This window comes from Protomyctophum bolini, assembly GCF_963924005.1.
Source record: "Protomyctophum bolini genome assembly, chromosome: 7".
NCBI lineage: Eukaryota > Metazoa > Chordata > Actinopteri > Myctophiformes > Myctophidae > Protomyctophum > Protomyctophum bolini.
In genome coordinates, this window is record NC_137868.1 from 32364242 (window position 1) to 32415600 (window position 51359).

A 51359-nucleotide genomic window follows, 5' to 3' on the forward strand; every position below is an offset into this window, starting at 1 on the left:
TGACCCTGATACACCTCTACATTTCCACTTCCTGACAGACAATGTATTACATATGTTGTTGTTGCAGTCAGATTATCAGCTCCATGTATTGTTTTGTGGGGTCTTATGTCTTTCCTGTTCCAATCTCTTCTCCGAGGAGTGAGGCTCAAATAGTTAAAGTATGCACATGTTGCTATCGCGGGCTATTTATACAAATCAACCCTGATATTACTTTATTACTTTCTAACTATGTGTGTGTGTGTGTGTGTGTGTGTGTGTGTGTGTGTGTGTGTGTGTGTGTGTGTGTGTGTGTGTGTGTGTGTGTTTGTTTGTGTGTGTGTGCGTGCGACCCAAGCACACAGCCAGGAGGAAGCGAGTAAAGGGTTAAAGCCCACCCGGGCAAGTTTATTAACAGAAAGTTAATCAACGAGGGCCAGGCTCTAGAGGTGAGGAGATTGGGAACGGGAGGCAGGTGTGCTTAGAATGTGCTGTGACGCCCAGAGGGCGCTGAAGAGTGCAGATAGGTCACAGCACAAGGTGGCGAAGAGGGGCGAGACGGAACAGACCCACCAATTTCACATTCTCTGAGTTAAACTGGCACTGAGGATTTCACTCTTTCTACACAATCTGTACATTTATGTCATTTAGGGGTAAGATATTTCCTGAGCTTGTCTGTCGGTGTGTCCCGGGCATAACTTGGGCGATGTCCGACCGACCGGCCTCTTAGCATCTGTCATATGACCTGGGGGTGTGTCGAATGCAGGCAATTCAGCAGGCAGTTTTTTCGTGAGGAGTATAGGGACAGAGAGAGACAGAAAAGAGGGAGGAGGGGGGGGGGGGGGGAGCTCAGAGGGAGAGAAAGGGACTTCCCTGCATGAGCATTAAGAACTGCTGAGTGAGGATTTGATGCAGGGGCCTTGAGTTTCCAATGGGGCCAATGTGTGATAAATGACCTTTGTATTCCTACAGAGAATGACTCCATTCTGGCTTGAATGCAGCACTGTGAACAATGAACAGAGCAACAAAAAAAAAAGAAAGAAAAAATATACAAAGTCATCTGAAAGTAATAAGCCTTCATTGTTGAATATAAGATACTTCCGTTGTTGTTGTCGTCAGTCCTTTAACCATGTGAACCATAAGGTATCTCAGATGTTAGTTATGATATTACGAGCAGATGACATTCATTCATTTATTACAGAACGCATGGTGTGTTTTGCTGTACATGTGCAGCATGTAATGAACACCTGGGGCCATGTGCGGTGATATTAGCTGTCCCTCAATCCACAACACAACAGGTGAACACGCTGACACCACTGCACCACACACGTCAACACACTTGAAACAGCTGCTTACAATTAACTGGTGTGTGTGTGTGTGTGTGTGTGTGTGTGTGTGTGTGTGTGTGTGTGTGTGTGTGTGTGTGTGTGTGTGCACGTGTGTGTGCGCGTGTGCATGCGTGCGCGTGTGCGTGCGAGTGCGGTGAAGCATTTGTGCTTATTTCCAGAACTCCATGTTCCACTAATCACCCCAAGGATGTGCATGTGTAGATTATGGAGTGAAACAATGCGTGCGTGCGTGCGTGTGACTGTGAATGTATGTATGTACAGTGTGTGGATGAATAAAGGCTTGTCCAGGAATTAGTGGAGGAAATAATATGTCAATATTCTGTAAAATATAGTTTACCTCTTCTAAGACATTATTTCCCATCCTACTGAACATATTATCCACATCATGACACTTTCTTCAGTCGAGCGACCTTTGTGAAATGTGAAAAGTATAAATTAGCTTTAACTCTGATGGTACGGTATATTGTTCTGCAGTTTAAGTTATGACATGTGAGGACATGACTGGAAGAACAAGAGAGTAGAGAGAGAGAGAGGAGGGGCATGTAAATATTTGCAGTCTGGAGGTGTGTGTGCGTGTGTGTGTGTGTGTGTGTGTGTGTGTGTGTGTGTGTGTGTGTGTGTGTGTGTGTGTGTGTGCGTGTGCGTGTGCATGCGTGTGTGTTGTGCTCTTATAGACTTGCTGAGTGGGTGAGATACCATCTCCTCTGTGTAAATGCCTTTGCTCATGTCCACAGCTGTTATCAACATTCCACCCTGTCCACTGGACTTCCAGGAGCTGTCTCACATGCACACACACACGCACACGCACACGCACACGCACACGCACGCTTCCTTTGAGTAATACATTTTGTGGGACATGCCGTGATGATGTAAACCTGTTAGCTTTGACTTTTAATTGAATGGTTCCTCATTAATATGATTGTGATGTTATTCTGTTATACAGAAACAGTTCTGGGGCACGGTGGCACAGTTAGTAGTGCTGTCGCCTATAACAGCTAGAAGGTCCTGGGTTTGATTCCCGCTGGGGACGCCTGATGGAGGTGAAAGGAACTGGTCGGAATAACGTGTTCCTGCCACGCACCACGTCCAACCAGGGAAACTCCCCCTGTCAGGTTAAAAGAAGCAGCTTGGACTCCTCATGCATAGAAGGAAACATGAGGTCTCGTTTTACGAGGCTGCCATGATGGAAAATCGTGGGATAAAAAAACCCCCACAACATGTTTTTCTTGAACGGGAGAGGAGGGGGTTGTGGGTAGGTCAGTATGTCATTGCTTGTTGGGCACGTCGTCATGGTAAAAGGTGATTACTACCACATACAGGAATGTAGTGTGTTATTAGAGAGAGAGAGAGAGAGAGAGAGAGAGAGAGAGAGAGAGGAGTCCTGAGTCATTCAGAACATTGTTTTACATTGTACCTTTGTGTGTGAATTATTGAACGGTTTATTAAGGCACAGTGAGTGAGGTTGTTTGTGTACTTGTGTACAAATGTTACAAAATGGTCCATTTGGTTACATTTGTACACTCAGATGGATAAACAGATGGATAAATGCACATTGGGAATTTGGGGCATTTTACTGTGCATGGGCTGTTCTCTACGTGTGTGTGTGTGTGTGTGTGTGTGTGTGTGTGTGTGTGTGTGTGTGTGTGTGTGTGTGTGTGTGTGTGCGTGCGTGCGTGCGTGCGTGCGCACGCACGCACGCGCACGTGTACAACTGCGTGCATGTGTGTGCGTGTGTAAACATTGCTACTTGGGTTCCTGTTCATTTTGCAATACTGTCATCATTAACTGAGGTTGAGATTAAAGGTCACGCACGCACGCACGCACGCACGCACGCACGCACGCACGCACGCACGCACGCAGTATAAACACAAAAGCACCAAGCGTTATTCTGTCATCAGTCTGCCTACACCTTATGTCAACAATACTCAGCCACTCTTTCTCTGCCAATCAAATCTATCAGTAAACGTAGAGCAGCCTGTTAGCAGTTGAGGCAGACTAGCCTGGCTCTGCAGTGCTGTATACGGCATGTGATACACGCTTCACCCTACAACATACAACCAACTATATTAACCACTTGAACCTTTGAACCTTGAAACATTGACCTCAGACCCCATGCAGTCCCCCAGAGCTCCCTCTGCACCAAATGTCTCTACATGTCTAAAATAAGTAACAGATATACCAGCTCTATACTATCACTCTACACCAGATGTCTTCCTATATTAAAACTGGCGCAGACATAACCCCAAATAAACCCCATACGCCCATATATAGGCATGACCATTGGCACGTCACTCTGCCCCTGACACTATGGTTCAGAGAGGCCGCAATGAGTTGGGTTGCAAAATTAACGAGGCTATTTACCCAATGTTTGGCCCAATTTGTAAATACATCAAAGCTGCGAATATAATCCATTTCTGGATGCCTGGAGGAGAGGTCATCAGGTGGTCTCCAACCTTCTTAGAGTGTTTCAACCCTCAACCACTAGGCCAAGTCACTGCTCCTCTCCTCCAGGCTTCCAGCTATAGACAAGTCCACGGAGGGGCGCCCCGCACACAGCCATCACCGAGGCGCAACCAGCACCGGGAGGGAAGGCCACTCCCGGCCAACAGGCTGTGGTTCGAAACCTGCCGGCCAGGTGCAGCAAACCAGTGCTGACCACACCTCAGCAACCGCCGCGCCCAGGGCACCCCCCCCGTGGACTCGCCCACTGTCCTTTCTCCCCTGCCAGAACTAGTAGGAAGCTCTCTCTGCCTTGTGTGTTCTTGGGGGACATCAGGCACTGGGAGGTCTCTAGGTCTATGGTTTGCCTCCTGCCTAGTTTCCTCCTACGTCTCACCAGACTGTTCATCTGTGCGGTGTGCATGTGTCCGTCCTTGTCCACACTTACTCTGGTGTATTTGAGTCAAGGGAGCTTTCTCTGCGTCTGTGTCACTGTCATAGTTGTTGTCGTTGGATCTGTCCTATCGAGTCTCTCTTCCTCCCCTCGTCTCGGGAGACTCTGGGGTATTGCTCATTTGTGCTGCATGGGGTTTAAATGGTTAAGGAGGTCTATTTAAGCTGTGAAATGCACTTTCTCACTCTCTTGCTCTGTGCTGCTCTTCCACTCACCAGCATCCACCTGTAGGCTACGCTCTGATTCTTGATTTACCCTACGTGGGGGGATTTTTTAAAAATCACATACGTAGGTCTATGGGTCAAATAGAAAATATATTTTACCCCTCTCACCCTCCGGAGTTCCCGCTCCGAAAGAGCCACAACCCTGGTATCTTGTACCATTAACAAAGATAAATTTAAAATGAAAGGTATACATATTCACGGTGACGCATATAAACAGGTTATATACATGCAACAATAGATGAAATAGGTAATACATTGGGGAGAAGTTTGCCCTCATCATTAGCTGCTGTGTCAAAACGTCTGGGTTTCCGAGGCTATTCTCAAATTGACTCTCAACGCTTTCATTCTCAATGATAATCTGTTTGGTGCTTAGCTTTCTGACTCAAAAAATGTCAGATATCACATCTACAAACTCAATGCGTCATGATGACGCATTGAGTTTGTAGATCTGATACCTTATTTTCATAAGTAGCTAATGGGTTAATTTACCTCAATATTGGTCAAGTCTGTTGTCGATGGACACTGTTATTGTAGTGGCATTTGTAACCACTTTCGCTCTTACAATTATATTCAAAGAGGAAACAAGCGACAGGCACTCTCCCCTGTGTCAATAGATAAAAGATGTAAGAGCAAAGAATTGTGGTCGCAAAAAACACTACAAAGACTGAATGTGATATTGTGAATGTTTCCTGTAAGCTTGATACTGTGCAGAACAAGCTGTGTACTACAAAGTTTGTGACATGGAAATGAGAACCACAAAGCCGAAAGTCAAAATGTTGCATGAGCCAGGATTTGCACATGAGAGAGGCCTGAAAGACAAAACATTTTTGCTCGGAATGAAGACCGTAGTGTCTTGGCTCTATACTGCACTGCACTTTGTTGACCGGGATCCCCCAGGGCTCAATCCTTGGCCCACTCCTTCCCTCTACACCACGTTTCTTTGCTATCTACAAGCTCACAATACAGATTCATAATATTAAGCTATTAGTGTAGATTTTCGTCTTACACAATGAATGGAGAATTTACGTCATAATGTCTGAGCAAATCGATGTTACGTCATGATGATGCACGATGATAAGAGCGCCCCTCACTTCACACAAGTGTGATGTTTTTAAAATAATTATAATGTTTATACTGATGATAGGTTCTTGGTTTATGACCTAGATTCCTATAGGTTACTATTGCTATGCATTTGTATTACCTCGTGTTTTCTTTGCTTACTGTAAGTCACTCTGCTATAAATGCCTAAATTGTAAATTGTGATGTTTGGGGTTTCACCGAAAGTTCACCTCAGAATAGGGACGCAAGGATTTCAACTTTAATAACTACAGTACAAGTAAATCAGTAAACATGTCCAACATGAACAAGTACAGTTACTTAAAGGGACACTTCACCCTTTTTGCAAAAAAATATATGTTAATGACGTTTAGAAGCTTTAGATCACTTTCCTGGCGGTATTTATGTGTGTAATATGTGGTTTTAGATATTTTAGATTGTAGCAGTGAGCCTCTTGTCTCTGATGTCATGAACACTGGTCTCACTACCTTCCTGGACTACAATTCCCATAATTTTTTGGTGCACTGCTCCTCCTTGTGGATAGGGGGGAGAGCTGTCTTACTGAGACAACATCCAGTCCAGGAAGGAAGTGAGCCCAGTGTCCATGACATCAGAGACAACAGGCTCACTGCTACAATCTAAAATATCTAAAACCACATATGACACACATAAATACCCCCAGGAAAGTGATCTAAAGCTTCTAAACGGCATTAACATATATTTTTTTGCAAAAAGGGTGAAGTGTCCCTTTAAGCAAAATAACGAATAACTCCAGGGAACAAAAAGTAATACCTCACTAATCCAACATGACAGTTAAAACCTCAATGCTTCGTAGCTCACATCAACGTTTCCATTACTCTCCCATTATTGGGAAATCCCTTTGGCAAACAGCTTCACTTCACTCCACTTCACTCATACCAGAGAACAGTTAAGAAAACACAATAGTCTTATGATGTCACCTAAATAACTCCAAAAACAAGAACATGTGAAAAAAAATCAAATGACATGCCCCCATTGAGAACTAATACTTGATTTATACTCCATAGAAGAACTGAAGAATGTAGAAGATTTGATTTACAAGCTTATAAAAGCAGTTTGTGTCGGCAAGCAACACCATTGTGTGATGGCGTATGAATTAAAGCTGCAATCTGGAACAAATTTTATTTAAAATATTTAAATCTACCGGTATTTAGATTTGTTTGTCATAATGTACTATTATACTGTAGTACACAACAACAATGACAGAAAGATAAGATCAACAGTACATACATAAACATCAATGACCAGGATGAAGCAGGAATACTTACATAAGGGAAGGATGCACCATATATAGCAGCCAGACATTGTGATCAAATACTATTGTCAAGCAATGCCAGGAATGGCATCCACACTGTCTAGAACTCAGCTTGTGTATTCTGTCCGTCATGATCCAGAACTTATTTTGACCACTCAATTAAAGGGGAATACCACTCATTTTCAACATTTTACTACATTGTGAATCACATCTTGATGATGTCATCAATATGTGATACACAATGTTAATGATTTTTTCCCCAGACCTACAGTTCACAGAATTGGGGACTTTTCTTTTATTATTTCCACACAACAGCTCTAAGGTATATTAATGACATAGTAAAATGTTGATAATGATTGGTATTCCCCTTTAAGCCCTATACTTTGAAATGTTTGCCTATATTCCCTATAATAACATGCCCATATCTGGGATGACAGGCGGAAAAATGAATAAAAATGAGATTGTGTACCATACAGAATGGTGCTGTACATTAAATACAATACAACTAGCTTATCAGCAGTGGTTGGAGGTAGTCTCTCTTCTCTTCCATTGAGAATTGTCTTCCTTGCACACCTATACTGATTAGCCTCTGTACCCAGGCTTTTATTTTATTTTGCATTCAGCACAAAAATGAATGAGACCTGAAGGAGTGGACGAATTCGGACGGCCCACTGAAGGACATGCAGTTTGGCAACAAGATGGCTGTCCTGAGCGGAGACTTCCTGCTAGCCAACGCGTGTACCGGACTGGCCCAGCTCAACAACACTAAGGTTCTCGAATTGATCTCAAGTACCATCGGCGATCTGGTCCAGGGTGTCTTCTATGAAAGCCCTGCTCATCTCGAGGAGAACATCAGTCTGAGCGGCGGTACCGTCAGCACGGCGACATGGGAGGAGTTCCTCTCCCATGAGGCGCTGCTGGCCAGGAGTTGCATGGAGCTGGCCAAACACGACAAGGAGTCCCAGAGACTGGCCTACACGTATGGCCAAACACCTCGCCCTCGGCCACAAGTTGAACTCTGACCTGCAGCCGTTTGTGAAGAACAACACGGTAGAGCCGGTCTCGTTCAGCCTAAATGCCGCCCCTGTGGTCTTCCACCGTCAGAGTGTGGGCCAAGAGATGTGGCACCGCCAGTTACAACAGGTGAGAGGATACAGAAACCAGCTGGATTATTCAAAGCTGTGGGCGGTCATCAAGTCGGAGAAAGGTGTGCGCTCGGCGCTGGACTTGTGCTGTCACCATGGCAACAAGGCTCTGGAGGGAATCGTGGAATAATATCTTGAATAAGTTACCATGACTGTATCCTCCCTATGGCCTCTCAACTCAACTCAAACTTTATTTATAGAGCAGATTTACAGCGTCCGAACGTCGACCAAAGTGCGTAGATATTTTGTGTAAGTCTTATGTGGCATTTTTTCATATCCTGTAACCCCTGCTAACCTTGCACATTCTCCTCGTATGGTGGACTCTTACTTCCTTAGCTGGTGTAGTGATAAATCTGTTCCGGTTGGCGTCAACCAGTTAGACAAACATGTCTGTTGAGCTTCAGGTCTCGTTCTGTCCCTTGACACAGCTAAACAGGTGGAGCACGGCGGCGCATCTAATCACAATTACATGCATTATGAGGGCCTGTCTTCTCTGCCTTGGTCAGTGCCTGATGGCACTTCTCCTGTTAGTTCATGCAGTAAATGTATTGGCCTATACTATACATGAATACTGTTATTGTACCTTCTTCTTTTTTTGTGTTTCTGACTCTGTTTGCCTCAACATCCTGATTGCTTGCAACTTTGCCCTCAGTACCCATGGCACTTATACAAATTACTTAAAAAGAAGTGAGCAACACCCACAGCCACGATACTAGAGGGAGCGTGAACAACGATCTGGTGCCACCCAAATATAAAACAAATATGGGCAAATTCACCTTCCACCTCACTGCTACTCAGGTGTGGAATGCCCTTCCCTCAAAACAAGCAAATCACTGGCTTCCTTCAAGACAGGCCTAAGAATTCACCTGTCAGCAGGTCAAAGGGAGAGGAGGTGACCCGAATGGAAACAAGACCACAAGGTCTTTCTTCCGTGAAATCCTTTTGGACAAAATGCTTGACTGTACATTATGCTGTTTGCATCTACGTATATGTTTTCTAATAAAATATTCAATCAATCAATCAAATTCAGAATTATTTGACACGGGTGGCAATGGAGCACGTTTTCGTTTTAGAGAGTGTAACAGAGTGGTCCTCTGTTACTTGTTGCACAGCATATTTGCACTTTATTAACTTGTACAGTTGGATTTTGCAGTCATGATTTTATTGTTGAATACCGTTTCCTGTTTAGCTGAGATGGCCACTCAGTCAACGAGTTCCACCTGGGGAAATGCTTGGTGATTAACAAACATGAGGGGCAAGTGCAATGTGGGTTATAGATTCAATATGTTTGGGAAGTGCAATAAGGTGGAGTTCTATTGTTGAGGTTTGATTGAATGCCTAACAATTGCCTGTGATGTGTTTCAGTAAGGATTGGGCTGGACCATGTCAGGATAGCAGGGGGGGTTAAGATGTGCTGTTGTGATTGATTATTTATGTTGTAGTATGAAGGATTTATAACTTGTATAGTTCATGTAGTTCACAGAAACTTGTAACATTTGTATGGTTTAAGGTTATGTATGTATTTATGGTATGTTCTCATTTGAAGACACCCCTGTAAATGGTATAGTCCATTATCATTATCTCCAGCTGGGTATAAAAGGCTGCCATTTTGCCAGTGAACTGAAGTCTGTGCTGGGAGTAGAGAGTTTCCTGTATTTATGTCGGTTTGTAGTGCTCATTACCAATGCCTCTGTACTGTTTCTCCAGCCAATAACACGGTTCCTACAGAGAGAAATGTTTGAAATAAGTTCTCTGGGCTGTCCCTTTCTTTTTCTTTTTACATATCATTTTTGTTTGATTTCTTTCTGCCTTTAGGACCCGCAGCAATGGTCATCAGGATTTGAACCCACTACACACTGCATGTCAAATCTGTGAACCCATTGGCAAAACAAAGGAAAAACAGTGCAAGCGACGAGGCAAATAATGTTACACAGCTCTGCTAGAACAAATAAATACAGGACAACATTTAGGACAGACAAATAACATTTGTAAGCACAGTACCCAATCAAAATTACCAATAAAACGAATATAAAGACTAAGTAACAATGTTTGCTACTAAACTAATAAAGGACTAGAGAAAACATTTCCTATACGTGGAAGCAGGAGCAGTGTCTGTGAAATGTGCCCATGACAATCCTTTTAAAACTCACTAAGGGGAATGAAGCCAGTTTGAGTCTGGTTTGTAGGTTATTCTAAGACCAGGGCCAGAAAAAGAGGCTTTTTCCCCCACCTCAGATTTGATTGTGGGTACGACATAGCGCAGCCAAGCATTTGATCTGAGATTGAGAGAGTTCTGGACAAGCTCGAATTTAGAGCAGATGGAAGATGGAAGGTTACCAAGAATAGCTTTGTACTGTAAGTGAGAATATCTATCTATGCTCAGACCCAGCCAGCCAGCAAGCCACACATATAGTGCTCAGACCCAGCCAGCCACACACATAGCTCCGTAATGCCTTATTTTTACATTTTCTTAGTTCAAACCATTCCATGATTTCCCCATGGGGCTCTCTCTCTCTCTCTCTCTCTGAACAGAAATAAGTCGCGATGCGGCCCCTCCCCCTTCACACACACACACACACACACACACACACACACACACACACACACACACACACACACACACACACACACACACATTTTGAGACAAATCAATAAAAATTATTTGAACCTGCCTTTGCTCATGTCCACAGCTGTTATCAACATTCCACCCTGTCCACTGGACTTCCAGGAGCTGTCTCACATGCACACACACACACACACACACACACACACACACACACACACACACACACACGACTTTGTCCCTATAATGTGCACAGGCTACTGGCACCGTTCCACTTCATCATATCACGCAAGAGACACCACACACCCGTATATAACTTGTTGTAAGTAGGGATGCCACAAAGTGACCATCAGCCAAATCGAATAGTCGACAGCTCTGCAGATTAATAATCGATTCATTGAACCCACCCCCCATACTAAGGCATAGTACAGTGATGAGTCCTATAGGGGGAATTGGTAATGAACCTCAATACAGATTGAAATAGCGGGTCAAGTTTGCCTAGTGTTGAGGAACAGGCAAAGCGATAGACAGTATCGCCATATTGGAGCTGCGACAGGAAGAGGCCTGTGACCAGCTTTTTGCTAGAAGCAGTGGAAAATCACAACTTCAAGAAGAAACTCAGTGTGGATTTTAGATTCTTCGCCAAGGAGTCAATATGGTATTTGAAATTTAATTTGTTATCCAACCAGATCCCCAGATATTACAATTCACAATTGTACAATTGTGAATTGTACAATTGTTTCTTATACCATGGTGTAAGAAGTGTCCTTTGAGAAACCGGGCCATTGACATTTAGCTTGAATCAGCAGACATAAATTCACAAGTATTTGAGCCTGTGCCAGTCTCTGATCAAAAGGTGGAGGCTGGGATGGTGGAGGCAAGCTTGGTAGCAGCAGCGGCCGTGTCTGTAAAGCAATGGAAGCAGAGTTATTGTGAGCAGAGGGACGTATCTAAATGGACCGCGTTGCTGAGGGAACGAGTGTGATTGGAGTACGGAAGTGTGACGTAATGATCAGCTGAGATGTGAATGAGGAATAGGAAGCTATATTGATAGCTATATTGATACAATCAGCTGACTTCCGTGCAAATATAGAAACTAACGCTGTGCTTCATTAACACAAATGTGTCTTGCGAGACTGTTTTCCTCACTCAGTGAATCTGTTGTATGTACAGCAGTTGTTTTACTACCCACCATTCCATTTTGAGACAAATCAATCAAAATTATTTGAACCTGCTGTCATTTGGGATCCCGAGGAAATAGTCCTCAACCATGTGGGTCCCGAGCTGTATAGAGCGTTGCAGTCCCGCCCCCTTTCAGAACAACGAGTGGCCCAGGAAATGAATCCCAATGCATTTTTCCCATAGACATTTCAAAACATATTTATTTAAAGACCTTTTAAACGTCATACGAAGCCAACTCTTGTCATGACAAATCATGACAACACACACAATATTTTGGACTAAACAAATAATTACAAAGAAGAAAACCAACAAAAAAAGTGTTGTAACCTGCCGTTTTTTTCTACTTTCTAATTATTTGTTTGGCCTGAAAAATTGTGTTTGTTGTCATGATTTGTCACGACAAGAGTTGGCTTTCTCCGCGGCGTAAATGTCTTTAAATAAATACTTTCTGAAAAGTCTATGAGGAAAATGAACAGGGATTTCTTTTCCGGGTCTCTCTCGGGCGGGACTGCGACGCTCTATAGCAGCAGACTCCAGCAGAGGATGAGTGAGGAGGATGCTGTTTAGTATGGGGGCTTAGAGATAGGGGCTGTGAGCCTCTAGTGAGTGAGGAGGATGCTGTTTAGTAGGGGGCTTAGAGATAGGGGCTGTGAGCCTCCAGTGAGTGAGGAGGATGCTGTTTAGTAGGGGGCTTAGAGATAGGGGCTCCAGTGAGTCTGTGGCATAGTTCCAGGCTTGGATACATGGAGGGACGTGTCTAGGCCTGCCTCGTGTGACCAGCTAGACATGCTCCTACAGTATCGTGTCTCAGTCAGTCGTACAGTACATGGGGCTTGTTCTGGGTTCTACTTTTTTATTTTATACTCCGCTACACTCTGCCATAGCCTGGCTAATAAGCCAGACCGAATCAGCCGGTGTTGTGTGATATTAGTCTGGCTTATTGGCCAGGCTAACTCTGCAGGCATCAGGCAGACATTCAGACAGACCAGCCTGACTCACTCCTGTGTGTGTGTGTGTGTGTGTGTGTGTGTGTGTGTGTGTGTGTGTGTGTGTGTGTGTGTGTGTGTGTGTGTGTGTGTGTGTGTGTCTGTCTGTCTGTCTGTCTGTCTGTCTATCAGTATCGATTTAATGTTGAATCATTATGATGCCCAACATTGTGGAGGAGGAACTTGAGAAGGGGCCACGGGTAAAAAATAATGTGCAGGTCACACACAGTAGCACTGTAGCGTATTTACAGCAGTGGAAAATAGCACACTAAACAGACTTCAAGTGTATACGTAAATCTATATGCAGTGTTTACTGGTCCGATTTCCAAATGTTATGCCATCTAATTACAAGGTGGAGAGAGAGAGAGAGAGAGAGAGAGAGAGAGAGAGAGAGAGAGAGAGAGAGAGAGAGAGACTCCGAGAGAGAGAGAGAGAGAGAGAGAGAGAGAGAGAGAGAGTCCTGCCTCCTCTCAAAGGATTTCCTGTTGCACAGTATTTGGGTATAAGTCAGCGCTGAAGCATTTTTCAGCAGTGACTCTTCAGTGGGGCTGAGGAGAAGTGGGAGACAAACTTTTCTCATTGCGCGGCGTCAAACTTCAAGCGCCGCGCGTTCCTATAGTCTCATCTCATCTGATAGTTGTCATACTCGTAACCCGAATGATCATCTGGACAGAAAACACACAAATATGGAACACAAACGGGTTTCCTTACTTTTATGGGGAGTTATTCTTGTACTTTTGGTAATCGTGCTGGAGCCGAGGACTGTAGGTGAGTTCGCATGTTGTTCACACATTTGTTGACTTGATGGTCGCGACGCGAAGCAGTGGCGTGAACTACAATGACTATTGATTAAAGCTGTAGGTCTATTTAGCTATTAATCTAACTGTTACTTACTTATGTATTTGACTCGTGTCGTTGGTATAACTCAGTTGAATGTGTGTGTGCACACAGTCCGGGGACGTGCGTTCCACAGTAGCCTACGCAGCGCACGCCTCTCCAAGCGCAACAGGTGACTCATAGGCTGGCTGGAGTAGTATAGTGGTACACAAACTGTAGGCTAGTGTGGAATTTAAACGGTTTTACCCATGAGATTATACAAATGGATACATATTATTATAACACGGAGGATGTTTTGACTGTATAGTCTAGGCCTAGCCTTGCGTGTCGGTCTGTCAGAAGCCGACAATTATTTTTGCCTTAGTCAAATAAACCAAACTCCCACTGCACTGCAGCTGGTCGATGTTCTCAGATCTTGGAAATATTCATTTCTGAATAACATGTTTGACCAACCAACCAATATAAGTTGCATTGGAATTGGGAAAGGCCAAAGTTTATCATTTTATGGCCCAACCAAGCAGAATCCTCCTGAATTATGGATTGTATAGCCTACTATACAGCCACCCTGCTTGGTTTATTACATGTTTTTTATTTTTTATTATTTGATTTGCCTGAGACCTAAAATGGGTCTGTATGATGCATATGTGCCTATTTATGTTGGGTTCCACTTCCAGACAGTGAACATACTAGTGCGTTTTCATGAATAAATCCACAAAGCCATAAGTAAAATCACAGAAGCTGCACACTCATCTTCAATGATGCTCTCTGTAAGCATGTAGTGCCATGCATTTAAATAGACCTGCTGCACATCTTCAGGTGCACCTCACACGTTTTATACAGTATCCCACATACATGCACAACAGAATCTGACACAGTGCTGTTCAGATCATTTTACCACTCAGCACTCATCAACGTTGAGTAGCCTATTATACTTACAACAATCACTCATAATGATCACATTCACTGAGCACAAAGACATTGCAAAGTGTCTCAAGGAATGGCTGTGAAGTTATTAAAAGTTACTTTTCAGTACAGACTTTTTTACTCCTTCATATACATATACCACATTTATTAAAATTTAATTTTGTATAGGCCTATATATATTTTTCATATACCGTACATTCATATCCTGAGTGATCATTGAAGTCTGCGAGGGTAAAGCATTGACCCACATGGATGGTCTCCTGTTCCCCTGGTCCCCTGTTCTGTTCCCCTGGTCTCCTGTTCTGTTCCCCTGTTCTCCTGTTCTGTTCCCCTGTTCTCCTGTTCTGTTCCCCTGGTCTCCTGTTCTGTTCCCCTGTTCTGTTCCCCTGGTCTCCTGTTCTGTTCCCCTGGTCTCCTGTTCTGTTCCCCTGGTCTCCTGTTCTGTTCTCCTGTTCCCCTGGTCTCCTGTTCTGTTCCCCTGTTCTGTTCCCCTGGTCTCCTGTTCTGTTCCCCTGTTCTGTTCCCCTGGTCTCCTGTTCTGTTCCCCTGTTCTGTTCCCCTGGTCTCCTGTTCTGTTCCCCTGTTCTGTTCCCCTGGTCTCCTGTTCTGTTCCCCATGTATCCTGTTCCCCATGTCTCCTGTTCCCCTGGTCTCCTGTTCCCCATGTCTCCTGTTCTGTTCCCCATGTCTCCTGTTCTGTTCCCCTGGTCTCCTGTTCCCCATGTCTCCTGTTCTGTTCCCCTGGTCTCCTGTTCCCCCTGGTCTCCTGTCCCCCTGGTCTCCTGTTCCCCATGTCTCCTGTTCTGTTCCCCATGTCTCCTGTTCCCCTGGTCTCCTGTTCCCCCTGGTCTCCTGTCCCCCTGGTCTCCTGTTCCCCATGTCTCCTGTTACCCTGGTCTCCTGTTCCCCCTGGTCTCCTGTCCCCCTGGTCTCCTGTTCCCCATGTCTCCTGTTCCCCTGGTCTCCTGTTCTGTTCCCCATGTCTCCTGTCCCCCTGGTCTCCTGTTCCCCTGGTCTCCTGTTCCCCTGGTCTCCTGTTCCCCATGTCTCCTGTCCCCCTGGTCTCTTGTTCCCCTGGTCTCCTGTTCCCCATGTCTCCTGTCCCCCTGGTCTCCTGTTCCCCATGTCTCCTGTCCCCCTGGTCTCCTGTCCCCCTGGTCTCCTGTTCCCCATGTCTCCTGTCCCCCTGGCCTCCTGTTCCCCATGTCTCCTGTTCCCCTGGTCTCCTGTTCCCCTGGTCTCCTGTTCCCCTGGTCTCTTCTTACTGTTTGCTCGTCGCCCTCCACCCACAGAGAGGCCTATTTTCAAGCTGGAAATCCCACATACCAAAAGAACTGTGTGGTCCTCTTGCATTGTATTGCATGGGGGGCAAACACACACACACAACACACACACACACACACACACACACACACACACACACACACACACACACACACACAAACACACATACTGTACACAAACATGCACCCACATAAGATTGTCTGCGAGTTCTCCACCATTACAGTCAACAAAGTACACACACACACACACGCACGCACGCACGCACACACACACACACACACACACACACACACACACACACACACACACACACACACACACACACACACACACACACACACACACACAGTTTAACAATTTATTTATGTCCACACACAGGGAAAGCATACAGGAAAACACATATTTTAGGTGCCGTAAAGGTTACATTCACAAACTCATGGATATGTCCTATATAATGATACAACACACATGTCACTCCCTGGGCACAAGCAGTGGCAGCTCCGCCATATAGGGCAGCAGAGATGGCACACTTTGCCAGCCTTTCTGCTTCATCTTTGGGCGGGCATCCCAAGTTGTTGAAACCCTCCGACAACCAGTCCGTGCATGGGTATGTCCTAGGCTGGATCACCATAGGAAACAACGTTCTTAGTCTTGCACTGTTGCTTGGTGTTAAAGCGTTCCCTAGTGTAGTTGTTCTCATGAAGTCCACCCCTTGCTATTCCGGGGTTAGTCCGACAGCGGAGGGAGATACCGCTGGAAGGCCGCCGGGTCTATATTGCCTCTCTTCCCAGTAAGCTGTCGGGTAATGTTGGCTGTTGGTAGATTCCACTGGTGCCTTCTTGTATGCAAGTTACATAGTTCACAGAAGTTGCAAATGCATCCATGCACCTACTACTGTACATTGATGATGGTAGTTACAACGGAGCAGTTTAACGTCATGCGCAGGACACGCACGCACGCACGCACGCCACACACACACACACACACACACACACACACACACACACACACACACACACACACACACACACACACACACACACACACACACACACACAGCCTATACACAGTATACAACATACACATTGTTATTCCTATCCAAACCCTGACTCCTCCAGTCTCCAGTACCTTGGTCAGAGGAAGTCCTTTTTCAGAGTACACGACTACACGGTAAAATCCTGAGGCTTAATTTAACACTGAGAGTGTGCAAATGGACACAAAAGGGTCCATTTGCACACTCTCAGTGTGAAATGAACTCTCAGGAGTTTACTGTGTAGGCCTACCAGAGCAGCTTGACACTTGGTTATCTAAACACATGGGTGGACCCTGTTGTTTTTATCTGGGAGCTTTTTGTTTTCATTCAATTGATGTTGATAATCTTCCACACTGAGACCTCTCACTCCTTCCTGTTAGGAGAACCTTTCTCATGCCCGCCCAAGTCAAATCTGGAGTGTTCCGTTCACTCCGAGAGCGTCCATTTCTACACTGTCAGTGTTAAATATATTAACGCCTTACTGTTTCTCTGTCTTGTGCATAATCTGGCGTCTTTCTCAAGAGTCTTACATTGGGCTCTTCGCTACTAAAGTTATGTTATGTAAATCCCAACCTTTGTGTCAATTTTGTGGGGTTTTTGGCAGCCTTGCACAGTAAGTGTTTATTTACAGTAAATGATGAACACTGAGGATTGTATTGTGTATGTAAATGTTTCTATCTCATAAGACCGAGGAGGAATGTGATTTGGCTGACTAGCAGATACCGTGGTTTAAATCCAGCTTCACCAGTCTTAACTTAAAGGTCTGTAATTCAGATGACTAATCAGTGAGGGGCTTTTTGCGGTCTACCATTGGCAAAGGTCCAGCGTGTGTGTCTCTGTGTGTGTGTGTGTGTGTGTGTGTGTGTGTGTGTGTGTGTGTGTGTGTGTGTGTTTTAACTTCCATTTGAGTCACAGACCTTCTGTGTTTACTCTGACCTCACTGGGCCTCAGTATACGGCTTCAGTCCCCAACAGCAAGTTAGGGAGAGGAGGGGAGAGGAGAGGAGAGGAGAGGAGAGGAGAGGAGAGGAGAGGAGAAGAGAAGAGAAGAGAGGAGAGGAGAGGAGAGGAGAGGAGAGGAGAGGAGAGGAGAGGAGAGGAGAGGAGAGGAGAGGAGAGGAGAGAGGAGAGGAGAGGAGAGGAGAGGAGAGGAGGGGTCACTGAGGCTAAGCTAACCCCAGTTGAAGTGGCTGGGTCTTCTTTGACCATATTAGTCGAGTTCTCCTCTCGGCTCGGCCAAAGGCGATCCCCTCAGCTCGCTTGACCGAGCCCCTCTGTCTTGGAGGGTCGGAGGGGAAGGGGGGTTTGAGAGGATTACGGAGGAGTCACTGAGAGGAGGATTAAACGGGAAAGTAGAGGAGGGAGGATAACTTTCAGCAGCAGAGGGGGAGAACCGACTCCCGCTGAGACAGTTATGTAGCTCTGAGCGGCCGCTTGTGGCTTGTCCCTCCTCGTTGTGGTGAGGTGACAGGACCAAGCTGAGCAGCACGTGGCTTAGGCCTGCCATCATCGACTATATTTTTCCTGTTGTGGATTTTAGTTGATTGATTTTTTTTAGTGTGGTCAAGGGGAGCATTCCATTAGTGTGGTCAAGGGGAGCATTCCATTAGTGTGGTCAAGGGGAGCATTCCATTAGTGTGGTCAAGGGGAGCATTCCATTAGTGTGGTCAAGGGGAGCATTCCATTAGTGTGGTCAAGGGGAGCATTCCATTCCATTTCATTTTTCCTTCATGTGACAATGACAGATTGCTTTCACACTTCCTCTCCGTGTTTCCTTCCACCATGAGCTCACATCCTTGGTCGTAAAATCCTCACGCTGTTTCATTTCACTCGGTGAGAGTTACAAATGGTTAAATGAACACTGAGGACTTTACTGTGTACATTATGTATGGTCAGCAGCAGCAACGTCTTGTGGACATTTCACTGTGGCAGGCAGCACAGCAATGGACCCGTAAGGGTAGACAGACCCGTGTAGAAACCTGGTAGAACTGACGTGAGCTGTTATCTGAAAGGAGGCGGAGCACTGGACCATAGAGGGATTAGAACTGTTTACACACACACACACACACACACACACACACACACACACACACACACACACCCTCATCCATTTACCTGTGTTCATAGTTTCATACTGAATGTCATGTTAATTACACATTTTGAAACTTCTATAAAAGACTCAGTGAAGATGGAGAGAGAGAGAGTTAGTGAGTGAGACAGAGAGAGAGAGATAGAGAGAGACACACACACACACTCACACACACACACACACACACACACACACACACACACACACACACACACACACACACACACACACACACACACACACTCACTCATACGCACAGACAGACAGACAGACAGACAGACAGACAGCATGCTTAAGCAGCTGTAACAGTGGCCCACAGGCCATCATGCACAAAGTTACTCTTTAACTATGCACCCTGACTGACTCTGCTGTTACTGTACTTCAAAGGAAGGAACGTTTTTGAAGTTGCACCTTCTAACTGACGTTCAATCAAACTATTTGCAGAGAGAGAAAGTTGGTCCTCTTTATTGCTTTTGGCATTGCAACTAGAACGCCTACGCCGACATATGCCATAGATGGTATTGTACAAGGCAACGCACCAAAGAGCTGATTTTCAACAGAAGAAAATTCGATCTGAATTCACGTTTTCCACTTTAAAATCTGTTACTTTCAGTGAACGGCCCCCAAGTATATTAGGCTGAACTCACTCGCGGGCACTTGGCGGCACTAAATCATCGTGCTTTATTTATCTCTGAGGGTTGGTGTGGGTGTTAGTAGTACTGTGCTATTTCACGCTGTTTGCCATACCTCAGTGGCTGTGTGAGGGAGTGTGTCTTGAAAGTCAATTAGCTGTGCTACCTATGAAATGAAAAACGCAGGTTATGGAAACTGTGATCAGGTATCACACAAAGTCACAAACACACGCACACCTACACACACCTACACACACACTTACACATGTGTAGGTGTGCACACCTACACGCACTCACTCACGCACGCACTCACGCACGCACGCACGCTCGCTCACTCACTCACTCACTCACTCACACACCAAAACACACACAAACATGCACGCACGGGCGCACGCACACACACAAACACACACACACATGCACGCATACATGCACTCTGCAGCACGGCAGCTGAGATCTTAAAAGAGAACCCATGGAGTTTGACACCGTGAATGAAGGATGGGGGAGGAAGAGAATTCATGCATGCTAGAGGTAAAAAGTCTTCTGGACACAGTCCACGGCGCTATGCCTCCAGAGCTTAACTCCTCACAGATCATAGCATGCAATGTCAATTGATTTCACGATAGCACAGACTACGATCCCTACAGCTGTTTTGTCTACCAGTTGTTGTCAGAGCCAGTTAGGGAGGTTGTTATGGTTTTTTGTTGGTGAAATGAAGGCTTCTCCTCTCTATATGGGGCATTTGTGCTCTACAGTACTATATATCATATCTGATAACTTCAATTGAATGAGTCAAGGCTGTCAAGCAGTCAGTCAGTATCCATTTACAATGAATACAATGGTGAGGTGCATTAAGTTTGGGTATATATGGTGCTAGATCAGCATTCTAAATGTGAAAGGCCTGATTTAGTTGACAGCTAAATTCACTTGGGGTCAGCTGAGCCCAGGGCAGTACACTAATACACTATGGACCACTGGTTCCTAAACTCTGGGTCGAGGACACATTTTTATGGGTCCCTTTATGGCAAACGTTTAATTTCTCTTTTGGGTCTTGAGCTAAAACGTGTGGGAACCACTGCTATAGACAGATAGTGTGGCCCCCACACACATGTAATTAAAGCATCCTTACTTAGAAATGTGCCATTAAATTTCAGATATTTATTATTGTTGTATCCAGCCGGATGTAATACATCCTCTCTGCGGGAGCTCCTCACTCCCAGGTGAGCCAGTAATGTACAAGAGCAGTGGCACTGGCAACAAAGAAATATGTGGGGACACTGGGGAGGCTAATAGGCTATTGATTATGTATACAGTATATAAAAGAGAAAATATCAAATATATTTCAAAATCTCCCTAGACTCCATGAAAGGCTTTAAGTTTTTAACACACTACTGGCTGTCACATATTAGGAAACCAAACAGTACAGGCCTGCTGTCGATCCATTCTGGGTCTCATTCTATATTTTAAGAAAAGCTGACATTGTATAATGCGCCATGAGAGCTCAGTTCACTGGGGATCAAACATGTCTTCCAGTCCACCACAGCCACAGTGCAGTATGTGTCAGTGAGGCAGGTCTGAACAGGTTCACGGAGAAGAGTGGCGTGGGAGGCTATAGTCGGGCTAAGGGGAATGACATGGATAAGATTTGACTGATTACGCAGCCGGCTCAGGGCAGCACGCAGCACGCAAACCTACATTATGGTTTACGTTTAAGCCATTGGTTCTCAAACCTTTTCCATTTCTAGGATCCCCCTATCTCTGAAAGTGTACAAATTGTACATTTGTACCTTACAAACTAGTCAACCTGTCAAGAAAGCCTGCGGGTCCCTGGACCTCACTTTGAGAACCACTGGTTTTATAGCCAAACCGGGTGAAACACTATAGTCACTCTAGAGATGTAATCTTTAAATGCTTTCTGGACTTTCCATCGTTCAGCTCTTAGAGGCTGCACAACTATAAATAGAGGTATGTAGAAGATATTAAAAAGAATGGAAGGAATGCACAGTTACAAATACGAGCTGCAGCATTTGTCCATGTCGGTGTTGAGTGTATTGGACAAACACGTTTATGACCTGGATATTTAGCACATGAACAGGCTACCAAATCTGATAAATGATGTCTTTGCAGGGACATGTTTTACAGTCTTTGTATCGATTGTCATTAAGAAACAGTTAAAACAGTTACAGTAAAAACTGGTAGCAGCTTTGCAAATGCCTTTTGAAAGCAATGAGCTGCCTCAAAACATCAGCTTTTTGACATCGTTTTTTTCTCTCATCCCAAACAACTGCTCGTAAATGCTTTGCCAAGTAAAAAAAAGAAAAGTTGGATTTTCCGAGTTCCCGAGGACCACGTGCTTTACTCCCAGGCTGTGTACTGCCCCTCAACTCGCTTCCCCAAACTAATGGTTATGTTTATGTTTAGTTCAGAGGTGAGGTGGTAAGGTTAGGGTCTCTGCCAATCCTATTGATGTCAGGATTTGTACCTTTTCTGTGTACTTAATCATTTGAATCTGTTCACTGAAAGGTTTTGTTTAAATACACATTCAGCCACTTGGTTCATTACTTGTCTGGAGCTCCGCTTGCATTATACTGTGAGGTCGTTCACTGACTTGACTGTGGAACACGTTCAGCTGACCCTACCCTCGGGCAATAGGATCTAAACTACGCTCTCAGGGAGATGGGACCCAAAAGTCACGGTCTGCAGTACGCATGTTTGTTTTAAAAGTTGATTGATGGCCCAAAATAAGCGTTATGCTTACTGAAAGTAAGTCTACTGAAAGGAAGTTGGAACCCCCCCTATCTGACATTAAATTCTTATATAAGAAAATAAATGAAATTGTCCTTCCTTATTTATCCGAAGTTCCGAACAGTGATGCAGCTGAAGCAGTTTTTGCAAGTTTCACATCAAACACTTGACACGCTGAGGAAGGCTTGATGCCGATATGCGTCTGTGTCTATCCATAAAGGTATAAAGACAAAGCAAAAACTGCTGTTTGTCAACTATGGCATCCATACTTATATTTGTAGCAATGCATGCTATCTATATTTTTGAGGGGCTCTAGCCCCTCCTATATTTAGACGAGCAAATCGGCTAACCAATCACCTCAATTCAGTTGTTAATGAGATTATGTATAATGATAAGAGCTCCCCACACTTCACATGTGTGATTTGTATTTATATTCACTTTTGATTGATATTATTTTTTTCTTTCTGCCTCTCATTATTTTCTTTGTTCAGTCCCTACCCCCTAGTATTTAAGTTTTATTGTTTGTAAAGTTTCTATAAGCTGGAAAAACAACAATTTAACTTATTATAACCACAGCGTCTTTTAGTCAAACGCAAAAAAATTGTGTGAGATGTGTCCAACTTCAACTTTAAATGTTTTTTTTTATCAAATCACGTTAATCAGATGTAGCCTCAATGTGACACCTTTCTGCATGTGTTTTTGCTTTCCAGCCGGTATGTTCCCTTACTCCATCCCAATTCGACAGCTGTGTAAGTTCTGCGATGTGCAAGTGTCGCCCTGTAACGGTACCGGGACATGTGTGTCCAACTGTTCCATCACTTCCATCTGTGGGGCGGATGAGGAAGTCTGTGTCGCTATCTGGTAGGTACCACACATCTTTTCTTCTCTTGTGTTTGTGCGTGCGTGCGTGCGTGCATGCCTGCGTGTGTGCGTGCGTGCATGTGTGTGTGTGAGTTTAACTTTGTATGTGAATGTTCTATCAACTAGATCAGTGATTCCTCAGCAAACCTTTTTCATTTCAAGGGCAGTTTGATATGCATTAGACCACAGACCCCATTTGGTATTTTTATCTCTGGGTGCCCTTATCTAAAATCCTCTTTCACATGCTCAGAGACCGAGTTACAGATTCATAGATAGGCTGCACGCACGCACGCACACACACACACACACACACACACACACACACACACACACACACACACACACACACACACACTACACTATACACACACACACACACACACACACACACACACACACACACACACACACACACACACACACACACACACACAATCATTTAGCTGGGGACCCCCTGACACCCTCTCAAGGACCTGTGGGGGGCCATGAACTCTGCTGGGAACCATTGAACTACTAGATGGCAAAGCTCAGAGGCTGTGTGCATTTCTCTCACACTCCGTCCCTCTCTCCAGGAGGAAGAATGAAAGCGTCTTCACGGTGGAGACTGTGTGCCACAACCCAGCGGTGCCGCTGTACGGCGTTCTGCTGGACGACTACAACAGCTCCACCTGCGTGATGAAGGAGAAGAAGACAAGAAATGGAAGCGCTCACTTCTGTTCCTGCACCGAAGATGAGTGCAACGAGTACCTGTCCTTCAACCCCAGTAAGTAATGCACAGTATGTAAAACAAACACACACTTGCTGAGACGTGGTTACGTTATTATGACTGCTACAATAGGTTGGGAGTTTTTGGCCTGGAAGAAAAAGGACCTATGGAAGTGACTGTATGCAAAGAAAGCCACTCTAAAAGCCTTAACACACTTGACGCAGTCTTTATTCGGAATTGGAACACGATTGACTTATCAAGTATATGAATAGTTTGATGCGAAATATCTACTGACACATCTTTGTATTTATTGTTTATTCATCACACCCCCGGTGCAGTGTAAAGATATTAAGGGTGCTGATTTAGAAAGGCATCACATCAAATTGTGTCAGAAATGGTATTTGGTCAATTTGTAGGCATGATAATAATGTTTTTGATGTTACTGCACATGCCATCCGGTGCCATGTTATATCATGCCATCTTTTCTGTGCAATCAGCATCTTATCCGTTGATTCAGAGCACACTTTGCTATTTGCACAGCCTAGAAATCCAGCTTCCTCATACTCATAACAGTAACAGATAAGAAAACAGATGGGAGCTACATGCATAGTTAGTCTTCCTGTCTTTGTGCTTTATGATCACTTATCAGGGTCGCACGACCCTCGTTTTTCATTCCTCCTTCGTCCCTCAACCCACACGCACACGCATGCACACACGCATGCACACATTTTTGAAAATGGATATCAGTGTGCGACACCGGCATGCAACTAAGTATAAATCTGGATAACTCCATCCCCAACTCCATTGCCTAATCCCTACCTACCCTAACCCCAGCCTGTTTTCCCCCCCTAATTCTGAGCCTAACTGAAAGATCATAATACAAGGGCGCGCGCGCACACACACACACACACACACACACACACACACACACACACACACACACACACACACACAGAGAGAGACATCGCACGCACAAGCCACACACACATGTGCGCACACACGCATGCACACACCATTCTCTCCCTAGCTCCCCCTTCTTCTTCCAACCACCGTCAGGGAAAGTTAATGTGTAGCTTGGCAGAGCATTAAAAAAGCTTGCTGGCTTGTCAGAGGTTGTGGGATTATTATTATGTGTGTGTGTGTGTGTGTGTGTGTGTGTGTGTGTGTGTGTGTGTGTGTGTGTGTGTGTGTGTGTGTGTGTGTGTGTGTGTGTGTGTGTGTGTGTGTGTGTGTGTGTGTGTGTGTGTGTGTGTGTGTGTGTGTGTGTGTGTGTGTGTGTGTGTGTGTGTGTGTGATGTCATGGATATTGTTGACTATTTAGGAAACACATTTACATCATGCATAGTATGTGTGTACGCTTGCTTGGACGTTTGTGTGGTGTGTGTGGTGTGTGTGGTGTGTGTGGTGTGTGTGTATTCACTTTCACATACTATTATGATAGATCTGTAGATAATGTGTACATACTGTATATAAGTAATGTGTGTGTGTGTGTGTGTGTGTGTGTGTGTGTGTGTGTGTGTGTGTGTGTGTGTGTGTGTGTGTGTGTGTGTGTGTGTGTGCGTGTGCGTGCGTGCATATTTTGGAGTGACTTTAGTGCAGTGTGATGCCATGCTGGAGAGCTCAGACATGTGGTTTCCTGTCTGTGTTTAACTCAAATGAGAAACATCTCCAGCACATGGTGGACAGGCACAACACACACACACACACCTCTATACAGATGATAGTACATGTACGGTACGGTACGGCACAGCACGGTACAGCACGGTATGGTAGTATGTTTGGTATACTCATACTGATACAGTACAGCACAGTGCAGTACAGTACAGTCGCTCTTTTCCCATTGAAGTTCATTTACGAAAAGAATAATAAGTTAAACTATGGAGATACTGTGTTAGGTTTCTGCCCAACAACAACGTTATGCTCCTGAGCTATGAGCCATACGGCATATGGCTCGAGAACTGTTGTTTCACAATCCCAAGGCTACTACTTACAGTAGTGAGCTTTACATTGAACTCAATTCAAGTATTTTCATCAGGTATATTTCCTAAGGCCCAACCAGCTGCAACTCCGTGCAACAAAACAAACCACACCAATGCAACTCCTTGCAACTGCCATTGGGAATAATGGTTGCAAGGAGTTGCATGGTGACCCTCTGGTGTGGTTAGGGCTTAAGATCCACAGTTTGCATGAAGGCTAATGTACACACGCACGTGCACTCACATGCATGTGCACACGCACGCACGCACGCACACACACAGGCAGAGGCCTGAGGATAAGGGTTGTGGTTCCTTCCTCCCATTGAGGACACATAAAGCAGGAAGTCCATGTTTGTTTATTGGACCCGTGCCATCGGCTGATTTCTCTACAAATGCCTGGCATTGTTGTTCCCCGGCAACATCGCATTCTTCTGACGTGCCTACATAGCATTGTTGTGGTTTTGAAGTGCTTCAGAGACACACACACACACACACACACACACACACACGGTATACATGTGTCGTACATGCACATGTGCAGCCATCACTGTGTGTCAGAATGAGGTAATGAACACATAATCAAACAGGCTTATTTGATTTTGATCAGTGTGAAGTCTATTACAAACACATGGTCGGTAAATCAGATAAGGACACGCTTACTATATTGTTGTTCTTGCCGTGTCTCAAAAACTAAAAGAGAGCTGTTCTTTATCAAGCCTCTCAAGGCAGAATTCTGCCAAACAAACCATGTGTGTTGAACCGATCGATATTGCCGTTCCTTATGATGGCACTACTAGGGGAAAGGCCACAGCGTCATCAAAATCATTCCCATCGTCTAGGAGGGAGCATGAAGATACAAAGGAAGTCCCATGGCAATCCAGGCAGTAGTTTTGGAGCTATCAGAAGTGTATCAGCTATTGAGGGTAAAAATGTGTGCAAGTGGAAATGTGTACCTAATGGTGCAGGAGGAAATGGTGTACATATTTTCCAGGTACATATAATTGAGAGTAGTGGAACAATATACTGACTTACCTAAATACCAACCGTCAACACCATTCTTAGAGCCCTGGAGGAAGTAGCTCAGAATACGTTGATGATTGTGGAATCATCCTATTGTTAATTAGGGGAGTCTAACCCAGACCTCTACAGTCTACACAACATGATCCACATCTCATTACAGACAAACTGCAGTAGACTGATATGGCCTGACATTGGCATTTCCACCACACATTTAGTTTAAAGCCTGTGAATACCGTATTATAATTAAACACATAGCTGATCTTAGAGCTGATTCTTTGATTCTATTCAGTATATATTTTTTTCCATGGATGCCGCATCATCCCTCACAGCTGTTTTCTGGAGTTAATTTAGGCTGGCTACTAATAAAATCTTCCTCATGATATGAACTATTTTTCACCAACCAGAGGATGTTTTGAGGAAGACGAGATATACATACATGGAGACAAAACACATTCTGTGTGTATTCTTGATACGATCTGGAAAGAGGAAGAGGAGATTAACATATGTGGCGGGATGAGGGAAAAATGTGGTGTGTGTGTGTGTGTGTGTGTGTGTGTGTGTGTGTGTGTGTGTGTGTGTGTGTGTGTGTGCGTGTGCGTGTGTGTGTGTGTGTGCTTGAGTGTGTACAATTGTGCATAGTATGTACAGTACATATTCCAAGTTTGCGTTTGTATTTTTACAGTTCGTCCGTCCACTCCACTGTTGGCTTGCAGCCGCACTGCAGTCATTCAGTCATTCAGTCATCCAGTCAGATTGTTGGCCCAAATATAGGAATACTGAGAAAAAAGTAGCGACTGAAGGGGAGATAGAGAGATATACTGTGTCTGAACAGAGAGAAAGACAGACGGTATGAGTCGGTCTGGGTTTTAAAGGAAGCACTGTTACCATAACAAATAAATAGTGATGCTGTTCACTTTAGTCTCCCTGGATTCCTCCACACTGCAACACAACATGATACCAGCCTGGATAAAGACAAGTTATTTGGGGGCTGTGGGGGGGGGGGGGACTGTGGGGGGGGGGGGACTGGTAAACAAGTTTACTGATGTGTAAACTTCTTACATTTCAGGGTTATTAAGTGGTAACATACTAACATGCGTAATACAAGCATAGAGGACATATTTGCAATCGTATACTGCACACAAACATCTAGTTGAGGTGAGTTATGTTCTTTCTAAGTGCAGTTGAAACTGGAGTAAGACATTATGTAACACATTAGACGGCTTCATAGCACTTTAACTACACAGTAGAATACTACTGCATACATCAGATATCTCTAATATCGTAGTTTTCTTTTTACAGAAACACTAACAACGGAGCTAAGGCTCTAATCCTTTTAATGAATTATATGTAATTCTTTCAAGTCTTTATGGTAGAGCTATGTTAATACTATAACATCAGTGTTTGGAGGTGGTTTCCCTAATCTTCCATTGAGAACTTGAGACCATGGTGCTGATTAGGATACCTACTGGTTGACAAGAAGTACTGAAACTCATACAGAACATAACATACGTAATATCAACCCTGGCCAAGCAGGCCTTGCGTCTTGGAAGAACGGTAGAAATTTGGTCTCTTGTGTGGAAGACACATAATATAGGGTCGAATCTCTGGTAGGACAAACAGTACAACTCAAGGATTGCAGCTTTAAACATATCATGAAATGAAAAATCTGACCAGTCTGAAGCGAGTGGTGCAACAGCACCCCCTATTGGTACTCTAAACATAGTTACATAGTCACATAGGGACAAAGCTGTTCCTTGGAGTGGTTGCACCACTCAAAAATATGTTTTTTCACGCTCCTAGTCCATATCCGGAGACTTAACTTATTAACTATATATTAAATGTTGGTGTATTTTTCTGTCAAAAGTCCCTACATTTTTTTATCCCAAACAGTTCCCGTCGAATAAAAAGATAATGTGTGATAATGATAACCGTGATTACATTTGCAAGTCCTTATTAATAATAATGAATCGTGATTTCATGAGCTCAGTGTTCCTCCACGTAGCTGAGGTTTGAATCAAAATCTAGATTTATGAGTTTCATGATTCTTGATAAAAACCACCACTGCCATGTTGGAGCAATTCTAGCAATGTCTTTTCTATTTTCTCCTATCATAAAAATATCGGCCTCTAGACATTACATCAGTATTCGTCTGTTATAGGCCAGGTGTTTAACAGACCTCGGCACAATATTATTTTATAATATATTTTGAATGCCTGAACAAAACATTTTTTATAATACACAGAACCTTCAACACCATAAATTAAATACCTCATGAAACAGCAACCCAAATTGCAACCAAATTTCCTGAAGTGAAGGGTGAAATACACTGCACGTTTGGAGTTGGAGAACCTACTGTATGAATTCATAACACAAATAATAAAATAATAAAATAATAATATCTTAGTCCTTTTAGATGAAGCAGTGGGAAAGGTTCCATAATTCATCACAGGTTTAGCAGATTAGCGGAGCTGATTGTTGCTTTACTCCTCTCAGAGTTTAGTCTTTAATCCACTCATCACCTATTTCTAACATGAAATCATGTCTGGTTTAACTTCATAGGAAATTACTTCCTCTTTAATAACCACCACTCACGTCCGTTATTAAAAACACATTGTTGAAAGTTGACGCACTTACTAACTGCTTTGAGAATTAAGACCATGAGTCAGAAGGCAAAGTTTCTCAGTTCCCCGCAGCGAGTGCACACACAAACACACAAGCTGATGATGTGTTCAATTACAGAGCGGAGCGTCCTGTTAGTCTGAATGGCGTGTCAAACCCCATTGAAAGCCGTGTGAGAGCCCTCTGGCATCCTGATTGGAAAAGGCAACACGGGTTACTCTGCTAGTTTCTCTTGGCACATTCTGATTGGCGCTGGTACTGTTCACTCCAGTTCTCAGCCTCACACGCAGTCACGCACGCAAACACTCACACATGTCCAAAAGGCATTTAGGGTCTGGCGTAAGCCCACATGTGGCCGTGTGTGTGTGCGTGCGTGTGTGTGTTGATTTTGTCACTTAGCCGAAAGCGATTTAACGAGAGTTTTACAACTTAATAATAGACACACCTAGACAGTACAGTAAACAACTTTAGTTATCACATTACATACGTAAATGTATGTTGGATGATCACACCACACTGTCACCCAAATGAAGAATAAACTGAAGTCGACATATCAAAATAATAACGATAATAATAAATATAGTTTGAAAAGTTCAAAGCACAAGCTTCAGGCTTATATTTAAAGGTTAATAATTGTATAACAGCTTATGCTGAAATCAAAATCGTGTAATGCGACCATAGGTCGCATTTACTCTGAAAACATGCATCTCCCGTCCGTCTGATAGTTAGACACTCCGTATATGGTCACACCTCATGGCATCACGCCTCCATATATGGTCACGCCTCGTGACATCACGTCTCCATATATGGTCACGCCTTGTGACATCACGCCTCCATTTATTTAGCCTGGCTAATAAGCCAACGGCTGATTCGGTCTGGCTTATTAGCCAGGCTACCATTTATTGTCACCCCTCGTGACATCACGCCTTGTGACACGTCACGCCACCATATATGGCCACCTCCATATATGGAGATCACTCACAACACTGACCCTGGATAACCATACATGGAGAAGACTGAATCATCACCTAGATCTGACTTCAACTCAAACCCTTACATCTCCATATATATACATACTGTAGACATAACCGTCCTTCCTGTTCTGACATTCCATATGTTGATCTGACCTCATCAAACCCTGTGCACTCTAGACACGCTCCATATATGGCCAGTACAGAATTCATTCCATATCGGACCCCCCCATGCCAAAGCGCCAGTGCCGTCACCCAGGCATCGTGCACTTGACCTTGCCCCCAGGGCGTCTTACTGGTAGTAATACTGGATAAATGTACACAGTAACTGTACTGTACATAGTAGTATCCTAATAAAATTGATAGTTCTGGTACGTGATTATGATTGGAGTCGCGTTTAAAGTTGTTGTAAAATACATTCGCACAATGTAATGTGTCAGTATTACTGCACATTCTGAAATACATTGTACGATTATGTCATGAATTTTTATATCCAAAAACAGTTTCTGATAACATTTTAGGCGAGAAATATGCCATGCAGAGGCTTGATATATTTACATTTCAATGTCGTGTTACAATATTCACAGTTCAGGAACCGCCATGCATTAGTAGGCAGTCGGGGACTACTTTCTCCGCTCCACATCATGACAACGCCCCTAAGCTGTTCTAAAATCGTCATAAAACACGGCCTCTTGGGCCTTGTTGCTTTCATTTGTAACTCTGTGTCCATTTTGTACATTATTTATACAAGATTTTACTGTGTAGGTGGGACATCTTCAACAGATATATAACTGTAACTGTAGGGTCTTAACTTCCTCAGTCCAGCCCCAGGACTCTCTATCCTGGTATAGCTGCCTCATCCAGTTAGGTAATGTTCCCCTGAAGGACTGGCTGGTGGTCTGAGTGAGATAGTTTTTGAATAGGTGCCCAGCCGGACCAGCCCAGGCCCAGTCAGACCAATACACACACAGGCTTGCTACTGTTCTATCCCCCTACACGAACTCGCTGGGTTGGCAGTCACTTGTGTCAGGCTGGCATCAGAGGTAGTGGTAGTTAACGCAACTTCATACTGTGCCACGGCTCGCACAGTTGCTTGCAATTGCACTCCCCACTATTTCTACACATTAAAAACCTCAGTGTTAATTTAATTTGTAACTTGACTTACATGTATATAATGTATTGCTGTCTGCAACATAAAAAAAACACTTCAGTTAACCCGCTCTATCTTGTTTTTCATATATTTCTCAATGGAAATATTGTTTAAAGACACTTGTTTTAAAAAAAGATTGGCAGTAGTCAGTTAGCAACAGCAGTTATACCACATATAGTGACACAGGAGCTAGGTTACCTCAGACAGAACCATTTCAATCATGGCACCTATTTTCTTTATTATGCAACTCTGAGAGCCTATTCATAGCTTCAGTTGTTGTCCACGACCACTATTATTACTCTGACCTTTGTGATTGAGAGTTCAAAGCCAGTGTTAATGTCACCATGGTCCCAGCAGCAGTTACCTTTTCACTGTTTGTTTGTACAGTTCATATCCTGCTTGTACCAAAATGATATAGCTGTGGCTTACCTTATGAAGCTGCTGGCCATTAGCTCAATATTTAACTTTAAAATGTGTACTTTCACCTAACTTACCGTATCTCCTCTCCTCTCCTCTCCTCTCCTCTCCTCTCCTCTCCTCTCCTCTCCTCTCCTCTCCTCTCCTCTCCTCTCCTCTCCTCTCCTCTCCTCTCCTCTCGTTTCTCTGTGATTCCAGTCGTGGAAGCCGAGGAGGTCCCTGTGGTCTCGGTCATCGTGGTGACTCTGTTGCCCCTCTTGCTGCTGGCCGTGGTGATCGCAGCCATGTTCTACTGGTACCGGGTGTACCGGCGCCGCGAGCTCAACCAGGAGTGGGACAGCAGCGGTAAGAAGCGCAAGGCCAAGGCCGGGGGGCTGGACTGCAGCGACGCCTGTGCCATCATGATGGACGACGACGGCTCTGACAGCAGCTCCACGCACGCCAACAACCTGAACCACAACACCGAGCCGCTGCCCATTGAGCTGGACCTGCAGGTGCTGCTCTGTTCTGATATGCATTGGCTTTATTCATTGTTGTGCTTGTTTGTCTGATCCGATCTGCTGGATCACTACATGAGGTCCAATAATATACTTTGCCGTATGACTGTGTTGTGTGCCGAAAATAGCGCAAAATAAGCATAAGATTGTCACACAAACACAGATGATGATATGACGTTGTTCTCTTAATGTGATTTTTTAAAACCTCACAACGTTTAACAATTGAATAGATGGTTTCTAAGTCAAATTGAGTCCAGCACAGTACATTTCATTTGTTGTCAAGTGCATGGCACAGTATAATAATCAACTTTTAACCGTTGACCTTGACCAGGTGGGTAAAGGCCGCTTCGCCCAGGTATACAAGGCTAAGCTGAAGCAAAGCACATCAGGCCAGTTTGAAACGGTGGCTGTCAAGATCTTCCCCTATGAGGAGTATGCTTCCTGGAAGAACGAGAAGGACATCTTCTCCGATACGGACCTCAAACATGAGAACATTCTCCACTTCCTGACAGCCGAGGAGAGGAAGCTGGAGAAACAGTACTGGCTGATCACCGCCTTCCACCCCATGGGAAATCTACAGGTGAGAATAGAACATCGATCGCCTGCCTATACCTACTGTACCTACCTAACTACTTAATGTCAACTACCTGTTTTCTTTTCACCCCAGGGGTAAACGTGGAACAATACCTTTTTTATATACACATAAATATACACAATTATTATTCAGTTTTGTAATACAAACCACATAATACAAGCCAAGCGTCTGTTCACCCCGGATCAGTTTTCACCTTCACTGCTGGCACACAGTGATAATGATAGTCATAATGATCCTTCTTTTTAAATAGTGAATCCATTCTCTTTTACCAAACTGAACCTCTCTGACCTGCAGGAGTACCTGACACACCATGTGATTAGCTGGGAGGACCTGTGTGTGCTGGCCAGCTCTCTGGCCAAAGGTGTGGCTCACCTCCATAGCGACCATCTTACCTCTGGACGCCCCAAGGTACAACTGAGACCACAGCATACATGATAGATTACAATTGATCTGTCTGTCTGTCTGTCTGTCTGTCTGTCTGTCTGTCTGTCTGTCTGTCTGTCTGTCTGTCTGTCTGTCCGTCCGTCCGTCCGTCCGTCCGTCATTTTAGACCAAGAAAACTAATACCACTGACTGTCAGGGCGACATCGTGCTAACAGAATCAGAATCAGAATCAGATCAGAATCAACTATCAACTATGTTTTAAATGAAGTTGTGATTTTTATTATTCTATTGTAAAGCACTTTGGTACAACTTTGTTGTTATTTAAATGTGCTATATAAATAAAGATGGTATGTGGTAACAATTTCCATCAAAGATTTCAATCATGATGAACAAAACGATATGAGTAATGTCATATTCAATATCAGTGACTTGTAATATCAGTGACTTGTGTCAGTGCTTGAATGCGACGAGTATTATTTAAACGTCATCAACAGACATCCAGAGGCCCATATCATCCATTCAGATACTTCCAGGAGGTTTTATTTTTGATGCATGGCATGCTATTATTCTTGCTACAGATCCATGTTGATAGGTATATAATGTAGGTCAGTGGTTCCCAAACTTTTTTTAGATGTTGTGAGATGGAGGGTGACTGATTTAAGCAGTCACACCTGGCCTGAGTCAAACTAGAACTGGACTCAGAGATGGGTGTGGCTGCGCACCTGTTGTGCATGGACTTGATCAAGGCACAACAGGATAAATCAGTCATCTCCATCTCACATATCTAGTTTGACCCAGGCCAGGTGTGACTGCTTAACTCAGTCATCCTCCTTCTCACAGATGTTTTCCCGGGGACCCAAACTAGTGAAAATATCAGGGAGTTAACTGTGGTATAGGTGCTTTTATTATTTTCATCAATACTTCATCTCTCTCCCAAGGTGCCCATCATCCACCGGGACATCAAGAGCTCCAACATCCTGGTGAAGAATGACCTGACCTGCTGCCTGTGTGACTTTGGCCTGGGTCTCCGTCTGGATAACTCTATGACTGTTGATGATCTAGCTAACAGTGGCCAGGTGAGAGCTCATACAATATATCTCTTTAAAGGATGCTACTCTTATACTCTAACCTCACGAATCATCCCTATTCTGGGCTTGAACATTCAGAAAAAACTATTTAGAGCCCTTGGGAATCAACTTAAATAAGTATAGGGCTTCATGGTTACGTGAAACTCTTTCAGTAATATTGTATTTATAAAAGCAGGCGTTGAAATATATATGAATTTGCTGTGTGGATAATGTTTTATCGTTCGTAGTGTTTGTTACGGTATAGTACTGTAACTGTATGTTTCTGCTGGAACAAGTCCATGTAAACATCTTGGCTGGCAGTCGTAAAAGAATGGGCTACTGTGCCTTTTAAATTTTCTTCTATAAACTGTGTTTTGTGAGCTCAAAGAAAGCCTATTATCTTTAATTCTGTGTCTGTCTGTCTGTGTCTCTCTCTCTCTCTCTCTCTCTCTCTCTCTGTCATCTAAGCTCTGTCTGTTTAGCCATTTTAAGGCTTTAGTTTGGTTTTGGGGGATATATGAGCTGCCCTTGTTTGTTTTTTCTTCTTTCATGTAGTGCTCTGTGTTGTGTGTTTTGTTTCTGTGTTGTGATGGCACAGACATACAGTACTGTGCAGTAGAATGCTGACACAAGATATTGGACAGAGAGATGAGTGCGACATAGGATTAATGAGAGACGTAAAAGCTTGGTTGTGACATGCAAACACCTTTTAGGCATGTCTGTCTGTCTGTCTGTCTGTCTGTCTGTCTGTCTGTCTGTCTGTCTGTCTGTCTGTCTGTCGGTCTGTCTGTCTGTCTGTCTGTCTGTCTGTCTGTCTGTCTCTGTCTGTCTGCACGTCTGTCTTGCTCTCTCTCTCTCTGTGACCTTTGTTCTGTGTAGTTTATGATTTATGAGTCACTGGCTGAAAATGCCATAGCGACAGGTAATATGGTGCTGACTAATTTGACACACATAAACACACGCCTACAGTATGCATACTGTACGAGCACACATCCACACAGGAAGGAAACACACATCCACACAGTATGCATACCGTAAGGAAACGCACGCCTACAGTATCCATACCGTACGAGAACACAACCACACAGTACGCATACTTAATGAAACACACACCTACAGTATCCATCCATCTTCAAACACAAACACACATTGATTGATTGATTGAAGTATTTATTAACAGTTTGCAGAATTACAGTAGCCTACATTTCAAGCACAACTCAATACAAAAACTGTTAACATACCGTATGCATACGCTACTGTACATACAGACCTAGTGCACACTGCGCATAGCAAGTAATATTTAGCACGTCTACACATTTTGGTATTTAAGCCGTGACGTACTGTAAGCGTCTCCTCCAGAGCCACTTCCGGGTCCTGTGTCCCTCCGTCGGAGCGGTGTTTGAACCGATCTGAGACTAGAACAACCACTAAAGTCTAATTTTACTGCTTTCCCTGCAACAACAAAGCTGGCTGTCGGCCCCACACTGAATACTATCACCATTTATTTAATTGTGTCAACTAAATCCTCCATTAGAGATATTAATGCAATATAGATTCAACGTACTCAACCATGCACACATTCTAAATATGCCCCCGAAATATTGTACTGAGAAAATGGACTGTTACCACCTTCAATAATAATGATAATAATAGTCTTTATTGTCTCCACATCATATCTTTTTTTGTCATGGACACTTGTACAGAACATTAATAATTCTACTCGAGTTGGAAGCATTAAGACCCATTTTAACCCTCAATGGCTTCCTTTCTCAAAAATAACGTTATTGTAAAAAGATTCACGTGTTTAGATATTGCTATTTACTTGATAAGCGGACGGGAGCTGGTGCCACTTGGACCTGGACGTAACGTAGGAATACAAAATGACGTCGGACTAAAATATGGAATGACTATCTCGCCTACATGGGTACTCTGTTCATATATTGTATGTTCCCCCGGCTCAACACGCATAGTTAAATTAGTTAATACCTAGAGGTTGCAACACAAATTGTCGCTGTTGGGTCGAAACCAAAGCGGTTACTAATCTTTAACACTCTTGAACAACAAAGTATGGAATTCATTTAGCAAAAAATAAAAAAAATAAAACATTAAAAAGTTGAAATATGGAGATATGGTACAAGGTTTCTGCTCGAAGCAGCGCAATGTAAAAGTGAATCAACTTGAAAGGGCCGTGTTTCTGGTGTGGCCTGTATTCCCTCCAACTGCTTATCGAATCCGTCGAAACAGGAGGTGAGTCAGAGGAGAGAGTGACATGTTTACTGTGACCGGCTGTGCTTAGTGGCTCATTAATGCAAGAACCCTATAACTCCAATATCAGACAGCGGGATATGAAGTAACAACACGTCACGTGTCTGAAAGGCTGAATCATCTTCAGATGTTTCCACAGCATGTGAAAGTGTTTCTGTGGTGTACTGTATTTGTGTGTGTGTGTGTGTGTGTGTGTGTGTGTGTGTGGGGGGGGGGGGGGCGACAACATGTGTGCGAGTGTGTTTATTAGCAGGAAAAGCGTGTGTACAGTATGAGCTCCTGTATGAAGTTGCTAATATTGTTGCATCATGTTTGAACTGGGAACACCCTACCTACCCTGACAAGCACTTGGAATTGTAGGAGTAACATTTAGTTTGACTCAGTTCCCACAGATAAATATTGTGGAAATATTAGTGATGGGAGATTAATCGGCAAACAGTTCTCGGATTCTAGTTGATTTTTGATTAACCGATTATTCAATCGGACCGATGTATTAATCGGCCCGGTTTTCTTTACAGATAAACAATCCCAAAGTAACAGCTTGAACAGATTTATAAGCTCACAATATTAAATATAATTTGACAGCCTGCAGTGCAGATACCCTGCTACTATACATTATTATATTTTTTTAATTTCAGACTGAGATCATAATACGACGGTATCGGTAATTTCGGTTATCGGCCATAACAGAAATTAATTATATCGGATATCGATATCGCCCAAAATGTCTCATCGGCACATATACTGTATATATATATACAAAATATATATTAACAGTACATGATTAACTGAACGTACATGTGTCTATGGTCCCTGTGTTGTAGGTGGGCACGGCGTGGTACATGATTAACTGACCGTACATGTGTCTATGGTCCCTGTGTTGTAGGTGGGCACGGCGCGGTACATGATTAACTGACCGTACATGTGTCTATGGTCCCTGTGTTGTAGGTGGGCACGGCGCGGTACATGGCTCCAGAGATACTGGAGTCCAGGCTAAACCTGGAGAACACTGAGTCATTCAAACAGACTGACGTTTACTCCATGGCCCTGGTGCTGTGGGAGATGACCTCCAGGTGTGAAGCGATTGGAGGTCAGTACATGGACACGCATTATACTAGTGATTCTTTTTCAATTGTAGGACCCGCAGTTTGATATCCATTAGGCCACGGACCCCCATCACTGGGCCCCAATATACAGTACACTCTGCGCCCTGCTATACTGTAATTTTAACTCTGCGACAGTCCAAATGTAGCCAAATGGAACCGTTTACAGACCCGTAACTCCTCAAGGATCTTATTTAAAGGTTCAAGTTTGTACTTTATTGATACATCTTGTGTACAAGTAAATTATAGTTTCTCTGTTTCTCTCTGTCTTTCACACACACACACACACACACACACACACACACACACACAAACACACACACACACACACACACACACACACACACACACACACGCTATACACTACACGCACTAAACAAAACGCACCTAACTAACGAAGCAACATGAGTCAACACATCGGATTAAGTCATGGTTTTGTCATGTGATTAAGTGAAGTCATGAGTTTGATTGGATCAGAGCACTGTATAGCATGAGACTGAAAGATGCACACATCCACTATAAATCAGCAGGTACATTTTAGAACAGCATTTCTAGGTACGTTAGTTTGTGAAAGTGTTTGACGTCAGTAGCCATTTCCTTTGGTTTTGATAATAAATGGCTTAATCGTCATGATTTATTAGTGGTCACTGCCTGTACTCCTATAGGCTGGGGCGGCTAAGTGAATTAAAAAACTAAGCTCAGACTCAGGACATTCTGAGGTGGTTTTCAGTAAACAGTAAACACATAATAAAAGTTAATTTCTTCCCAGGCAGATATACAGTGCTGTACTGTAAACATTTTCCTCACCATGCATCCTCAACTCTGGTATCTTGAATTCCTGGAATTTCCCTGTGTTCATTTTTGTATGTGTACAGTAGTCCTACGTGTGTGTTTGTATGTGTGTGCGTGCAATCCTGTGCATGTGCAAGCAAACGACAAAGAGCAACGTGTAAATGTTTGTGTCAGTACAAACGTGTGTGTGTGTGTGTGTGTGTGTGTGTGTGTGTGTGTGTGTGTGTGTGTGTGTGTGTGTGTGTGTGTGTGTGTGTGTGTGTGTGTGTGTGTGTGTGTGACTGTGCATGAGTGCGTGCGTGTATTTGGGGGTGGGCTATGGGCTTGGGGGTGGGCTATGAGGATCTACTTTCTTGAACTACTGCTTCCTGTTGGGTGGGAGGTTTGTTGAGGGTGATGGTCCTCTGTGTCTCTGACAGCACCTCAACCTCAGCTCCGAGGTCCACCGGAGGAATCTACGGAATGTCTGATATGTGAGAGAGACCATATGAACTCTGCTTTTGCCCTTCTTTGGGCAGGAAGTCAGAGAAACAGTACGCTAGTGTGGATAGTACTGTACACTGTGAAATCCAGAGTGTTAATTGAACACTGAGAGTGTACAAATGGAACCAATAGGACCCGTAAGGCCTACTGCATATCAAACCAGAACAGGCTACATTTTTTCGGTTCGGGAAGGCACTCCCGACCTGGAATAAACATCGGATAACTCGTCCGATGTTTTTTCCGAGTGTGTACACAGCAAATTACATTCATACCTGGATATTGCGACCGCAACGCACTGTGACGGAGTTATGGAGGTTTTTAACTTTCTAACGATACCTTGTGTTCATGAATGGTCACTAGAGAGAGATTTCAGAGGCGTTTGTACCTCCTGGAAGTTGGCTCGTGTCTCTTCCAAACTACTCAGCTTTTCACTTGCTTCACTTCTGACAGAATGAACCAATGACCAATCACAGTGGCCAATCTAGTTTGTAGGTCGTGTGTAGTCATAACATCTTGGTGGCTCCCGAAAATCCGACAGTTCTGAGCACCCCCACCCGAATTTATGATCATATTGTAGTTTTGGACCAGCTGAACCAAACAAAAGTTGGTTGTTCTCGTGGTAGTTTCGATTCTTGCGCTTAAGGCTTAAGGGTCCATGTATGTGCATCGGGGTAGTTGAAGAGAACACATGCAAACATCCACCACACACACACACAGGAGGTGCACACATGTCATTGCCTTTCTGGATGCCACACACACACACACACACACACACACACACACACACACACACACACACACACACACACATACACATACACATACACATACAGTACACACACACATCACATACTAGTGGAGTGAAGCTGAAAACAGGATTTTGCGCTTATGTTATGATGAGGGATTTTGAGATCAAGGCTACAGTTCAGTTTAGGGTTAGGTGAGCCAGCCGTGTGTGTGCGTGCATGCGTGTGTGTGTGTGTGTGTGTGTGTGTGTGTGTGTGTGCATGCATGTCTTTGGTAGGCCTAGTGGATTAAACATGATACAACATGTAGAGAGGATGACCCTTTTCCCTCCTCAGTATGTAATGGATTTATCGAGGCAGCCTGAGACATTTAGAACCAGACAGTCACATTCCTCTGTGTGTGTGTGTGCGTGTGTGTGTGTGCGTGTGTGTGTGTGTGTGTGTGTGTGTGTGTGTGTGTGTGTGTGTGTGTGTGTGTGTGTGTGTGTGTGTGTGTGTGTGTGTGTGTGTGTGTGTGTGTGTGTGTGTGTGTGTGTGTGTGTGTGTAAGGGAAAGATGAAAAGAGAGAGGTAGACTTCCATACTGAGTCTTGACCCTATTCATTTGTCTGGGACAGTGCCTGCTTGCATCCTTGCTCCACACGCCTCCCTAACAGAGGAGATTGAAATAACCCATATGGAAAAAAAAGTAGAAGAAACATATATGTTGTCCTGTTGCCTCCAATAGTAAGTATTTACATTTTTTATGTATGTCATTTACATGTATGTCATGTAAAGTACATACTAGATTTTATATGTGAACTCTTGAAAGTGGCACCTTTCATACAATCCTCATATAAGACAATAAAGTGAATCATGTATGAATCAAGTAAACAACATGTATGTGATCTATGAGGTAAGTACATGGCAAACTGTATTTTCCTTACATGTTCCATACAATGTTTGTAGTTTTAAATTATATGAGATATATCCTTTCCATATATAAAAAAAATACCATTATAGTATGTATTTTATAGTTTGTAACCATTTAATTTACAAGAAAAGTATGCTTCTTTTATATGATTTTTATAACATTGTTATATGTCAGCCAATACATTATACCTTATAGTTATAAAAAAAACATATGTTTTATCTATGACTATATATAAGTTTTTATATGTGAAGTGTATGATAGGTATAAAAAACATATGCGCTATAGACCCCTGGGAGATGGTTGCTGAGCACCACACCTACTATACCATCAACTCCCACTTCCCGCATCACTTGCCGCACCCAAGCTGTGCTACTCATACGCTGAGTTGCCAGTGCCCAGGATCGAACCCACGAACTTGTGGTCTTAAGGCGAGAGCTCTACCGACTGAGCTACCCAGACACATCCTGACATATGTGAAGTGTTTGATATGCTCTCTTTATGTTTTTTTTTTTTTTTTTTAGAAGATTCTTATAAGTTACCATAGCAGTATAAAATAAAATGCATTGGGAGGTACATGGGGGGACAATGGTGGTGACACTGGCTGGGGGGGCACTGGCTGGGGGGGCACTGGTTGGGGGGGCACTGGGGGCTTGTGTCACACTGGGGGGACACTGGCTGGGGAGGACACTGGCTGGGGGGGGGGGCATCACACTGGGGGGACACTGGCTGGGGGGCACTGGGTGGGGGGTGTCACACTGGGGGGTCACTGGCTGGGGAGGACACTGGCTGGGGGGGGGGGGGCACTGGGTGGGGGGATCTTAAATAATGTAGGAGTCATAAAATGTAAAAGGGAATACAACTCATTATTTTGTCATCTCATGTTATTTCATTGTAAGATTAGGTTTTGTTTAATTTGGATGTCTCTGTGACATACATGGCGTGTATAATGTATTGTATGGTTTCTATACAATATCCTATCAGATTTTGGTTTCACTGATGTTTGCCCAACTCTACAAGTTTGACAACACACAATTACTAAGGATTTTGTATGTGGATTTACTGCAGTAATTATTTATAAGTTCATATGTATTTCAATTTATACTAATTTACTAAGAATATTGTATGTGGATTTACCGTCACATATAGGTCTTATAAGTTACAAAATTATATAGGTTTCACTTTACAAAAACTTACTATGGCTCTTATATGTGCTTTGACTGTTATATAGTTCCTATAAATGACAAAATTATATAAGTTTCACTTTACAAAAACTTACTATGGCTCTTATATGTGCTTTGACTGTTTTATATAGTTCCTATAAATGACAAAATTATATAAGTTTCACTTTACAAAAACTTACTATGGCTCTTATATGTGCTTTGACTGTTTTATATAGTTCCTATAAATGACAAAATTATATAAGTTTCACTTTACAAAAAAATACTATGGATCTTATATGTGCTTTGACTGTTTTATATAGTTCATATAAATGACAAAATTATATAAGTTTCACTTTACAAAAAAATACTATGGATCTTATATCTGCTTTGACTGTCATATATATTAACTACAAGTTTCATGTAAAACATATACAAATTTAGTATTCTTTTTTCCATATGGGAATGCTCTGGTGTTATCGCTATATACAGATTGTGTTATTATAGGACCCTTACTTCATCCATCCATCCATGTGGTACCAGTACTTTTTTGTATACATAATATAAAAAGAAAACTGCAACTAGCTTCAGTTTTGTAGTACAAATCCAGTTTTGTAACACAAACCGCATAATACAAGCCATGAAGCCACAAGTCTGTTCAGGCGGGATTAGGTTTCGTATTCACTGGCTGATCAAGTATACAGTATATGCTAGAAATAGCTTCTAGACATAATGATTTGTATATTGAAATAGTTTATCCATTCCATTTATTTAATTTTATTATTATTATGATCAATACTATCATACTATAATTCCTGGAACCTCTCTGACCTGCAGGAGTACATGAATGGTTCTTTCATTCTCACTTCCTTTCACCCTTTCTATCCATCCATCTCTCTCTCTCTGTCTCTCAGTCTCTCTGTCTCTCTCTCTCTCTCTCTCTCTCTCTCTCTCTCTGTCTCTCTCTCTGTGTGTGTGTGTGTGTGTGTGTGTGTGTGTGTGTGTGTGTGTGTCTCTCTCTCTCTCTCTCTCTCTGTCTCTCTCTCTGTGTGTGTGTGTGTGTGTGTGTGTGTGTGTGTGTGTGTGTGTGTGTCTCTCTCTCTCTCTCTCTCTCTCTGTATCTCTCTCTGTGTGTGTGTCTGTCTGTCTCTCTCTCTCTCTCTCTCTCTCTCTCTCTCTCTCTCTCTCTCTCTCTCTCTCTCTCTCTCTCTCTCAGACGTGACACATTTTAACCAACCAACCTTCTCTGGATTTTTCACGGCCCACTTTCACGCAGTCCACCCATCTGAGCCATATGGGTTGGCCACGTACACAATGATCAATCCATTGTGTTCGGCTTGGATAGTATAGCATATACAGTAGGTTCCTATTTATCACTATCACAATGATAATACAATTTAAAGAAAAAACACCATTAATTTCTATTTTAGATTATTTCTTATAGGTTATATTAAAATCAGACAATCACAATTATTTGGGGTCCCACTCTCAATATACTCACGGCCCACAAGTGGGCCCCGGTCCACAGGTTGGGAATCTCTGAGCTCAACACTCAGGTTAGATCCACCTGCTTCTGCCACAGTTCTCTCTCCAACCCGGATCCCTCCCTAACAACACCACTGAACACGCTATAGTTACGCTAGCTGTAACAGCACAATAATGTGTTAGCCACAAGCGCAGCCACAGGAATTCAGCCCAGAGCTCTCTCTGTGGAGGGTTGGGTATTTCTGATTGTGAAAGAGCTCTCCTGAGAAAGTGCATTACAGTAAATCCAGATTTTCACGATTCAAGAACACAGCCCAATGACTACAGTACATAGTAATCCTCAGAACAGTACTGTAAGTCATTTTTAAGTCGGAGTGAATTGTAAACATATCATCCATCTATTCCGCTAACTGCAATTTGACTGATTTGTTTTGTTTTAACATAATTCATTTCATAGGACCCCCTCGAAAAGGATATGCTGCTACAGCTCAAGGGGTTATTGTTATTCCTAACCAATTATAATTATGTATACATTTTTAAGTGGTTCCCAGCCGCTTCTACAAGTGACTTAGTGTGTATCAGATTCATCTGTGTCTGTCTATAGCACTTGCAACTGATTAGCAAACTGATGACAACACAAACAAGACTGCAGCAGCACTTAAAAAGACACAACTGCACACACTGGCTGGCAAGGCATGGATGCATGCACACTTGCACACATGCATGCCACTTACAAACGCACATGTACAAACACAATGGCAAAGCGTGAACACAGTCGTGCACACAGACGCACACACTATTACAACCCAATATGTCTAGGGGTGGAAAAGGATTGCAACATTATGGAAAGTGAAGCTTTGTTTTATTATTGGCCTTTTTTAGGCTCTTTTAGGTAAAGGTCAAGTACAAGTTCACATGAATTTTGAAGGGTTTCAAACCTAAATGAAAAGTATCTCTTAACAATAAGATATGGGGCAACTCGAAGAAATAATCAAAATAATTTTAACACTGGCTTGCCTAGCAAACTCAGAAAACAAAAGTGTTACAAAGGTAGATGCTAGCACACACTGGCTACACTGACTTACCTATCAAAAGGTGGCGTTTACAATAAGCAGGCTCCCATATTCTATGTAGCTGTAGTAGAAGTACCGACTCTTCCGAACTCCCTGCTTTAAGCATGACATGTGTTCAAACACTGGATCAAGAGGAACACTACTGAGGCCACACCAAACATTTAGTGGACCAACAGTATCATGGACATTACATTAGACCTCAAAGCTCTGGACAGCATGCAGCACAGCTACAGTACTGGCAAACTGTGACACACTGCCAAAGAACACCAGGTGTTGACTAACAGTCAGTTAGCACCTGTCAGTGTTGTACTCTCTAAACCATAGATGCATATACATACACAGATATAACCCTCTTTCTTAACATAATGCAATTATGTAACACGCACGCGCGCGCGCGCGCACACACACACACACACACACACACACACACACACACACACACACACACACACACACACACACACACACACACACACACACAGTAGATACAGTACAACAATGCACACATGAGAAGGCAAAGCGCGATTGTTTTACTCCCAGAGTTACATTAACACTGAGAATTGTACTGTGTATGTAATATATGACTTAAATCCTGTTGAGCCCCAGAGGGTTCCTTAAAATAATCCTCATTTAAACGACAAAAGAAAAAAGAAAGGAAATCAAGCAGCGTTTTCTCCTTTAAGGTCCCAGACAATGTATTCAGCCACAGAGTTTGTTTTTGTCCTAAGCTCCAGGCCACAGAGGTTTCAGACAGATAATCTGAAAAGGAAACCGTTGTAAAGTGCTTCCCTTCCCAGACTGGACATAGTAAGGTTTTTAACCACGGGCCTCCGCCAGTAAGAAACAACAGAGAGACGGAGACAGAGAGACAGAAAGAGAGAGAGAGAGAGACTCCGGGCGCTGCCTCTTGTGTGACATCTGTTCTGAAACCACGGACGGAATTCTTCACATAGCTCTCATCTGGTTGCTGGCCCATAGCGGCTGAAGGCAAGCAGACCGCTCCTCCCTCGCATGCAGCAGAAAAGTCCATCATATTTTAGCTCTCTCTCAGGATTCCAGTTCTCTATAGCCAAATGTATAGTTCATCGTAGGACAGTGTCCCATGGCGAAAATAGACGATCTTCAAGCTCACACATTGTAGATAAAATTCACATAAGGAAGATCCCAACACAGTAATATCCTCTTCCTCACTGTTAATTACAGTACAATGTAATTAAGTTGTTCATTCTCTTAGTTTGAGTTACAAATGGATACGTTTACTCTGGGTTTTGTGCAGTGTATGCAACAGTAAGAAAGGCCATTTCAAGGGGGTGTGGTTAACCAGCCTACGAAAATCTTTTATGTCACTTTTTTGATGTCAAGAGTGGATAGAGGAGATCATATAATTCATTCGTTGGGAGATCAAAAGGTCAGAGGTCCTTTGACGAATGCTTAAGTTCTTGACAGATTCCCAGAGCCCACGACCCTCCAGTCTACTATATTGCCGAATTTCGTGGAAAACGACAGAACAGAACTGCCAAAACTGCGAAAAATGTGTGAATAATCTTTTGAATTACGAAAACAAAAAGGGGTCTCTCTCTCTCCCTTCAGGCTTGACCCCTAATAATAATATTAATAATAATACAGCATGCCATTCTTAGATACTCTAAGTCGCTTTACAAAACCAAATTGAATAATAACTAGTTAAAAGGGTACAAAACTAAGAAAACTAAATGTGATGTATGATGTCTGAGATCCACATGGAAGCCACACTGTTATAACTCATCTTGTTTTAACCTCTTACTTTTAGTTGACCAAGGTCTCCCAGGCCTCTGTACTTGGTCCAACTCTTTCACAACGTAAGATCGTCTATTTTCACCAAATGTTTGCCACAGAATAGGGACGCTAGGGTTCTTATTCTGTGGTGAACTTTTGCTCAAACAAAAGGTCAAACGTTCCCATTTAACCACATCATATGTTTAAATGGGAATAGTTGACCTTTTCCTCTCATGCGTGTTTTCATTTTCGAAACAGCCTACTCTTTAAATTGTTAGACTGGAGGATTTCTGTCCGTTTTCCAGTTTTCACTTTGAGGTCCCGGCTTGCCCCGTGCTATTCTGGGCTTCTCCTTGTGCTTATAGTCCAGGGAAATGTGTTCCATTTGTGCCAGCTGAACAGAACCCCAACAGGAGGTCTAAACAGACAATGCCATCGCTGCCCGCATAGCATAAATAACCCACCGCGTCCAGTGGAATGGGATGGGTTGGGTGGGTTTCTGTTGAAACTCATGAAACGGGGGAAGTTCCACATGTCAAAAACAGGAAGTGTGGGCCTGTGGAGTCAGCTCCTCCGATCCCAGCCTTTCACTTCCTGTCCGGGCGTTCTACGCCGTCCTTTTCCCGCTTCCTGTGGTTGAGGACACACAGAGGGAGAGACCGCAGAGTTCTGATTTATACAAGTGCTATGGATTTTCATAGATTTCCTCATACCTTCAGGTTACCCAGCACTTCAACCCAAATACCACTGGGTCCCTTTATGGGTCCCTTTACTTTTTGTTTCCTGTATTTAGTTTTTAATTATAATCATTTCAAAACCTTTAAGAAATGTTTTTCTTTCAGTAATTTCAAGAATAAATATAAGAAAGAAATTAAGGAATTCCATGAATTTGAAAAACAAATAAATGTTTAAGAAGTATGGTGAAAATAGCCAATCTACAAGCTCACAATGCGGCACGAAGCAACGTTTTGTGAGCTTGTAGATCGGCTCTCTTCACTTTGGGTCCCAAACAAATGTCTAATTTCTCTTTTGGGGAACCACTGCAGTTTAGTTTACTGAGTCCACCCATGGTTCTATTTCGTGGTCCCCTCCTTTTTCCCTGAGTCTACACCAAATCTGTTTGCTGGAAATACAGCCAACCTAGAATCTGACAGCACTCACAATGCTGGGGTTCACGTGGTTATTTAATGAATATAAATAACACGTTAATGTGACGTGCAGTGCAGATGTGGTTAAAAATGTGCAGCTACAAATTGTGGCATAACTGATTGTAAAAAAGATTCTTTGGGTTTTGCTTGATGAGGCAAACTGAGGGTTTGTTATAGCCAGAGGCTGAATGCTGTACAGTGCAATTAAGTTTTGTTAGATGCATGCTATCAAAAACACTGTTGTCAAAATAGCAACACTTAACAGTTATGGCTGCTTTATTCAGAGTCCAATGACTGATCTGGTGGTATGTGGAACCGTATGGAAAGATCACGTACAGTAGGTCTGCTGTGAATAATTCACAAATAAACTGTAGCAATTAGTTGAACAGAGAATGTTGGATAATATTAAGAGGTTAAATGTCATATGATTAGTTTGATATTTAATTTCTTTAAATTGGGCTTATTTGCCTTTAAAGACTTGGCTACTACAACAGTGTTTCGTTTAATGGTAACTGTGAAAGAGGACTCAAAAGCCTTCTCTTTGGGGTTGGAGACAGACTTTGCAGCTGTTGTGTGTTCAGTTTCATGAGGTCTGGACACTGGCCCAGAAATCTGGCTTTCATGGCTGCATGGCTTTGGTGTTGTGATCTCCAACTCTCTTTCATTTGCTGGAGTTTTGAAAATGAAACAGAAAAATGACAGATTGTGAGTTTGGTGTTTTTGAACGGCTTGAGGTCGCAACTAATTGGTTGTTAGTACAGGCCGATTTGTTGTTTTTAGAAACAATCTGCCAAAATGCCAGAGCAAGCCTTTGCCTTCCCAATGGAGGCATCATAAAATATATTTTATTTTGCTAGTCAGCACTATTAGTGCCAACGGATAAACCTAGCAACTCTAATGAAAATAAAGTGTTCATTGGCTCAGGTTGAAATCATGATCTCATAGGAAAGATGTGAACCCACTCTCTCACCATAGTACCAGATACACCTGTTTATACCCCTGTCAGCGCCCACATCTCTCATTCCCCCACCCTTTATCTATTCAACTGTAATAACAGCATGTTTCCAATATTGTTTATACAGGGGTGTCACAGATTAGTGTGTGTGTGTGTGTGTGTGTGTGTGTGTGTGTGTGTGTGTGTGTGTGTGTGTGTGTGTGTTTGTGCGTGCATGTGTTTTCATAAATGAATGTTGCTATGACACCTGCATTTGCCTGCAGGGATAAATAAAGGTTCATTTTCTTATCTTATCCTTGGAGAACAGACTGTGCCTCCCTTTGTGTTCCATCAGTGCTCTGATCGCTGGCTTTTGTGTTTGCAGAGGTGAAGGATTATGAGCCTCCGTTTGGCAGCAAGGTGCGAGAGCACCCCTGTGTGGAGAGTATGAAGGATAACGTCCTGAGAGACAGAGGGAGACCAGAGATTCCCAACACCTGGCTCAGTCATCAGGTACAGTATAAGACAGGGGTTCAAAAACAGGGGTCCCCCAAAAAAAAGAATAAAGGGAAAAAAATGGTTGGAAAATGGAAATTAACAGTTTACATACAGTAGTACACCAAGTGCATGCATAAACTTTCCTTAATGATTATATCTGGTTTCATCTGGTATTGTATTGGGGTGGGGAGGGTGGCGGGGCGGAGCAGGGGTCGTGAGACATGGCCAAAGCATGTCCGGGGGTCCCCAGCCAAAAATGTTGAGAACCCCTGATATAAGATACATGTAGGACACGCATACTGTATTGTGCCGAATATAAGATGACTCTGATTATAAGACGACACCCCATTTTTCAAGACTCATTTGTGGAAAAAGAACATTGAATTGAATGTCGATAATACGACCCCGTTTTTTAGGATATTTCCCTTGGAAAAAAACGTAGTCTTATATTCATAGGGATATAACCAAGTAGATAGGGAAATACATGCATGCTTCACTGCACATAACTACCGTACATTATACATACACAGTAAAATGTCCAGTGTTGTACTGCACATTGTCCAATTTAGATTGTGAACATACTGTATTATGTGTACTATTGTGTAGTGTATATCATGCCAGCGGAAAAACATATCATACAAAATACATAAATACAAAGTTTGCAGCTACAATCTGTGAACCGAGAATGTTATTCCTCTGCTCTCCAGGGAGTGGCGATGATGTGCGCCACCATCGAAGAGTGCTGGGACCACGACCCAGAGGCCCGCCTCACGGCGCACTGCGTCGCCGAACGCCTCGACGAGGTCGAGTTTAACATCGACAAACTCTCCAGCCGGAGCTCCTCTGCAGAGAAGATCCCGGAGGAGCTGAAGATACCGCTAGAGGAGGAGAATTTGGCAGAGGAGGCGAAGATAACGGAGATACAGGAGATCATACCGGTGGACTGTTCTGTCAGCGATGAGAAGGACTCTTCAGGATGAATGTCACCGCGGGCACTTATTATAATTTGTTCTACCGTCTGTATTATGGGATTGAAGACAGCTGTGGTGCAGGTGGTTCACAGAGGAATATCACAGGAGCTGAGCTCCTGTATCCAGAACACTTTGAGCCAGGAAGAGTTGTGTCACAGCATCTAAACTTCTCTACGAACCCCTTGTGGGTTTCTCTTTGATGCTAAATAGTTTGTTTTATTCAGGACTCTAGCACCTGATAAAAACATTGTTTCCACTTTCCACACAAACAAAGGCTCATGCACACAGATTGATCTGATAGACCTGCAGAAGTTATTTTTTTACGCATTCAGATGCAATTAGCGTGACTGCAAATGTTTGGTAAATGTCCCCATCCCATACTGGAGAGTATATGTCTCAGAACTGCCTCATAGATCCTTCGAAATATGCAAACATTGGCCAAAAATATACTTGAAAATATATTTCGGACTAACTACATTTTCATATATTAATTATTATTTTAGCACCTCAAAAATATATTTTCTCCCTATAGTTTCTCTAAAAGATCTATATATTTTTTAAACATATTTATTTTCTGTATGGGTCATCTCATGCTGAAAAGCCAAAGAAAGAAACACTCAAATACTGAAAGTAAAGGGAAAGCTTCCAGGACACAATAAAATCCTCCATGTTCATTTATCCATTTTTATACTCTGAGAGTTTAAAACCAAATGGAGTCATATGGATCCATTTGCTTTCAATGGGCTCTAAAGTACACGGTGGCTTTTGCAACCCTTGTATGGACAGAGTCAGACTCCTTATGAAAAAGACTGGACAGGGCTGATTTCAAACCAAAGTCATTTAATTTGCACTTTACGGTGAGATACCTTTGCATAACAGATGTTGTTTTGTTGGTATATTCTAATGTGGGTGTGTTTGGATTAATGAGGGGTTTTAGTGAGTGTGGAATGAGCCAAAATGTAAACAAGACATATTTTGCCATAACACTAATGATGCTGATCCCAGCAGGAATTCAAATGAGTGTGTGTGTGTGTGTGTGTGTGTGTGTGTGTGTGTGTGTGTGTGTGTGTGTGTGTGTGTGTGTGTGTGTACACATACATGAACAGTACCGTGCAGAATATGTACTGTACAGTATTTGGTTTGTATAATGTTCTTTGTGGATCTTGTGAATGCATGCGTTTGTTTTTACATAGCTAGAGTATAACTTGTTTGCCAAATAAGCAAGAACAATGTATATAGACAAGTGTACATAAAAAAGACAAGAGTCAAAAGGGACTGTAATCCTATTTTTTAATGCAAATGGAGAGATATTTTACAGAGAAATAAAACGTTGTGGTTTTGGTTTATATCATCAGCCTGAAAACATGAGCATTGTGCCAAAGATTTCTTTTTTAATCTTGCCATGTATGTACTGTATGTATTATGTAAGATATTGTAAATCTTTTATGAATAAAAATATTTCTGTATTGACACATTTCCCACATATCATTATCTCAAGATTTATCATCTGATCGTCAGGGCCTTTCCTTTCATAAGGGCCTCTTTCTACTACACAGTAAATTT

The 51359-nt window shown here is 43.1% G+C and overlaps 1 protein-coding gene and 1 pseudogene across 2 annotated transcripts in view; both read left to right on the forward strand.

Moving 5' to 3' along the window:
* Positions 1-8067, forward strand: part of LOC308318650 (all trans-polyprenyl-diphosphate synthase PDSS2-like) — a 19814-nt pseudogene extending 11747 nt beyond the window's left edge. The window contains exon 2 of the transcript in view: positions 7432-8067. The product of the transcript in view is annotated as an all trans-polyprenyl-diphosphate synthase PDSS2-like (transcript). The remainder of the gene's footprint in view (positions 1-7431) is intronic.
* A 5150-nt stretch (positions 8068-13217) lies between these two features.
* On the forward strand, positions 13218-50889 carry LOC308318979 (TGF-beta receptor type-2-like). The gene is made up of 10 exons (XM_080768730.1): positions 13218-13436; positions 22922-23072; positions 23645-23835; positions 32130-32425; positions 32760-33008; positions 33318-33431; positions 34346-34483; positions 37688-37829; positions 48713-48840; positions 49533-50889. The coding sequence occupies exons 1-10, from the start codon at positions 13355-13357 to the stop codon at positions 49803-49805; spliced, it is 1764 nt and encodes a 587-aa protein (XP_080624856.1). The 5' UTR covers positions 13218-13354; the 3' UTR covers positions 49806-50889.
* Positions 50890-51359: the final 470 nt, after the last annotated feature.

Coding starts and splice junctions, on each gene's coding strand:
- LOC308318979 (XM_080768730.1), top strand. CDS start 13,355: ATGGAACACAAACGGGTTTCCTTACTTTTATGGGGAGTTATTCTTGTA. Junction 13,437..22,921: donor GCTGGAGCCGAGGACTGTAG/GTGAGTTCGCAT, acceptor TTTGCTTTCCAG/CCGGTATGTTCCCTTACTCC. Junction 23,073..23,644: donor GAAGTCTGTGTCGCTATCTG/GTAGGTACCACA, acceptor CCCTCTCTCCAG/GAGGAAGAATGAAAGCGTCT.